This window comes from Suricata suricatta, chromosome 9 (assembly GCF_006229205.1).
Source record: "Suricata suricatta isolate VVHF042 chromosome 9, meerkat_22Aug2017_6uvM2_HiC, whole genome shotgun sequence".
NCBI lineage: Eukaryota > Metazoa > Chordata > Mammalia > Carnivora > Herpestidae > Suricata > Suricata suricatta.
In genome coordinates, this window is record NC_043708.1 from 81151431 (window position 1) to 81219896 (window position 68466).

General features: G+C 51.4%; 3 protein-coding genes and 2 long non-coding RNA genes across 8 annotated transcripts in view; 2 read left to right on the forward strand and 3 right to left on the reverse strand.

Annotated features, from left to right (window-relative positions):
- Positions 1-1800: 1800 nt before the first annotated feature.
- Positions 1801-3874, reverse strand: RHOV (ras homolog family member V). Its single transcript, XM_029950890.1, has 3 exons — positions 3567-3874; positions 3311-3369; positions 1801-3130 (listed from the first exon to the last, which is right to left on the reverse strand). Exons 1-3 carry the CDS (start codon positions 3772-3774, stop codon positions 2687-2689), a joined length of 711 nt encoding a protein of 236 aa, XP_029806750.1. The 5' UTR covers positions 3775-3874; the 3' UTR covers positions 1801-2686.
- Positions 3875-23168: 19294 nt separating this feature from the next.
- On the reverse strand, positions 23169-24910 carry LOC115301187. 2 transcript variants are annotated; one of them, XR_003913007.1, is made up of 2 exons: positions 24680-24910; positions 23169-23422 (listed from the first exon to the last, which is right to left on the reverse strand). It is a non-coding gene; the product is annotated as an uncharacterized LOC115301187 (long non-coding RNA). The 2 variants fall into 2 exon arrangements; XR_003913006.1 differs by lacking the exon at positions 23169-23422 and adding an exon at positions 24052-24353.
- Positions 24911-24924: 14 nt separating this feature from the next.
- VPS18 (VPS18 core subunit of CORVET and HOPS complexes) lies at positions 24925-33948 on the forward strand. 3 transcript variants are annotated; one of them, XM_029950887.1, is made up of 5 exons: positions 24925-25330; positions 26347-26488; positions 29442-29533; positions 29710-31580; positions 32621-33948. In XM_029950887.1, the coding sequence occupies exons 1-5, from the start codon at positions 25240-25242 to the stop codon at positions 33344-33346; spliced, it is 2922 nt and encodes a 973-aa protein (XP_029806747.1). In that variant the 5' UTR covers positions 24925-25239; the 3' UTR covers positions 33347-33948. The 3 variants fall into 3 exon arrangements, with proteins under 3 accessions (XP_029806747.1, XP_029806748.1, XP_029806749.1); XM_029950888.1 differs by lacking the exon at positions 24925-25330 and adding an exon at positions 25453-25667; XM_029950889.1 differs by lacking the exon at positions 24925-25330 and adding an exon at positions 29145-29237 and having other exon boundaries at positions 26400-26488.
- Positions 33949-48513: 14565 nt separating this feature from the next.
- The window catches only part of LOC115302112, a 28423-nt gene continuing 8470 nt past the window's right edge, over positions 48514-68466 (reverse strand). Inside the window, exon 3 of the long non-coding RNA XR_003913423.1 lies at positions 48514-48543. This is a non-coding gene — a long non-coding RNA (uncharacterized LOC115302112). The remainder of the gene's footprint in view (positions 48544-68466) is intronic.
- Positions 56918-66268, forward strand: DLL4 (delta like canonical Notch ligand 4). Its single transcript, XM_029952112.1, has 11 exons — positions 56918-57320; positions 57432-57701; positions 58230-58287; positions 59089-59352; positions 59768-59828; positions 59915-60045; positions 61622-61791; positions 61966-62185; positions 63397-64099; positions 64616-64724; positions 65219-66268. The coding sequence occupies exons 1-11, from the start codon at positions 57255-57257 to the stop codon at positions 65222-65224; spliced, it is 2058 nt and encodes a 685-aa protein (XP_029807972.1). The 5' UTR covers positions 56918-57254; the 3' UTR covers positions 65225-66268.

Sequence of the window (68466 nt, forward strand, 5' to 3'; positions counted from 1 at the left end):
AGGCCTTGAATGCTAAATGAGGGCCTGGGAGTTCACTGCAGGCAATGTGAGCTGGTAAGAGTCCTGAGTTGGAGAGGTGCCAAAGTGAAAGCAGCAGCACTGGAGGACCTAGACGGAGAGCAGCAGTGGCAGGGATGAAGAGGACAAGGCTGACAGGAGGTGCCAACCAGGCTCAGTGACCCAGCAGAAGAGACATGGTGCCATGGATGTGCTGTACATACCATCAGAGAATTAGGGAAGAAGCTGGAGGTGGAGGGCCTCTGAGATCACCTGATTAGGCTTACTCCCTCATCTCATGGCACCTCTAAGTCCCCTTGGAGCAGTCTGAAAACTTTTAATCCAGAATCCTGGGTATTTTCTTTTATTCTATTTCATTTCATTTCATTTTTTTTTAAGTGGACTCCTTGGCCAACTTGGGGCTTGAACTCACAACCCTAAGATTGAGAACTTCATGCTCTCCTGACAGCCATCCAGGCATCCCCAGAATCCTGAGTCTTTCATTTTGCAAATAATGACACTGAGGCACACAGAAGGGAAATGATTTGCTTAAGGTCATGGTTGATGTCACAGCCTGAACTTGAACCCAGGTAACAGAGGCTGTGGAGCTGGGGTGTAAGACCCCTCAGAACCTGGTTGCAATGGTGCAGCTCCAGCACCTCCACCTGAGGGGCAAGGGGACAAGGGCAGACAGGATGGCTGGAGCTCTTGGGGACGGGCCCTGGTGGGACAGGAGCTGGACAGTCTGGGCTAAAATTAAATTTGGGGATTAAGATTTCACTTGGCTCGGATTTCTGTCCCTCAGCCCCGCTTTCCCATGCACAGGCAGCTGTCACTTCCTGCAGAGGGAGCTGGGCTGGGACAAGGATGTACACTCACCTGGCCCAGCAGGTGCCCAGGAGGTGCCCAGCAGGTGCCCCAGGTGTGCCTTAGAAATACCTCTCCATTAGAATAACACTTACCCACATACGGAACTCTAGTTTGCAAAGTGCTCCTACAGCTACTTGCTAATAATATCTCACTTGAGGTATTACCTTTCTTCTCCAGGTCTCACTTTCTTTCTGGGTAAAAGAAAGGGTGTGTTTTCCTCCAACGTGCCCTTTAAAGTTTTTTCCAGCTCCAATTCCAGGGAATGTTCTTCAGATCCCTGCTCCTCTCCAAGTCATCACCCAATAAACCCACATTCCACAGGATTTCTGGGACCAAATTGCTATTTAAATTACTGAAACCTGGCACCTTGACCTTCAGTCGGTCCTTATGTCGACTTTGAGTGCCAAGACTGAAGACTAGGTCCAACCAACTTGACCCAGAAGTTTGGTCAGTGGTTGAGGTTTAGGTTGTATGGAGTTCTGTCATACTCAGGCTCTGAGCCAAGTGACCCCCTACCCTGAGACCCTGTGAACAGTTAGAAGGATCAGAGCAGGAAGGTTAGAGGGCCTGCCACTGCTCAGAACCCCAGCGCTGAGCGAGGTACTCTAGAAAGGAGGGGGAGAGGGGAGGGGCACCACCCGCCTGGTGAGGTCATGGGAAAGCAACTCTGGCGCTGACACCTGGGGAAACCCGTTCCTAGGCTGCTTCCCACGCTACCTCTCCTGGGAACCAGCTAAGCTCCAAGTGGGGAGCCCCAGACCTGCCCCCCCAGTCCAGTTCCCATCACACTGTCTCATCTAGTCCAGCCCCTACCTCTCAGTCTAGCCTCAGTCCTTCAGTACCCAACCCATCTATCCTGGCTGTTGGGCCTTGAAGAGGACCGTGAGAGAGCAATGGGCAGGCAGCTCCAGGAAATGACACAGAGACAGCAGCTTCAGAAACTTAAGGCTTTATTTGCAGACTCTGTACTGCTCTACCTTCTAGATTGTGGCCTTGGAGAAAGGGGTGACCCCAGCCCCTTCTTCCTTCAGGCTCTGGTTTGTAACTCCTCCCCCTCCTCTTGCTGGGCCTTGCCTCTTACTTCCTGCCCTGCTCCTGGCCCAGCCAGTTTGGGCAGTGCCTAGGGAGCCCTGAGTCCCAGTTCTTCCCAGGGACCAGCCCCGCCCACCGTGGCCCTGGGGGCTGAGGGCAGCCCAGGTGTCAGCCTTGCTCCTCAGCTGCCCCATTTCTCTGCTCTCTTTGCTCTTCCTCCTTCCAAGCTTAGCCCTCTAACCTGCCTCCTCACTAACCTCCCTTCAGTCCCAAGGCTCCAAGGCCTCATTTTCTGCTCCCTTTCAATCTCTCATTGACCTCTGTCTTACCCAGTCTATCACAAACCTCTCTCTACGTGCTCCACCCTCCTGTTCTTGCCAGGCTCTTCCTCACCCCTGTGCCAAGTAAGGGGTGAGGACCACTACAAGGAGTTCTAATTCAGCCAGGCTGACTTGAGGGCTCATGCTAAGAAACTGGGAATTGGATCCCAAACTGCTTAGCAGTGGATGACACTGTTAGGACCACCCCCACCAAAATCAAAGTGCTGGGACGTCTCTGTGATCCTTGACCACAGAAATCCAACTCAGAGCCTTGCCTCCTCCAGGCCCTGAGCCCACCCTCGAGTATTACAGGGGCCAATTAGAGGCCCAGGTCCTCACAGTATTCAGATGGAACTAAGTCCCATGAGGTGGCCTGGCCCTGCCAGTAGCCCCCTCAAAGGCCCCAGTACCCCAGTTTCCAGAAGTCTGTGGTCTTATGCCTACTACTCCCTAGCTGCCATGGCTGCTCAAACAAAGCAGAAGAATTTCTTCCATCGACAGCGAGAGAGGGTTCGCACACCTTTGGCGTTCAGTTTCTTCTCTAACCGGGCTTTGTGTTCAATGGCACTGAGGATAGCTGAGTCAAACACCTCCTTCAAGTTCTTCTGCGTCAAGGCAGAGCACTCGAGGTAGCAGGAGGCCCGGATCTTCTCAGCTAGACCCTGGGCCTGAGGTTGGGGCACAGGGCCCTCCCGGCCCCCCTGGTCCAGCTGAATCAGTACATTGACATCGTCCCTCAGGTCGGCCTGGGTGCCTACCAGCAGCACGGGAGCTTGGGGGTTGTGAGTGCGGATCTCAGGCAGCCATTTTTCTGTGATGTTCTGGAAAGAGCTGGGCTGCACCACGCTGAAGCAGGCTAGGAAGACATCGGTATCCGGGTAGCAGAGAGAGCGAAGACGGTCAAAATCTTCCTAGGAAGGGAAGACCAGATCTTTAGTAGGATTATCCCCTGCCACAGGGAAAAGGAACGTGTCTGCTTTTCACCTGGGGTTGCAGACCTGAGACTTCAAGGGCCAAGACCGTCTCCATTTCTTATCAATCCTCCAGCCCACCTTCTCCCAGACCATTAGAGGCCGCTCCCAGCTTCTCACCTGACCCGCTGTGTCCCAGAGCTCAATGCGCACCGGGGCTCCATCCACCAGGACTTGCACTGCAGGGTCAGGCAGGAGATATAGCGAGTCAGGAAGGGCGTCTTGGGCCCCACCAGACCTCACCAGCGCCACCTCGGGGCCTGCTCCCGTCCCTCTCCCGGGAGATTTCCTCGCCCTCCAGTCCCCGCGCCTGCCTCAGCCCCCGGGTGCACAACCCCACCCCCAGCCACGCGACCGCCGGGGCCGTTGAATGTACCGGAGAAGGTGTCCAGAGCTGTGGGCCGGTACCGGGCGGGGTACCCATTGCAGGTGTAGCTGACGATGAGGCTGCTCTTGCCCACGGCGCCGTCGCCCACCAGCACGCACTTGATGCCCAGCTCCGGGGACGCGCTGCCCCGCCGCGGGGGAGGGGTCGGGGCCCGGAGAGGGGACGACTCAGCCTCGCTCAGTTCCCGCGGGGGCATGGCCCGCTCCGGGGACAGCCCGGGATCAGGCTCCGCTGCGCTCGGGGAAGCAGATTCCACAGTGTGCCTCAGAGTCTGCCAAAGCCCGGCGCGCCGGCCAGCCGCTAACCCTGGGTATATATGGGGGCTCCGCCCACCTCATCTGCATGTCCCTTGCGGCCCAGGACCCCGCCCACCCGCCAAACCCTGTCCCTGGCCTCCCAGGGCAGCGAACCCCATGAGGTCTGGCAATCACATACCCCGAGAAGGCGGAGAGCCAGGCCAAAAACTGGCGCTCAGAGAATCACACAGGTACAAGGACAAAGAATCGCCAAAATGAGGCAGATCTAGATATCTTGGCAGAGAAAAAAATCCAGGATTTATTGTTAGGAGGAAGAAGCAAGTTGCAGAACACATAATACAGCATGTTCAAATTAAAACTTCTTTCAAATTAAAACAAAAACCTAGATATATGTTTGCACGAGTATAAAAGTCTGGATAATAATTTTTTTTAACAGCTAGAGTCTACCCCCAATTTTTTTTTTTTACATTTATTTATTTTTGAGAGACAGAGCATGAACAGGGGAAGGAAAGAGAGAGAAAGAGGCACAGAATCCGAAGACAGGCTCCAGGCTCTGAGCTAGCAGTCAGCACAGAGCCCTACGCGGGGCTCGAACCCACGAACCGAACCGTGAGATCATGACCTGAGCTGAAGTCGGATGCTCCACCAATTGAGCCACCTAGGATAATAATTTTCTTAATTAAAGAATGATTTTTAAAAATACACAGATTATGGGGGTGCCTGATTCAGTCCTTAGAGCCCGAGACTCTTAATTTCAGAGTTGGAAATTCTAGCTACACATTCTGTGTAGAGATTACTTAAAAAGTAAAATCTTAAAAAAAATAAAAAACTATATAGGTCATGAAAAGCTAGAAGATCAACTCAAGCATGAACACACAAGGCAGGAACTTACTGTACTCCCACGGAAAAACTTCCTTTAGATTAGGCAGGCTTTAAACACCTTCACTAGGCTCTGCTAAAGGAATTCTGGGTGCTAGAGAAGCTACTTGGGGAGGATCTCCAAGGACAATTCAACATTTGAATATTTTCTAAATCCCCAAAGTGCCTAATATCTTCATTATCATCATCATCATCAAAAAAGCACATAGTAATTAGTTATTTGCTGAATGCTGTTCTGGGCCACCCACTGTCCTTACCCCAGAAGGAGTTTACAGATGGAGACAAGATATCCCAAGTAGCTCTAGGAAGCTCACCAAGAGAGCTAATTTCATCTCTTTATTGCAGCCACTCAAATGACACCAGGCCCAGAATCCTTTCTCTGAATTCCAAGGCAGTCTTTCATCTCTGCCTGTGTACAAAGATCATTGAAAACACCTCATTCATGAGTTGTTGCAGAGAGAGTGTTGGGAAGAGAGGGGCAGTGAATATTAAAGAAAAGAGATAATCCCGTTTCTTAAATAGTTGGTAGTATAAAAATCCATAAATCCAAATCTCTAAAATTCTTGAGAAAAAGTCTCAGGATCCTTGAGGATTTTTCTTTTTCCTTCATTCCTTTTTTTCTTCCTTCCTGGCTCCCTTCCTTGTCAAAGGTTGAGGCTGGAGCACCTGGGTGATACAGGTTAACGTCCTACTCTTGATTTTGGTTAGGATCACAGTCTCACAGTTCCTGGGATAGAGCCCCACGTTGGGCTCTCCGCTGACAGTGTGGTACCTGCTTGAGATTCTCTCTCTCTCCCCTTTTTTGCCCCTCTCTCATGAGCACTCCCTCTCTTTCAAAATAAATCAATAAACTTAAAAAAAAAAAGTTAAGGACAACAGCCAGAAAGTTGTTGATTTAGCCATTAAAATCTTGACTGTGGTTCAGGGCGTCTGGGTGGCTCAGTCAGTTAAGCATCCAACTTTGGCTCAGGTCATGATTTCGCAGTTGGTGAGTTCAAGCCCTGTGTGGGGCTCTGTGCCGACAGCTTGGAGCCTAGAGCCTGCTTCGGATTCTGTGTCTCCCTCTCTCTGTCCCTCCCCCGATCCTGCGCGCGCTCTCCCTCTCTCTCTCACTCTCTGTCTAAAATAAATAAAGTTAAAAAAAAAAAAAAAGCTTGACTGTGTGGAAAATGGTAGGACCCTCCCCAATATCCACTTCTATATCCCAAAGTCTACATCCTACATTCCCTAAGATTAAATATCTGGGGATGCTAGTAATACCTAATTTTAGCCCCAAAGAATAAGTTTACTCATCTAGGATGTGAAACAGGCCCCAAAATTTTGTCTTGCCATCATATCCCCCATGAGGTCCAAAAGCAGTTCTTTCTTGCTCTCCTGGAAAGGGAGGCAAGAATGAGGATTTGAAAAGACATGCACATCAGGAGATCTGTCCTAGTAGTCCTACTCCTTTGGCTCATTAGCTGTGTGACTCCCAAGAAATTACTTGATCCATCTCGGAGTTATAAAATGACAGATGAAGCATGTTTATTTCTTAAAGCACTTCTGGTGTTCACAATCTGTAATGCAGGGAACCAAGTGTCTGGGACAAAATTACTACACACACACATAGAGGCTCTTCTTCACAGAAGTCTTATCCTTTTAGCCAGTTTTAATAATAGTTTTATTATAGCTGTAAATTTGATGGTAATCCTGTTTAATTCTTTCTGCAGATAGGAAGGATATATCTAAATAATACACAAATGGGGGGAGGTGTCTGTCTGGCATGGAGAAAAGCCCTGACTTGGTCTGCGACAGGCCCCATGGGTGGGGACACTTTCTGACCTAGGTCCCTCTGTCTGAGCTGGTTTAAGGACAGTCTTGCCAGCAAGAGGGGGAGGGTGGAGACAACCCTGAGAGCTGGTGAGTCACCTGTTTCTCAGCGAAGGACTTGCAGTTGTAACTTCTACTGCTGGGAAAGTCCCCTCCTAATGGTGGGTTGTGCCTTATTCCTGTCCACCTGACAGATCATCTGTCCAGCTTCCAGCCAGACACACATTTGCTAAGATTAAAACTTGGCTCTAACATTGGGTCGCCTGAGTAGCGTAGTCAGTTAAGTGTCTGACTTCGACTCGGGCCATGATCTCGGGGTTTGTGGGTTCGTGGGTTCATGGGTTCAAGCTCCATATCAGGCTCTCTGCTGTGGGTGCCAAGTCTGCTTTGGATCCTCTGTCCTTCTCTCTGCCCCTTCCCTGCTTCCTTTCCCCACCCTTCTCAAAAATAAATAAACATTAAAAAAAAAAAAGCTTGGGGCACCTGAATGGCTCAGGCGGTTAAGTGTCTATTTTAGGCTCAGGTCATGATCTTGCAGTTTGTGAGTTCCAGCCCCGAGTTGGGCACTGTGCTGACAGCAGAGCCTGGAGTCCATTTCGGATTCTGTGTCTCCCTCTCTCTCTGTCCCTCCCCTGCTTGTTCTCTCTCTCTCTCGCTTTCCCCCTCCCACAAAAATAAACATTAAAGAAAAACTTGGCTCTAACATTCTCTTTAAAGAAATGATTGATTATGATTGATTTGAGGCCTGGGGCAGGAAATATGCAAGATGAGCCTGGAGCTCTGTGGTAAAGAAAGTAAGGAAGTCCTAAGCAAACAAAACAACAGGAAGATAGAGGTACATCAAGTGGACACAGAGCCAATTGAAAGAGCTTCCGAAGGGCAAATTTGGGACAATTATGCAATAAAATAAAGGAATATTAGATTATAACCCAAAGTATAAAATAAGTATCCACAAGTCTATTCTGATATAAATAAATGATTGAATATATAAATAAATGGGCAATAATAGACAAATCTTCTGTGGAGAATTCCAAAACATGTACCTAGATACTCAAATCTGGAGGTGGAACATAACCCCCCCACTCCTTAAGTGTGAGCTATGCACAGTGACTTCCTTCCAAAGAAGACAGTATGAAAACCGTGGGGGTGGGGGAGAGTAACTTCACAGCGGAGAATCCTAACAAACACTCCCTCCCCAGTTGATTAAGATTAAGATCAACATCGATAAGTCAAGGTGATAGTATGTACCCTTTTGTATGATGTAATGAGGACAGCATTTTTCCTCTGTGGTCTTCCCTACAAGAAACCTCGGTCTAATCATGGGGAAAACATCCGAAAAGTTCCACCTGGGAGACATTCTACAAATTTCCTGTCCAATACTCCTCCAAACTCTCAAGGTCATCAGGAACAAGGAAAATCTGAAAAACTGCCACAGTCAAGAGGAGCCTAAGGATAATGGCAACTAAATGTAACGTGGCTGGTGTTCCAGAAGGTAGCTGGATGGGGTCCTGGAACTGAAAGAAGGCATTAGGGAAAAACTAAGGACTTCTGAATAACATATGAATTTAGTTAATAATAATGTATCAGTGCTGGTACCGTGTAAGATATTCATCATGGGGGAACCTGGGTTGGAGGTATACAGAAACTCTCTATTTAATTTTTCTGTAAAACTTAAACTGTTCTAAAATTTAAAAAAGAAAATACCCCAAAAGCTAAAACGTGGCCCTGACATTGAGTCACGGCAGTAATAACATTTTGTTTCCAAAATGTCCAACACAGTTGGATGGGGCTTTAGACTCGTAAAAGTCCTTTGTTACCCTGTCTTATAGGAAGCCAGGTGAGCCTACTGGGGGAGAGGGTGAGTATATTGGAGCCCAGAGGAACTAGGGGACTCACCCAACATTAAAGAAGCTAGTGGGCTCCTGGGCGGCTCAATCAGTTAAGTGTCCGACTTTGGCTCAGGTCATGACCTTGCCTTTCCTGAGTTTGAGCCCCACATCGTGCTCTTTGCTGTCAGTGCAGAGCCTGCTTCAGATCCTCGGTCTCCTTCTCTGTGCCCTTCTTCCCCCACTCACACTTGCTCACCCTCTCTCTCTCTTTCAAAAATAAATAAATATTTAAAAAATGAAACTTGATTCTGGAAAAGAAATAAAAAATAAAGAAGGTTCACAGGTTTGCCCTCAGGTGTGATCAAGTTCTTAAGTATTTCTGTTATTCCCTTGTCTTATTTAAAATTACTGGGATGCCTCAATGGCTCAGTTGGTTAAGCGTCCGACTTTGGATCAGGTCATGATCTCGTGGTTCGTGAGTGCTCAGAGCCTGGAACCTGCTTTAGATTCTGTCTCCTTCTCTCTCTCCTCCACTCACATTCTTTCTTTCTCTCTCAAAAAATAAACATTAAAAGAAATTTTAATCACTACATACACTCAGATACTTATAGCAGAACCTCAATAAGAATAAACCAAAATAAATCTATCCCTACCCCACCATTATGATTTTCCTACTGCTGAAAAGGGGGTTAACAACAACAACAACAACAACAAAACACTGGTTGTGGGGTAGCATTTGCTCAACAAGGTCAGTGTTCAGGCTCATTGTGAGAGAAACACACTTCATGCAGTCTTTCTCCATTTCTGCCACACACTCTGCTCCAAGGCCCTCCTGTCAGGCCTGCTGCTGAGAAGAAGCCCAGAGAAGAATCGTATATTTAACACTTGATTTGTCAATCACACCTCAGTAGAGCTGGGAAAAACATCACTTATTTATCAACATACTGCTGCTGCTGCTGCTGCTGCTGCTGCTGCTGCTGCTACAATAAGTAGACTACACACTATCTGAGCTTTTCAGTTAATTGGGTTACTGGATTTTCTCCTTGGTGTACTTGTGTCCTGGGAGGGAGTTGGTGGCAAACTCAGCAGCCTGGGCTGAGCTGACCTCATGGTCTTCCGTGGGGACCAGATCTTGCTAGCCAACCCTCCCGACCAACCCCATCTGTGTTGTCCATGTCATCCATGTCATCTGTGACAAGGCTCAGGCTGCCTACGGGGCTTCCTTCTTGCCCTGCATCCTCCTCCTAACTCAGCCTTAGCTTCTGCTTCTTTCTCTCCAAATCCTCTCCATCTAGCTAATCCCAACTGCTACTGCCCCACCTCAAGCCTCTCTTTCCTGCCCAGACCTTGCACTCAAGCCCTGGCCGGTATTTTTTTTAACGTTTATTTTATTTTTGAGGGAGAGAAATACAGAGAGTGAGCAGGGAATGGTCAGAGAGAAGGGGAGACACAGAATCTGAAGCAGGCTCCAGGCTCTGAGCTGTCAGCACAGAGCCCGACGCGGGGCTCAAACCCACAAACTGCGAGATCATGACCTGAGCTGAAGTTGGTCACTTAACCGACTGAGCCACCCAAGCACCCCGGTATTTTTTTTAAGTGTATTTATTTATTTTGAGAGAGACAGAGACAGCACAAGTGGGGGAGGAGAAGAGAGAGGGAGAGAGAGAAAATCCCAAGCAGGCTCTGCAGTGTCAGTGCAGAGCCAGACATAGGGCTCAAACCCACAAACCATGAGATCATGACTTGAGTGGAAACCAAGAGTTGAACACTTGACTGAGCCACTGAGATGCCCCACTGGCCAGTATTTTTTAAAGGCCTGCAGGAGTTGCCACCTAAAAGTTCATCTAAAAGGACTCCCCTCTTGGGGCATCTGACTGGCTCAGTTGGAAGAGCATTCGACTCTTGATTCCAGGGTCATGAGTTCGAGCCCCAAGCTGACTGTAGAGATTATTAAAAAAAAAAAAAAAACCCTCAAAAAAAAAAAAAAAAGTAAAAGTCCTCCCCTCCTAACTTCCTTATTTATGACAACAGCAGCATGATTCATTCAAGCTAATGAATTGGAAGGAGTTGGAACTAAACAGTCTCCAAACTTCACAATGCACTTGGACTTCTTTCTCTCCATCATCTTCAGTCTTTAGTCTTTTCTGTGCAGTACTGAACTCCCCTCTTCCTTCTAGCATCCTTTTTGCCAGAATAATCACCTCTGCTTGCCTCCCATCTTTGCTTTGTTCATTTCTAGTGCACCCAAGCTTCCTAAGACAACAAATTTACTCTGTAGTTCTCCTATTCAAATCCTACAATGAATCCCTTTCAGCCAATGGATAGTGTCTGAGTCTCGACCTGGCATTCCATATTCTCCAGTTAGAGTACACCCCCAGCCCCCAGCAAATGATCCTTCAAAGAATTTTTATTGACATGGGGAAATGTTAAAAGATAACATTAAATGACACAGAATTATATAAACAGTTTGAGCCCAAGTATCAAAAAATATATATATATACAGTTAGAATAGAAGGGAGTCCTAGAGCACCTAAGTGGCTCTGGCAGTTCAGTGTACAACTCTTGATTTGGGCTCAGGTCATGACTCTAGGGTGAGGAGATCGAGCCCCACATTGGGCTCTGCACTGAGCATTGAGCTTGCTTAAGATTCTCTCTCCCTCCCTCTGTCCCTTCCCTGCTCATTCTCTTTATCTCTCATAAATAAATAAATATATAAATAAATAGAAATTTTTAAAAAAGAGAGTCCTACATGAAGGATGTATGTTAAAATATGGAGCCATCCCCACTAGCTGGGAAACTTATTTTGCCTGACATATAATGAGCACCAAGCACATGTCAGCTATGAATAATATTACATTGCTTATCAGCATCTGCTCCTTTTTCTGCAATGAACATGCTACTTTTGCACAGAAAAAGTTATTGAAATTAAAAATGTATATTTATTGTGTATTTAGGGGGGAAAGGAGGAAATGTGCCAACAAGTAAACAATGATTACCTCTAAATGGCAGGATGATGAATAGTCTGTTTCCTTCATTCTTTCATTCCATAAGGTTCTTTGAGAACCCACTGTGGGCCAGGCACTGTGAAAGTGCTGAGTGCGCAGCAGTGAGCAAAACGGGGCTTCTCTGTTTCCCCACTTTGCTCTACGCTACACTAACTGCCCCCTTCCCTGAAGCCATAGTCTGTTTCACTACTTTTGAGAACACTCCATGTTTCCTCTGTGTATGTCTCACACTTCAAATACCTAGAAGACAGAGAAGGTCTTATACAATGTCTGGCTCTTACTGCCCCAGTCCAGTGGCACCCCACGGAGTAGGAGCTAATTACCTATTTGCAGAATGAATAAAGGGATGGTGAGGCATGGCTTGCCAAATGATAAAAAGACCTGTGGGCAGCACCACCTACCTTCCCTGAGGCGACAGCACTAGTCCAAATCCATAGTTTCTTCTCCCCAAAGATTGACTCCACTGTCTAAAGCCTCTTCTAGAAATGAAGCTGGGGCCTGATATCAATGAAGTCTGCTGCTGCGGTTAACCCTAGACCATGCATTAGCCTTTGATGATGACGATGATGATGATAAACACCAGCAACTTTGCAAAGCTTGTATAAACTAGAATTTTACATTTGTAAATAGGGATATTTAAATCACTTAGCAACTGCTATAGTCTCAGAAAGATGCAAGCCCTTGTGCTGTAGCAGCTTTTGAGAAGATTTTATGTCCAACATTAACCCCTTAGTGGCTGTATCCTAGGCAGGAGTGACACGGTGAGGCACACTCAGGGAAGTGTGTATTTTAATGACTGGTATGGTCATGCTGGTGTGTACCTGCTCAACTTCTTGGGTCCGGCTGGATTTGGAATGAGTGTAAACTAAGCAAGGAGGGCTCAGAGACAGCCTGAAGAAACAGCAGGAATCAGTCCCAGGGGAGAAACTAAAACTAGCTCATCCTGGCTGGGGAGCAGACTGAGGAGCAAGGAACTGGCAAGGGAGGCAGGAGCCCCATCAAGTCGCACCAGAGCTGCTCATCCTGTGGATTTATTTCCAGGGGGAGCAGCTAGGCCTAGAACAACAGGACTGAGGAGTGTCTTGGGGTGCCGAACTTTGAGTGCTAAAATTGGGAAGGCCAGTTACCCCAACCGGATCTGTTTTTGCTCCTGTGAGCAGTTCCAGTGTGCTCTTCAGAAAGACTGCAGCACCTGAAACTGGAAACAGAGCAGACTTTTTCAGACCAACGTGAAATCAGCAGTCACTATTTTGTGGAAGTACTAATATGAAAGGTATGGGTTTTTGTTCACATGTAAATTCGCATAGGGGCACCTGGGTACCTTAGTCGATTAAGCGTCTGACTTCTGCTCAGGGCATGATCTCAGTTTGTGAGTTTGAGCCCCGTGCTAACAACTCTGTGCTAACAACTCAGATCCTGGAGCCTGCTTCAGATTCTGTGTCTCCCTCTCTCTCTCTGCCCCTCCCCTGCATGTGCTCTCTCTCTCTCAAAAAATGAGTAAAAGTTAAAAAAATTAAAAAATATTCATATAATGCTAGTATTTGCAAATCAAATTCCTTTCCCCTCTTTTATTCTCAAATGACAATTTTGTCAACAAGAGATAAACTTGCTTGGTGGTCAAGAGCATGGACTGTGGGCCACAGCACCTGCATTAGTATCCAGATTGTGTTACCTCCTAGCTGTTGTCTTCTCTGGGCCTCAGTTTCCTTGTCTATAAAATGGGATTAGAATAGTACCTAACTCACATTATGTTATGAGGATTAAATGAATTATGGAGAATGCTTAGAATAGTGCCCATAGAGAGTGCTCTGCAAGGGTGCTCTATTATTATAATTATCTTTTCCCTGGGTAGGGCAATTTCTTCGGATGAAATCATGGTCCTGCCTGAGAATGAACGATACACATTTGTCAGGTAAGGTGAGGTTCACAATTTTATCTTCTGTGACCCAGATAGGGAACACAAAAAGAAATTAGCTTTTATTAAAGTCATCATCTTAATATCCTGGTACTGTTATTATTTTATTTTATGCATGAGGAAATCGAGCCTCCATAGAAGTGAAGTGACCTGCCCATGGCCTCAAGGCTAAGAGAAAGCCAGGCTATGGAGCCCAGATCTGTGCTCCAACACCACCCTCTTTTCAGTCCTCCCCCTAAGAATTAAGGGCTACTTGGGGCACCAGGGTGGCTCAGTTAAGCATCTGACTTTGGCTCAAGTCATGATCCTACAGTACGTGGGTTTGAGCCCTGTCTCGGGCTCTGGGCTGACAGTTGAAACCCTGGAGCCCGCTTCGGATTCTGTCTCTCTCTCTCTTGCTGTCCCTCCCCTTCTCTCACTGTCTCTCTCTCTCTCTCTCTCTCTCATAAATAAATAAAACATAAAAAACTTAAAAACAAGAATAAGTAAACATTAAACATTATTTTTTAAAAAAGGAACTATGGGCTACAGAGGGGGCCTGTGAGTGGATCAGTTGATTGAGCGTCCGACTTTGGCTGAGGTCAAGATCTCATGGTTTCGTGGGTTCAAGCCCTGCATCAGGTCAGCACAGAGCCTGCTTCAGATTCCCTCCTCCCTCTCTCTCTGATCCTCCCCTACTTGCACTTTCTCAAAAATAAATAAACATTTAAACATTTTTGAAAAAAAAGAATCATGAGCTACAGGAGCACCTGGGTGGCTCAGCTATGTGAGCGTTTGACTCTTAGTTTCAGCTCAGGTCATGGTCTCAAGGTCATGGGATCAAGCCCCAAGTGGGGCTGCATGCTGAGCATGGAGCCTGCTTGAGATTCTCTCAATCTCCCTCTTCCCCTCTCCCCCACTGGTATGAGCTCTTGCTCTCTTTCTCTAAAATAAAAATATTATTTATTTTTTAAGAATTTCCTTTTTACTTTTTAAATTGTATTTATTTATTTTTATGTTTTTTTATTTATTTTTGAGAGACAGAGAAAAACAGTGTGAGCAGGGGAGCGTCAGAGAGAGAGGGAGACACAGAATCGGAAGACTGGCTCCAGGCTCTGAGCTGCAGCAGAGCCTAATGTGGGGCTCGAACCTACAAACTGCGAGATTGTGACCTGAGCTGAAGTTGGATGCTTAACCGACTGAGCCACACAGACCCCCCCCCAATAAAAATTTCAAATTACAAAAAAAAAAGGCACATCTGCATGGCTCAGTTGGTTAATCGCTAGACTCTCAGTTTCAGCTCAGTTTATGACCTCAAGGTTTTGTGAGTTCGAACCCCATATTGGGCTCTCAGCCTGCTTGGGATTCTATCTGCCCCTCCCCTACTCGTGCTGTTTTTGTCTCTCTCAAAATAAATAGAGAAACTTAAAACATTTTTGAAAAAATTATAAAAAAGAATTATGGGCTATAAAGCAGGCTATTTATTGTTTTATTATCTTTTGCCATTTAAACATGGATTACATTTTTTTCCTAATTTTTAAATGTTTATTTAAGGGCACCTGGGTGGCTCAGTCGGTTAAGCCTCCGACTTCGGCTCAAGTCAGATCTCACGTTCGTGGGTTCGAGCCCTGCGTCAGGCTCTGTGCTGACAGCTAGCTCAGAGCCTGGAGCCTGGTTCGTGTTCCGTGCCTCCTCCTCTCTCTGCCTCTCCCCCTCTCATTCTCTGACTCTCTCTGTATCAAAAATTAATAAAACATTAAAAAAATAAATGTTTATTTATTTTGAGAGAGAATGCACAGGGGAGGGGCAGAGAGAGAGGCCAATAATTACATTCTGACATTTGGTCAGAGATAGTTTTAAAGTTTTGTGTTGTGATCAACTTTATTTATATATTATTACATAGAAGGTACACCCATTTTATATATTTATTTCTATATAAGTAAAGTTGATCACAACACAAAAATTTAATGAGTTTTGACCAGTGTGTTCACCTCTACAGTCACCACCACCTGCACAATCAAGATAGAGAATATTTCCATCTCCCCTAAAAAGTTCCTTCCTGTTCCTTTCTAGTCAATCCTCCACCCCCCATACCAGGTCCCAGGAAAATACTGATCAGCTTTTCTGTTGCTAAAGCTTAATGTTTGCCTGTTTTACAACTGCAAATAAACAGAAGCATCTTCTGTGGTCTCTTTTACGTCTGGCTTCCTGTGCTAAACCATTTTTGAGATTCATTCATGTGCTTGTGCGTTGAAGTAATTTGTTTCTTTTTATTACTGAATAGTATTCTGTAGTATGGATGTGCTGCTGTTTGTTTGTTCTCTTGTTCATAGACACTGAGCTGTTTCTAGTTTGGGGCTATTATGAATAACGTTGCTATAAATATTTATGTGTAAATCTTTGTGCAGACAGATGTTTTCTTTCTCTTGGGTGTATATGACCCAGGTCACAGAGTAAGTGCCTGTTAAGCAGCTGTAAATGGCTGCAACATTTTACATGCCCACCACCAGTGAGTTCCAGTTGCTTTACAACCTCATAACACCAAGTATCAGTGGTCTTTTTACACACTTTGAATGTATAGTTGTGTGGTTGCTATTGTTCTTAATTCCTGTATGAGGCCATGTGGGTGAGTCTATAGGCAAGTTTAGCTCAGACACGTGCAGTGTGATGTAGTGTGAGCATGTAACTGCACATTAACACGTCAAGTCATTCATTAATTCAACAGGCACTTCCCAAGTACTCACAGGGTGTTAGGTTTTATGATCTAAAACGTTGGAGGCAGGGGGAGGGCTGGTTATTAGATTTTACTGGGTTCCACTGGCTGAGGCATCTTTTGAAATATCTCCTAGACTAAAGGATAGATAAGAAGCACAGCAGCTGGCTCTGAGACAGTGCCCTGAAAATTATTATTCTCTGGGCACTGTCCCTAAATGGACTGTGGCAGAGGTTTGGCTCTCAGACAATCAGAACGTTAGAGATGGTCTAGTTCTACCTTCATAGTTTACAGCTGAGTGAAGGAGAGGTGCTGGAGGTGGGGAGGTAGGTGACTCGTCCAGCAGCATCTGGCTGAGTTAAGTTCCATATCCTGAAAAGACGGGGTCCCTGGAGAAACAGCAGGGTGGTGTTGGGGAGAGCAAAAGCCAGCATGGGAGGGAATCCCAACAGAGGTGGTTCTGAGACAAAGCATGGACCCCACCAAGACTCCATTGCCCCTTAAAAGAAGTTTATAAAACTATGCTGATTTTTAAAACTTTTCATCTTAAGACCAAAATATTACAAAGGATGTCACCTCTAGCATACGGTTAATACTGACATTTAAAGAAAACAATCACCTCATTTTTTTACATGTATGCATGAAATCTAACTACTAAAGCAACATTAAAAAATGCATCCATTTGGGCCTGGCTCAGTTGGACAAGAGTCTGTCTCTTGGTTTCGGCTCAGGTCATGATCTCACCGTTCGTGAGTTTGAGGCCCCCCATTGGGCTCCACACTGACAGTGTAGAGTCTGCTTGAGATTCTCTCTCCCTCTCTCTCTACCGCTCCCCCATGCTTGCGCTCCTGCATGCACTCTCCCTCTCTCTCTCAAAATAAATAAATAAACTTAAAAAAATTTATTTTGGAGGCACCTGGGTGGCTTAGATGGTTGAGCATCCAACTTGGGCTCAGGTCATGATCTCATGGTTGGTGAGTTCGTGAGTTCAAGACCAGCATAGCGCCTGCTGCTGTCAGCCTGGAGCCTGCTTCAGATCCTCTGTCCCTCTCTCTCTACCACTTCCTAGCCCATGCTTTCTCTCTATTTTTGAAATAAACAAACATCAAGAAAAAGATTTTATTTTTAAATAATCTCTACACTCAACATGGGGCTCAAACTCACAACTCCAAAATCAAGAGTTGTATGCTCTACAGAGTGAGTCAGCCAGGTGCCTCTATTTTTAACTAGTTATATATATGTTTTTGAACATTATATTGTTATATTTTTTTGCTACTGTAGGGCTCTGGGTCTTACATTGTTTTCTTTTGAATGAAGTTATCATTAAAATTATTATTCAACTGATCAAAACAAATATGTTATACATTTTGATAAAAATACATGGGGCGCCCGGGTGGCTCAGTCGGTTAAGCCCCGACTTCGGCTCAGGTCAGATCTCACATTCGTGGGTTCAAGCCCCGCGTCGGGCTCTGTGCTGACAGCTCAGAGCCTAGAGCTTGCTTCAGATTCTCTGTCTCCTTCTCTCTCTGCCCCCCCTCATGCTCTGTCTCTCTCTGTATCAAAAATAAATAAAACATTAATAAAAAAATACACATAAAAGGTAAAAATATATTGGGAATACATCTCTTCATGAGATACATAGGGCTTTTTTTTGTTTTTGTTTTCAATTACTTCATGTATTTGTAGATAGAATGCTTGAGTGAGACAAAGTTCAGCATCAATTCTCTTCCTATATTTTTTTGGTTTGTGTTGATCTAAATACGGCAAAAGCTTGTTCACATAAATGTTAGATGGGAATAGAAGGAGGTTTGAAATAGCAATGTCACTGGATTATGAGACTCCTTTCCAAATTAAATGCCAAAAATGTTAGTGATTTCAGTTTTCAATAAGCCAAAACCTGATTAGGTTCTCAAATTATATTCGGATTAAAGAAGTAGAAACCATTTGATGTGCAAAGGACTTGTTCCCTGTTCTTTATAGGAATATCAACAATAATCCCACAGGTCTCTTTGCTGGGCTCCCAGCAAAGATTTTAATGCCCTAAAGGAAGCACCATGACATGGAGGGTTTTTGTTTTTGTTTTTTTCTGTCCCAGTGAGTGAGTGGTGTCCTCTTCTTTGAAAAAGAGCAGCAGGGGAGGTGGAAGAGAACCTGCCTCTTCCTCCAAGGTACCTCCTTCTGCTCATCACTTTTAGGAAAGAGATGAGGGAAGCTGAAGACACTGATTTCCTTAAAACTGTTCAGCGCTCTGTGCCTCTTGGGGAGAGCCATTCATTCCCCTAAGGACGTGTGAACCCCAGTTTGAGAACCAATGACCTGACGATGCTTCTATTTCCCACCTAGACAAGTGGAAAAAGTGTCTGTATTCCCTCCCCTTCAATGTCTTCTCTGGGACCACTGAACCTATGATCCTAGAAGGAGGCAGGAAGGAAAGAAGTCAGGTTGGATCCATATATCCCTTGGGTGGGGCTTTGAGATTAACTCAGTGAAAGAAGGGATGACAGTAGCAGTGGGGGGGGGGGCTTTTTGAAAACAGGGGCCATTCAGATAGGTTTGGAAACATCTGGAAGGGAATCAAGTAGGAAGGAGAAGAGATTTACAATCTCTTGTAAAGGTTTGAGAAGAGGTGTTCTGCATTAGTAGGACCTTTGTTTAAAAAAATAATTAATTAAATTACTTATTTAAGAAAATTTTAATGTTTGTTTATGTTGAGAGAGAGTGAAAGCAGGGGAGGGGCAGAGAGAGAAGGAGAGAGAGAGAATGTCCCAAGCAGGCTCCATGCTGTCAGTGCAGAGCCCAAAGCAGGACTCGAATTCACAAGTTGTGAGATCATGACCTGTGCCAAAACCAAAAGTGGGAGCTTAAACAACTGAGCCACCCAGGCACCTGGGGCCTTTTTGATTTTTAAATGTTTATTTATGGATTTTGAGAGAGAGAGAGAGAGAGAGAGAATGCAAGCATGCCAGTGGGAGGAGGGGCAGAGAGAAAGGGAGAGAGAGAATCCCAAGCAGGCTCCTTGCTATCAGCACAAGCCCAAGGTGAAACTCACAATTGGGAGATCATGACCTGAGCCAAAGTCAAGAGTCAGATGCTTTACCCACTGAGCCACCCAGGCACCCCAGCTAGGGCACTGTATCCTTCAACATATTTTAACAATGTGCCAGGCCACACCCTAGGAGAAGATGTGTATGACACCTGTCCCCGGCCTTGGGGAGCTTATAGAGAGTCACCCCTGGGAAGGGGATGAAGAGGCAGGAAGGGGAGAGGTGAGAAGTGGATGAGGGGAAGGAGAGAAAGGGAAAGTGGAGAGGAGGAAGGGAAGGGCAAGAGGGAGGGAAGGGGCTGGAGAGGTGAAGGAGAGAGAGAGACTACTAGATAATTGTAAGGCACAACATGGGCAATCAGTACTGGAGGCGGGAGGAGCACCCAGGAGGGGCCCTGATCCTGGCAAGGGGAGAAATATCAGCATTCTTTCCAGGAAAGATCAAACCCCAAGACCATATACTTAAATGTCTGCAGAGGCCTGGTATATTCTGGGAACATCCTTAGACCAGCACGTCTGGAGCACTGAGAGATGAGTAGACAGACTAGATTGAGTTTAACTGGGGATGAGAAAGAACTTATGGGTTTCCTTAATAAGTTTCAAGGCTCTGTTTCAAAATGTATACACAGGGGGGCATCTGGACGGCTGTTGGTTAAGCGTCAATTGCAGCTCAGGTCATGATTTCATGGTCTGTGAGTTATAACCCCACATCGGGCTCCGCTCACTGACAGGGCAGAGCCTCCTTGGGATTCTCTCTCTCCCTCTCTCTCTGCCCCTTCGCAGCTCGTGCTTGTGCTCTCTGTCTCTCAAAATAAATAAATATTTAAAATAAAATATAAAATAAAATGTCTACATAGGAGTGCTTGGGTGACTCAGTCAGTTGAGCACCCAACTTCGGCTCAGGTCATGATTTTATGGTTCATGAGTTCGAGCCCCACATTGGGCTCTCTGTGCTGTCATTGCAGAGCCTGCTTCAATCCTCTGTCCTCCTCTCTGTCTGTCCCTCCCCCACTTTTGCACTCTCTCTCAAAAATAAACATTAAAAAATTAAAAATAAGTAAAATGTATACATATATTATGATTAAAATAAAAATTAAATTTAAAAACAAATTCCTAAATCTCCCATGCAGAATTTCAAATGATTTTTACTTCACCCTCACGGAAACATAAACCCCCATACCTTCAATGTGGCCTCTGTGTAGTGACTTCCTTCCAAAGACGACAGTATTGGAAGAGTAACTTTACAGTGGAGAAATCTGACATGAGCTACCTCAGCCAGGTGACCAAGGTCAACATCAACAGTGATGAGTCATGCTGATGGTATATACTCTTGATATGATGTGATGATAATGGTACTTTACCTCCCCTAAGCTCATAACCTCAATCTAATTACAAAACAAGATATCAGACAAATTCCAATATAAAACATCCTATAAAATACCTGCTCAGTACTCCTCAAAATTGTCAGGGTCATCAAAAACAAGTTAAGTCTGGGGGTGCCTGGCTGGCTCAGTCAGTAGAGCATGTGACTCTTAATCTTGGGGCCATGAGTTCAAGCCCCATCCTGGGCATGGAGCCTAGTTAAAATGAAAAAATAAATTAAATAAAATAAAACAAAATAACCAAGGGAAATCTGAAAAACTGCCACAGTTAAGAGGTGCCTAAGGAGACATTACAATTAAATGTATGGTGTTAACCTGGATGGAATCCTGGAACAGAAAAAGGACAGTAGGTAAAAACGGAGGAAATCTGAATAAAGTGTGGACTTTACTTAATAATTATGTTTCAATATTGACTTGTTAATTTTAACAACTGTGCCACATTAATTTAAGACATTCACAGTAAGGGAAACTGGATGTGAAGAACAGGGAGACCCTCTGCTATCTTCTTACTTTTCCATCAATCTAAAACTTCTAAAAAAGAATATGTATTAGTAAAAAACAAATTTGGGGCGGCTGGCTGGCTTAGTCAGAAGAGCATGTGACACTCGACACTCATGAGTTCAAACCCCGCATTGGGCATAGAGAGTACTAAAAAATTTATAAACAAACTTAAAAAAAATTGGGGTACCTGGGTGGCTCAGTTGGTTAAGCATCTGACTTTGGCTCAGGTCATGATCTCACAGTCCGTGGGCTCTGTGCTGACATCTCAGAGCCTGGATCCTACTTCAGATTCTGTGTCTCTATCTCTCTCTGCCCCTCCCTGCTCATACTCTGTCAATCTCTCTCTAAAAAAATAAATAAACATTAAAAAATGTTTTTAAAAATTACTCACTTAAGTCCGTCATGTCACTCCTTTTCTTTTGGGCCTTCAGTCAGTAAATAATTACTACTAATAGTTAACTTGAACATTTTTTTTGGTATAGGCACAGTGCTGAGAGATTTGCATAACATCCTGTAATCGCAGTGCCATAACATAGATTTTTCTCATTTTATAAATGTAGAAACTGAAGCATGAGAAAGGTCATGCATGCAACTGTTTAATGAATATTTATTAGTTAGTTACGACTGCCTCATGACGCTGGGCCTCTTCAAGTGAATGCCCTGCAGGGGCTGCATGTGCAACTGTCCAGAAGTAGCTCAATCATGTGACTTCTGCCACACCTCCGCCCAGCCCTTCCATCCCCTAGGCCACTGCCACTGCACCACCGGCCGGTCTCCCCAGGAGCTGTCCTTCACCCTTCCTTCATCCCCACATCTAACTTATCACTAAGCCAGGGGGCTCTTCCTCAAAAATGTCTCCCCAGTCTACTCTCACTCCAGGCTGGGCCCTCACCAGCCTGCTTCTGCCTCAGGTCTCATTCTTCTGATGTGGACTCCACCCAAGCCACCACCCTTTTTTCTAGAACCCACATCAGATGATCTCATCTCCAACCAAAGCTTTCTGATGGTCCATTCAATAGCTTTCATAATCTGGCCACAACTGGTCCCGTTTCCTGTGCTGCCCTACCCCTTGATGCTCCTGCAAACTTGCCAATGTTTGCAGGCCTATTCTCTTGGTTTTCTTAACTTGATGTCTGCTGAATGCCTACCTACTCTTTACTGCCCTTGGAAATCATACTTGCACTTCAGGTCTTAGCTCAAATTCACCTGCTTTCTTACGCTATTCCTCTCTCCCTGGCCCAGCAGTCAGCCCTTACCTATGTTGTGGCACGTGGCACACAGCTTGTGAGGGGTAGGAACTGGTGGATCCGGATCCCCAGCTGTGAGTTCCCTAAGACACCTCAGTATTCCTGTGCTCAGGTTTGTTTGGGTTATTCTCCATAATCAGCTTCTGTTATATCTAAGCAAAATGCCCATGCTTCTTAGTTAAGGGGCAGTAAATGGCCAGGACAAGAAAAGCCATAGCATTTCTGATGGCAAAGTTGTGGTCCAGGGAGGCTTCATGGAGGAGGTGGACTTAAGAGTGACTGTCTGATTAAAGCCACGTTTTTAGTTTCCTGAGCATATTCCCTTTGTTGGACATTATGCTGTGCTATAGCAATGAGCTTTTACCTAGATCACCTCATTTACTTTTCGACACAGACCTACTAGGTAAGTGTGACTCTATCTACAGTATTTCTGTAGATGAGGAAACCGAAGCTAAGTGCATCACCTGCACACAGGGCCCAGCTAATGAGTGATTGGGCAGGGATAAGAATGTGGGTCTTGTTCTTCCTCCAAAGTTCAGTATAAGGTGGGAGAATGAATACTGCTGCGATCAACTCAATAGGGAGTGTGTACTGAGTGTGTAGTAAGCGAAGCCCACTCTGGCCCCACCCTATATATCCCAGAGAGCAGTGAAACTCAGGAGGGAGGCTTTGGGGACAGTGAGGAGGTGGCTGGATGGATTGTGTGCCCTACACACCTCTCCTACCCTGGCTGGCTCTGTGCAAGGGAGACACTTCCTCTACACAGTTCAGACCTGGGGAATCAGCTATACTTTCTTCTCTTCAGCTTGTATTGGAGAAATGGACAGTGTGGTGGTTAACTCCTCAGCATCTGCTCTTATTTGAATATTGCCTCTTAGTTCCCCCATTTCCTGGCCACATACATCCTGGACAAATTGCTTCACCATTCTGAATGTCAGTTTCTGCTGTGTAACATGGGAGAAAGAGCAGTGCCTGCTTCATAGCATTCGGGGAAGGGTAAAATGAAATAACAATGACTATTATGATCTTAGTGTAGTTCTTGGCACATTGTTGACATTCAGTGAATGTACCTTTTTATTATTATCTGACCTTTGGCTGGACCTATTTGCATTTCCCTAATGCACCCGTTAGGTGATCTGGGGTGGAGCCTTATGCATCAAGCCGTACTCACATTTCCCAGGGTGGTAACCTCTTGTCCCTGGCTCAGCTCTGACACTTTCCCTCCTCGGACCAAGCCTGAAGGGCAGTGCCCCTGGCTGGGAGAGCGGCATCGCTCCTGCAGCTTCTGGACAGGAGAAGCGGGACTCAGAAAGTTATTTCGGACGGCATAATTTGTTGCCCCCTCCTGGGCAGGGCCCACTCCAGATCCAGAGGGCCCTCTGTGGAAGCTGATGAGGGTTCAGTCCTCTGCGCCTGGCAGGGAAGTTCGGCAAGAGTAGCGCGACCACACAGTATACGTTGCAAACCTGGACGCTTAGGAGAGTAAAGGGAGCGCTTTAGGTAATTTCGCCTGGGCTACCCATTAAAGCCAAGTTGGTGGTGATCCTGGCCAATAGCCTTCCACTTTAACAAGATAGAGTCCCTGTGCCCCAGAAGAGAACAAACTCCGACTGGGTGGGCTAGGCGGGTGGAAGAGAGAAACTGAACTGGAGCCGCACTCTTAGCTTTGAAATTCCCTCGCTTGGCATTCCCCCCCCCCCTCCGGACTTCAAGGTCACTTGGCCCACGTTCTTGCCAGGTTTTGCAGGCATTTGCTCCTCTGTGCTCCCACCACGCTGTGTCCATGTCCCTGGATAAGCCTCAGGAGGGCTGGGACTTTTTGTCTGTTTGTGTGCCCCCCTGGAAAAGTGCCTGGCAGAGAGTGTGCGTTCACTTGTGTAATAAGTGAGCTTCTGAACAAATTCATCCATCGCATTTCTAACATCAATTATACGTTTACTGGTCCATTGCCCACGCTGGTTTATGACCTTCAAGGACGGAATTGTACTTATCTCTGTGATTCCAGCACCTAGTCCAAGGCTAAACACAAAGTAAGGGCTCAACAGTATTCTGAATGAGTGAATGTAAATAGTTCGGCACCCCTCAGCTGTGGTCTTTTCTGCCGCCCCTTTTGTCTCTCCTCACACTGAGGAGCCATTACGGAGGCAGGTTAGATAGCACTTGGCTACCGTCTGCCAGGTCACCAGCTCTGTCACTTCCTGAAAGTTGGTGGTCTCCTAAATGGGGGAGAAGAGAGGCTAAGACTGCTTGCTTTTGCCTTGTGAAGGTAAAATCAAGAGAACGATTCGACTGAGGTTCCCCTGAGGACCCAGGGTAGCGGCCCGTTTGGCTAGGTCGGAGCGAGAGCCGGACACAGGCTGAGCGGTCGTCCGAGAGAGGAAAACCTGGGCAAGAAAGGGGCTGATGACTCGAGCTTGGGACTGGAATGTGCTGCGCTGGTGGGGAAGGGCCTAAAAGCGCCGGGATTGCCTCCTTGTGTTAAAACTCAGAACTACAGCAAGGTCTTGGAGAGAAGGGCCTGGGTTCAGCAGCGATAGCTCACCATCCAGATGGACTGCAGCTCGGACCCGTCCAGGGCTCCGCCCCAAGCCGAAAACTGCCACAGTACTTCCGGTTCCCGCCCTCAAGAGCGGACTGGACAAGGTCCCAGCCCCTGCCCCGCCTCGGCCCTGCCTCCGCTTCGGTAGCCATCGCTGCGCCTCCAAGTGGCTGGCGGGGATAAGTTCCTAAGCGATCAAATGCGGAGTTCTGAGAACCCGGAAGTTACGTTATAGGCGAGCGTCCCGGGGGCGGGAGTCAGCTGAGCCGCTGGGGCGAGGTTGGGAGCTTCTGGGATCTGCAAAAGGAAGCCAGTGATCTTTTGGGGGGGGGGGAGCGGAGTGCCAGACTGCGCCAGATTCAAGGGGGAGGGCTCCCCAGTTTAAGGCGAGAGCGATAAAATCCTCAGGATTTTAAAGAGAAGAGGGCAGCAGATTGCCGGGATCTGTCAGAGTTTGTCGAGGCTGGGGAGACGCAATTTCCAATCTAAGGCGACGGGGATCCCTGGGGGAAGCGCTGTTGTAATCCCTAGGGCCGGGACGGAGGGCCCAGAGGCCGGGCACCATGGCGTCCATCCTGGATGAATATGAGGACTCCCTGTCCCGCTCAGCCATCTTGCAGCCCGGCTGCCCCACCGTGGGCATCCCCCACTCGGGTAAGGGAGAGGAGGGCGCCGCTCACACTGCCTGCACACCTGGCACCTGCGGGGGAGGGTCGAGGAGAGTAGCTCCAAGAGGTCCGGTTAACCGCCTGGACATGCAGTCCAGGGCTAGGCCCCTGATTCTCCTCAGGCTCTCTTGGCCCCCACCTGGTGGATGGTCGAAGTTTAAAAGAGCAGCCTCGTGATCTAGGGCCTGCCACTCGGGTCCTAAGAGGAAACTGGGATCCAGATAAGGAAGTGACTTGCCTACAGGACCGCATTGGAGAGAACTGAGAATAGGCTCCAGGCTTCAGCCAGAGCCTGTGCTTTTCCTACCCGGCCCCTTCTGGAGGTGGGAGGAGGAGAGTGGGCAAAGAAGATGGTGGGAGGGGAATGCTGTAGCGGTAGGAGGGCTGGTCCTAGAGGGAACTTTGTCACTGAACAGGGAAAATGAAGTTCTTTTAGGCCTTTGCTAGATCTGGGTGTAGGCTGGACTTGAGGGGAAATTTTTGTAAAAAGTAGGACAGAGTTGGCAGAGGGGTCTGAAGTGTTAGGTATGCGTGGTAAATAAATGATAATAAAGGCTAGAGAGAAAGAAGCTAAAGCCTGATTTGAACTGTACCCCAGGGCTTCCTCTGCCTTCATTCTTCTGGAGATTCACTGAAAGCATTACTGTATGGGCAGGGAGGAGGGGAGAGAGTGGATCTAGACTACTTTAGCTGAGTTGGGATTGCTGGGCCCAAGATGGATAAGGGAGAATGCCCAGCCTTTCCCCTGGAAAGGTACATGAAGGTGCAACAGCATTACAAGGGTTCAAAGAACCTACCCCTCACAGAGTGTCAGAAGGAGTCCAGAGCCCTAATATAGAGATGATTAGCAAACTACTTAATACATTGATATTAAACTTTTAACTAAGGGCTTGGGCTAGGAATATGTTGGGAAGGTAGAGAGGAAAGCAATTTTTTGTTGCCTCTCTTTGTCCTTCCTCCGTCTCTTCCATAGCTAACCTGTAATTCCCTCCTCTCCTGTAGGGTATGTGAATGCCCAGCTAGAGAAGGAAGTGCCCATCTTCACAAAGCAACGCATTGACTTTACCCCTTCTGAGCGTATCACCAATCTTGTTGTCTCCTGCAATCAGCTCTGCATGAGCCTGGGCAAGGATACACTGCTCCGGTAAGTGAGGGCTCTACAGGCTTAGGAGTAGGGAGTGGATTAGTGGTATTTGGAGACTGTTAACTAACTGGGGCCTTTCTTTCACTCTGGGCAGGTGAAACAGTAGATTTGGAATTTTCTGGAAAAACCCATTCCCAAAGAGAACTAATGTAGTATAGTAGTTAAAATCAGGTGGATCTGGATCAGAGCTCAGCGTTCCTACATACCAGCTAGGGAATGTTGAGCAAGTCACCCAGTCTCTCTAAATGTGTCCCGTCATCTTTTAAAGATAGTACTAACCCACAAGTTAGTCACAGTGGAACTGTCTAGAGTCCTAAAGTAAATCCACTATAAATGGAAATAATATATCTCAGTGAAATTGGAAATAAACACATACATACAAGTGTTAGTGGGAATATTATATAACAAGGCTGTCAGAGAAAATGCTTATCTAGAATAACCATCTGGAATATAACAGAGCTAAGCCTCTCTATATCACAAACATAAATTCTAGGTGGGATAATTATTTAAATATGAAAAAATAAACTGAATATTAAAAGAATATGTAATAAATGTCTGTGTTCTTGGGCAGAAGGGAGACCTTCTTACTCAAGCTAGAAAATCCACTAAGAAAAGTGTAGGTATACTTGACTACATAGTAATGACAAAATAAAAGCATTTGAGGGGTGCTTGACTGGCTCAGTTGGTAGAGTATATGACTCTTGATCTTGGGGTTGTGAGTTTGAGCCCCACATTGGGCGTGGAGTTTATGTAAAAAATAATAATAAAGAAAAAAGCATTTGAGTCTGTTATAACCAAAGATGATGGGAAATTGGTTTTTCTACATACGACTAAGGATTTACATCCCTATTCTTTAAAAATCCCTTACAGGGGCGCCTGGGTGGCTCAGTCGGTTAAAGCGTCTGGCTTCGGCTCAGGTCATGATCTCACGGTTCGTGGGTTTGAGCCCCGCTTCGGGCTCTGTGCTGACAGCTAGCACAGAGCCTGGAGCCTCCTTCGGATTCTGTATCTCTCTCTCTCTCTGACCCTCCCCTGCTCCAGCTGTCTCTCTCTGTCTCTCAAAAATAAATAAAAGAAACAAAAAAAAATAAAAATAAAAATAAATAAAAAGCCCTTACAGGGGCACCTGGGTGGCTCAGTCGGTTAAGCAACTGACTTCAGTTTAGGTCATGATCTTGCAGTCTATGAGTTGGAGCCCCTGCGTTGGATTTTGTGTCTCCCTCTTATGTTCATGCTCTGTCTCTTTCTCTCTCAAAAATTAAATAAACATTAAAAAATTTAAAAAAAAATAAAAGGTCTTACAAATTAATAAGAAAAAGACATATCAGGGGTGCCTGGTTGGCTCAGTGGATTAAGCGTCCGACTCTTGTCAAGATGACAGTGTGGAGCCTGTTTGGGATTCGGTCTCCCTCTCTCTCTCTCTGCCCATCCCCGACTTGCACCATCTCTGTCTCTTTCAAATATAAATAAACTTAAAAAGTTTTTTTTTAAATAAAAAAAAGAAAAAGACACTTCAGTAGAAAGGGGAGGGCAAAGAATATAAACAAACAGTTTACAGAAGAGGAACTGTACATTTCCAGTAAATGTCTAGAAATATTTTCGGGGCGCCTGGGTGGCTCAGTCGGTTAAGCCTCCAACTTCAGCTCAGGTCAGATCTCACGTTCGTGGGTTCGAGCCCCGCGTCGGGCTCTGTGCTGACAGCTAGCTCAGAGCCTGGAGCCTGCTTCCGGTTCTGTGTCTCCTCTCTCTGTCCCTCCCCCTCTCATGCTCTGTCTCTCTCTGTATCAAAAATAAATAAAACATTAAAAAAATAAAATAAAATAAAAATAAAAATATTTTCAACCTTTGGGAAATAACAGTAAGGTACCATTTTTTTTAAATCTATCAGCTTGACAAAAATTAAAAACAAATGTATGGTGCTGGTGAAGATACACAGAAATAGACTGTCACACATTGCTGGTGAGAGTATAACTGCCACCATCTTTTGAAAAATATTTCTGGAAATGTCTGTTAAAGTTTAAGGTATCTATAATAAGTTTGAGCCAACAGTCTCACTTTGGAGAATACATAATCATAGAAAGAAAAGCACCACTTTGCAAGAGTATAGATACAAGGATGAGAATTATTTATGGTAGGAAAAACTGGACCCAAACTGAATGCCCATCAACAGGAAAATGATAATAAAATTATGGTTGAGCCACGAAGGGGGAAATTATGCAGTTATTGAAACAGTGAGTTAGAACTGTATCTATTGATACTGTGGAATGTTCATAAAGTGTCAAGTGAGAAAAACAAGTTATAAATTTATATATATATACACACACACAACACGAAGAGATTTTTGTAAGAACATAAAGACGGTAACAAAACAAGTCTATGTTGTAAGGATGGAGAAAGACCTTAAACTCAGTTTTATCTATGGAGGATGATGGGTTTAAGAAGAAAATCATTAACTCTTTATACATCTTTGCTTTGATTCTTTAGTTAGAATGGGCATATGATTTGAAAATAATTTTAATGGAAATATAATTTAAACAGGAACACCCCTCCAGGTTATTGTGAAGACTGAGATATAGGTTAAACTCTTGGCATGGTGCTTGGTATATAGAAAGTGCTCGGTAACCATTAGCTACTGTTTGTTCTTTTCTTACCCCAGCAATCTGGGATACCCCTGCCTGTCTTCCCAGATGCACTGTAGATCTTCTGAGCAGAGGGAAAAGACTTCCATTTAGTGACTTCTCAAAATGAGGTAGGGGAATTCTAAGAGTTGAAGGTTCTTAAGTAGGATCCTGTATGTCTTTCAGAGTTCCCTTGAGATTGTGTGCAGAACTTTGTATGTGTATATGGATTTCAGGGAAGAAAGCCTGTGGCTTTCATCAGATTATAAAGAGGTCTGTGATTCCAAAAAGGATCTGCCCTTCTCTGAGTGATGCTGTGACTCTTGTCCCAACAGCATTGACTTGGGCAAGGCCAATGAACCCAACCATGTGGAGCTGGGACGCAAGGATGACGCCAGAGTTCACAAGATGTTTCTGGACCACACTGGTAACTGGTGGCGGAGGTCTGAGGTTGGTGGCCGGGTGGGGGGAGTGGGTAGGGGGGTTGAGCAGAGGGTAAGTGATTGCCTGGGTGGGTGGGATCTGAGAGCTTTGGGGGTAAGGAGGAGGCTGAGGGTGGGAATGGTGCCATTCTGTAGAGTATCATACTCTCCCCTCCTCCAGGCTGTCACCTGCTGATTGCTCTGAGCAGCACTGAGGTCCTCTATGTGAACCGTAATGGACAGAAGGTTCGGCCACTGGCTCGCTGGAAAGGGCAGCTGGTGGAGAGTGTGGGCTGGAACAAGGCACTGGGCACTGAGAGCAGCACAGGCCCCATCTTGGTCGGCACTGCCCAAGGCCACATCTTTGAAGCCGAGCTCTCAGCCAGCGAGGGTGGGCTTTTTGGCCCTGCCCCAGATCTTTACTTCCGTCCATTGTATGTACTAAATGAAGAAGGGGGTCCGGCGCCTGTCTGCTCCCTTGAGGCTGAGCGGGGTCCCGATGGGCGTGGCTTTGTTATCGCCACAACTCGGCAGCGCCTCTTCCAGTTCATAGGTCGAGCAGCAGAGGGGGCTGAGGCCCAGGGCTTCTCAGGGCTCTTTGCTGCCTACACTGACCACCCACCCCCATTCCGTGAGTTCCCCAGCAGTCTGGGCTACAGCGAGTTGGCCTTCTATACCCCCAAGTTGCGCTCTGCACCTCGGGCCTTCGCCTGGATGATGGGGGATGGTGTGTTGTATGGAGCATTGGACTGTGGGCGCCCCGATTCCCTGCTGAGTGAGGAGCGAGTCTGGGAGTACCCAGAAGGGGTAGGTCCTGGGGCCAGCCCACCCCTGGCTGTCGTCCTGACCCAGTTCCACTTCCTGCTGCTGTTGGCGGACCGGGTGGAGGCAGTGTGCACGCTGACCGGGCAGGTGGTGCTGCGGGATCACTTCCTGGAGAAGTTTGGGCCACTGAAGCACATGGTGAAGGACTCCTCCACGGGCCATCTGTGGGCCTACACTGAGCGGGCCGTCTTCCGCTACCATGTGCAACGGGAGGCCCGGGATGTCTGGCGCACCTACCTGGACATGAACCGCTTCGACCTGGCCAAAGAGTATTGCCGAGAGCGGCCTGACTGCCTGGACACGGTCCTGGCCCGGGAGGCTGATTTCTGCTTTCGCCAGCGTCGTTACCTGGAGAGCGCCCGCTGCTACGCCCTGACCCAGAGCTACTTTGAGGAGATTGCCCTCAAGTTCTTGGAGGCCCGACAGGAGGAGGCTCTGGTTGAGTTCCTGCAGCGAAAATTGGCCAGTTTGAAGCCAGCCGAGCGTACACAGGCCACGCTGCTTACCACCTGGCTGACAGAGCTTTACCTGAGCCGGCTCGGGGCTCTGCAGGGTGATCCTGAGGCCCTGAACTTATACCGGGAAACACGAGAGCGCTTCCGGGCCTTCCTCAGCAGCCCCCGCCACAAGGAGTGGCTCTTTGCCAGCCGGGCCTCCATCCATGAACTGCTTGCCAGCCATGGGGACACGGAACACATGGTGTACTTTGCCGTGATCATGCAGGACTATGAGCGGGTGGTGGCGTACCACTGCCAGCATGAGGCCTATGAGGAAGCCTTGGCCGTGCTTGCTCGTCACCGTGACCCTCAGCTTTTCTATAAGTTCTCACCCATCCTCATTCGTCACATCCCCCGCCAGCTGGTGGATGCTTGGATTGAGCTGGGCAGCCGGCTGGATGCCCGGCAGCTGATTCCCGCCCTGGTGAATTATAGCCAGGGTGGCGAGGCCCAGCAAGTGAGCCAGGCCATCCGCTACATGGAGTTCTGTGTGAATGAGCTGGGCGAGACTGAGCAGGCTATTCACAACTACCTGCTGTCGCTGTATGCCCGAGGCCAGCCCGCCTCACTGCTGGCCTACCTCGAGCAGGCGGGAGCCAGCCCGCACCGTGTGCATTACGACCTCAAGTATGCGCTGCGGCTCTGCGCTGAGCACGGCCACCACCGTGCTTGTGTCCATGTATACAAGGTCCTAGAGCTGTATGAGGAGGCTGTGGACCTGGCGCTGCAGGTGAGCCAATGAGTTTCAGCCCCATCCAGGAGAGGGGCCTGGAGAGCAGTCGCTTCAGCTGCTGAGGGTTTGGAGTTGGCGGTTGTGGCTAGAGGGCGCTGGCATCTCTTGCAGAGAGGTGCTCTAGTGTAGAGGTTAAGAATGTGGACTCTGAGGTCAGGGTTTGAAATCTGGTTCTGCCAGTTACTAAGCTATGTGACCTCAGGCTGATTTCTGACCTTCTTTTTGCCTCAGATGATTGGGCCACAAATGGTAATGGTACTGAGCTCCTAGGGTTGATTAAAGCAGCGTGTATGAAAAACGCTGAGAACAGTGCCTTCTCTACACTAAGTTCTACAGACGTGCTAGCTATTGCGTTACCACCACAACTACAGAAGGGGAAGGTACTGAGTTATACTTCTCGATCCTGAGTCACCACTTGCTTTAAGGATCACACGAAGTGCTATTTAAAATGCAAATTCCTGGGTCTGGACCCAGGACTTCTGAATCAGAAAGTCTGAGGTGAGGCCCAAAATTTTGTATTTAAAAAAAACATTTTTTTAAGATCATTTCTTTATTTTGAGAGAGAGAGAGAGAGAGAGAGAACAGGGGAGGGGCAGAGAGGGAGAAAGAGAGAGAATCCCAAGCAGGTTCTATGCTGTCAGCATAGAGCCCGACTTAGGGCCCAATCCCATGTACCGTGAGATCATGACCTGAATCAAGATCAGGAGTCAGATGCTTAACTGACTGAACCACCCAGGTGCCCCCCAAAAATTTGTATTTTGAATATACTCCCCGGATAATTTTTTAATTTGCTAAAATCAAAGCCCCACCATTGTAATTAGCTTCTACAAAGCTGTGGCAGGGACAGGCCCATTACTGAGACAGACTTCTGAGCTGGCCTCCAAAAGCCCCCCCACCTTGCATGCTTCCAGGAGTGCTGGGAATCCTGCCTTGGGGCCTCTCCTTGAGCCCAGATTCTCCCGGGACACCTGTCTCTCCCACGGTCTCTGTCATAGAGGGCAGGGGACTTGACCCTAACGCTCGTGGTCTCCCCACAGGTGGATGTGGACCTGGCCAAACAGTGTGCTGACTTGCCTGAGGAAGATGAGGAATTGCGCAAGAAACTGTGGCTAAAGATTGCACGGCACGTGGTGCAGGAGGAGGAAGATGTGCAGACAGCCATGGCCTGTCTGGCCAGCTGCCCTTTGCTCAAGATTGAGGATGTGCTGCCCTTCTTTCCTGACTTCGTCACTATTGACCACTTCAAAGAGGCGATCTGCAGCTCACTCAAGGCTTACAACCACCACATCCAGGAGCTGCAGCGGGAGATGGAAGAGGCCACAGCCAGCGCCCAGCGCATCCGGCGAGACCTACAGGAGCTGCGGGGCCGCTACGGCACAGTGGAGCCCCAGGACAAATGTGCTACTTGCGACTTCCCCCTACTCAACCGCCCTTTTTACCTTTTCCTCTGTGGCCACATGTTCCACGCCGACTGCTTGCTGCAGGCCGTGCGGCCTGGCCTGCCGGCCTACAAGCAGGCCCGGCTCGAGGAGCTGCAGCGCAAGTTGGGGGCTGCGCCGGCCCCTACCAAGGGCTCTGCCCGTGCGAAGGAGGCCGACGGCGGGGCTGCCGCTGGGGGGCCCAGTCGGGAACAGCTCAAGGCTGACCTAGATGAACTGGTGGCCGCTGAGTGCGTGTACTGTGGGGAACTGATGATCCGCTCTATTGACCGGCCCTTCATTGACCCCCAGCGCTATGAGGAGGAGCACCTCAGCTGGCTGTAGGAGGGTGTTGTGCTGGGCGGGTAGGCCGTCAGGGGTAGTTGCCCCTTCTTGGGAAGGCTACACCGTGGGCTGTGCTCAGTCGTCTGGAGACTCTCCCTAGTGTTGGGGAGAGTGGAGTTACAGCTGTGGCTGGGAGGTGTCATCTGTGAGTGTGTTCTGCTGCCATCCATGCTGTTCTTCAGAGCTGCCTGAGGCCACTGTTATGCAAGGCCGTCTGCCTGCCTTCCAGCAGAAGGTCTTAGCTTGGAGAAGTCAGAGTTCTGACCCCATCACCATCTCCCCTCTAACAGTCCTGTTTTTCTTTTTTACTCCCCACAGACACCCTATTCACCTTCTAGAGCAAGAGTACCATTCTCCCTTTTCACTCTATGGAGCCTCCCTTTCAGAGGAAGACCTGTCCCGTGTCTGCCCCTGGGTCCCAAAAGAAAAGGCAGCCCCTCCAAGTCCTGGGCGTGAGGGTTGGAGAGGTGGTGCTGGTGGTGGGCCTGTCTTGTATACACCTTCTGGGGCTCTGGTGTGGAGGGGTACCTGGGGGAGAGGGCCTCATGGATGACAGTGGGAGATGATGATGGGGTGGGGAGCATTAAACTGCCTGCACTGCACTGGTGGCCCTGGAGTTGATGGCTTTGTTGATGCTGGCCTGAGTGGCATGTGAGTGATCTCCGAGGGGCATAGGATGCCACAGGGAGACTGCTGGGACCCTGCACACTTTCCAGCCTTCGCTCTCGCTTCTTCACCTGGCAATGTGACTGATTGATTTTGACAGTTTTGTGATCTGTTCGCTTGTCCCTCTGCTCCATCTTCTCTGACTCCAGGCTCCAGCTGGGAATGATGGCCCCCCCATCCTCTCAGACCACGGACTATTCTTCCCTTTGGCCAGCAGGTGGTGCTGCTCCCCACAGAATCCTTCACACAGGCAACTGAGGGCACTGATTTGTCTCTTTCTCCACTAGTGCTTCTTCAGTCTGTTCCTCCCTAGTATGTTCTGGAAGTCTGCACTGCCTAATGGTGAACCCCAGCCCTCATTCTTCCTCCCTTCACTAGCCCTTATACTATGCTAGATTTTGCTTGCCCTTCTCTTTGCCAGCCTGGATCCTCGCATTCCCAGCTTCTCAGCTTTGATGCTGCCCTACCACTGTCTGGCGTTTAGTCATAATGTTCAAATCCACTGTGGAGGTAAGACTGCCACTGCCACCATCCATAGCATTTGGCAGATACATTTTTTTTCCCTCATCTCACTGCTGTGACCTGCCCTTCCCCTCCAGATTACATACACTCTTTTAGTTGTGGCTACTCTAAGGAGTCGTGGATCAGGGCCTTCCCATGACATCAGCAAGCACCCTTTGCCCTGTGGACTGGGGTTCAAAGTCCATTGCTCAGCTCTATAGGTGTGGTCTATCAGCTGCTCAGACAGAAACAAAATAACAAGTGTGTGTTCCTGGAATCAGGCTAGGGTCAAGCCACCTGGCTGGTGACTACATGCTTTTCTCTCTCCTGCAGCCTACCCCTTTTCCAAGACTTATCTCCTGCAGTCCTGGTGGAGTCGTGCCCTTCCGAGTTCCCCCAATGTACAGGCTAGAAACTGCCCATCTTTGATAAGCCTCAGCCTCTCCATTCCAAAACCAAATGTGAAGAGGGAGCAAATGTGAAGGGGTTGGTAATCACTGGATGGATAGCTTCTGAATCCTGTTCCGTCTGTTCCGAGAAGATTTGGAGGCTCCTGCTCCCTTCCTCTCCTCATGTGGCCTATCATTCCTCACTATCAGTGAATATTAGGTCTAAATTTTGACCTGCCACTTGCATGGTCACTTGCTTACTTAGAACAGCTTGTGTCTTCTGTCTCTGCACACAATGGGTGCCTAATACACGTTAGTTAAACAAACACTGCCCTATTGCGCCCTTCTTCCAGCAAACTTGGCTAAGACAGCCTGGGATGCCCCTGCCCCCTTCTGTCTTCTTCTGAGCCTACCCATCTGGTCCTAGGCTGCTTCCTCTTTCCTGGAAAAAAAAGGCCCCAGGCTTCCCTGGCACTGACAGAATGGGGTTCCGTTGAGTCAGGGCAACGGGAAGCCACAGCCCTTAGATCCCTGGAAACCAAGCAAGGCCTGGAATGGAGGGGAGAGGAGGCCCTCAGGGCCTTGGCCCTAAGCCTGGGGAGGGCCAGAAGAGGGTGGAAAGGGGGAGCAGCTGCTCGGGCAGGGGCCAAGATGAATGAGTTGCTTCTGGAGCTGTCACTGGAAATAGGAGGAGTGGCCACAGGCAGTGACGCTGAGATCAGGGCAGGAGGCCTGTAAACAAGGAAGCCACCTGGGGGAGACTCAGGGCGGTCACTGGTCCTGGGGAGCAGGTGCTTCCTGAGGCCCGCCCTTGAGAGGGCTCTGGGGGGCTGTCTGGCCAAGTCGTCAGCTGGCACGAGGGGGCGCTGTCGACTGGCTTCCTGAAACCACCGCTCCTTTCCACAGCTCCATGGGGAGTGGCCGTCGGAGGGTGTGACAGCCCAGCGTCTGAGGCCTGGCTTTCCTACTGGGCCACCCTCCCTTCTCCTGTCCCCAGCGCAGACTGGCCAAGAGCACCAGCCCTGGCAGGGAGGGCACAGGGCTCCATGCCTGGCCAGCATGGGTGTGAGCTTAGTGCCCCAGGACCACCAAATCTTGAATCTCCTCCCACTCCAGGGCTCAGGTTGCAGGCTGGGCCCTCATCAACCCTGTTCCTTGGGAGGGGGCTTGGAGGCCACCAGGCTCCAGGCTGCCCTTGGCGCTGCCCCCGTGGCGCCAGGGAAGCAAAAGGTTAGGGGGCCCAGAGGTAGTTATCTGGCCCCATCGTCATCAAGAGAGGGGGAGGGGGCCAAGAGGGGCATACCGCCTCCCTACTCCCCCAGCTCTGCAGATTCTTCGAGACACTTTCACAGGCGGAAATTCCCAGAGGTCAGAGGAGGGAAACGGTTAATTCCTTTTATTCAATGGGTCCCCCCCTACACGCCTCCCCCCAGCTTCCTCCCTCCACTTCCCGCCCCCCCCTGTGTGAACAGGAAGTGGAGAGGAAAAGGCTCTGAGCAGAGCAGCTGGGAGCAGGAGGCAGGGAGTGGGTGGCAGGCTTGGTGCCAGCCCTGCCCCTCATGGTTGCTTGCTGGAGGGCCAGAGCCGCTGTGGCCTGGGAAAACCTGCGGCCCTGTTGGTAAGTGGCAGCAGTGCCGGGAAACAGCCTATCATTGGAGCCTGTTCTCTCAACACAAACTCCTAGGGCAGAGACTGCTGCCAGGAGGGTGCAAGGCATCCTCTGTCCAAGACCCAGCTGCCCTCGCCACTGCAGCCCCACCCCCACTGCAGGCTGGGCATCCTGAGGCTGGCAGGCATCTCTTCAGGCAGCCGCCAGTCCTGGCACTGGCTCCAGCCGCTCAGCCCCTTGGCCCTGCCAGTTCTTTGAAGCTCATGCAGTGCTTCCTGTTTGGGGCAGGCGATGCCAGAGCCCCTCCCCCACCATTGTTCTGTAGAGACCATAGGTCCATCTGTTGCCCCATGGTGGGGCCCCTAGGCAGTGCCACACGGGAGCAGCACCACAAAGGACCCTGCTGGCAACTTTGATTATGTGGAGTGAGGCTGGGCCCTGCAGCAGGTTGAGGGTGAATGGTGGTCAGAGGCAGACCTGGGGTGGGCAATGGGATAGATGGAGGATGTGAGGCAGGTCTAGTTAGTGGGCAGCCCGAGCCCTCAGCTTTCTCCTCCACCTGGAGTACGGAGATGATTATACTTAGGGAGCTATACCTACTAATGCCACCAGGAGATGAACACCATTCTTATGCCCAGTTTCCAAAAGGGAAAACTGAGGCAGAGGGGCAAACTTTGGTCTTAGATGGCTGATAAATGAGACACAAAGTAGGGTTCTTCTCTTAAGGGGATTAGCCCTTCTCGACGAAGGCCCTCTGATTGGGTGCTTTCCTCTCCCTGAGCCGCTTTACCTTCTATCAGCTTTCGCCTTGAAGTAGCTCTTGAGCTGAGTAGTCAGGAACCATGAGGTCACCGAGAGGTTAGGGTGGCCCTAGGTTGGTGACCAGCAACCGGTGTCCACTGAGAACAAGCCCAGGCAGGCCCCGCAGAAGAACAGAAAGGGGCATTGGTCTGTGGCCCCAGGAAAACGGGTGCTGCTTTTGGCTCCCAGTCTGCCGTGGCCAAAAGTGTTTGTGTTTCCCAGGTGTGGAGGCAGGTGCTCTGCATCAATGCAGCTCACCTCCTCTGCCTAATCTCACAGCTCTGACTTCAACCTGCTTCCTCCCACAGGGCTAGAAACCCAGACGTGGTCTACCCCACTTCCCTTACCAGATCCTCTGGCTTCACACCAGCCGAGGGCCTGAACGACCTAGACCATGGGTCCCGGGAGGTGAGAGCTGCAGAGCCCTCAGATGCTCTTGTTCAGATAAAAGTCTTCATGGATGTCCAGTGCCTGAAATTGACAGGCTGTGTCTCCCTGGTAGAAGCTAGGCTGGGAAGCCCATCCTTCCATTTACTGTCCTTGCCTCCCCCACCCCAATCTCTATGGGGTGCCGGGATGCTGAGGAACCCAGTTTGAAAACCACTGAGCTGCCAATCCCACCTCCTGAGCTTACAGATGCTAACTCTAAAAAGAGAAATTGGTGGCTGACATAAGGCTCCAGCCAGCCTCCTGTCTCTTCTCCATGAGATTCCACATCAGTCAACAGAGACCCTGTGCCCATCGGGAGCCAGTGTGCTTCCAGGCTTCGCTATGCTCACTCTCCATCTCTAGCCAAAGTGTGTTGAGCTGAGGGACAGGGAAGTGATCTGGAAAGAGCCAGGTGTAAGTCTCTGCTCTGCCATTTAACAGCTATCAGTTTAATCATGCCCTCAGAACTGCAATTTCTTCACTGTCAGATGTGAATAAATATAACAACTTGGGGGAACCCTGGTGGTTCAGTCAGTTCAGTGTCGATTCTTGATTTTGGCTCAGGTCATGATCTCACAGTATGTGAGTTCGAACCCTGAATCGGCCTCTGCGGTGGCAGTTTGCGGCCTGCTTGGGATTCTCACTCTCTCTGCCCCTGCTTGAGCTCTTTCTCTCTCTTCCAAAATACATATCTCTATATATGTATATAAAACAGCACTTGAAGGAGTGTAGCTTAGACAAGAACTGCGCACCAGTGCTGCACATCTGCAGGGTTAGCCCAGGACCGGACCCTGTGGCCTTGCTTCTCATCCACTTCATTCTGTGCCTCATTCCTCTGGAGCTGGGACCCTGTAAGCCCTATCTTGGCTCTTCCTTAAAAAAAAAAAAAAAAAACCCTCTGATCTCCTCTTTGGGAATCATAGTGGGATTGGAAGAAAGAGGCTTGCTTCAGAAGGCTTTTCTGGTTTCTCAAAAGATGGTGATTCTGGGGAAGAGGTTCGGGATGAGTGTGAGAAAGGAATATAGGCGTTTATAATATGGCCACTGCAATGGGACAGGAGAGCTGCCTTGGGGGATGGGGTTCTAGTTTCCTGGAGGAGAGAGAATACTACTCTTGTTCCAGGGGACAGATAGGACAGGCTGAGGGGCTGGGCCAGGCAGGGCTCCTCTGCCAGCCTGCCTTCATGGTCCAGCCCAGAGCTTGCACAACAGCCTGGCTGGCTGGCTGGCTGGCGGGCTGGCACTCCCCTGGGAACCTCAGGAAGTCCCCCTTGTCCCCCCCTTGACCTTTGACCCTTGGGCCTGCTGCTGGCCAGAATTCCAGGCAGCTGTCCTCCCTTTTACCTTCTGTTCCTGGCTATTTCGCTTCAAGGCTGGAACTTAGAGATACCCCACACCCCCACCTTACAGCTCAACCTTTCACGTGCTCTCTGGTACAGACCACCTGGATCCTCCCCTGGGGTAGCTCCCTACATGAGCAATGGGGACCCTGGGCCATAAGCCAGCTGGACCCTTGGAGTCTGGCAATCTAAAGGGCCCAAGCCTTATAGGAGAGTGCCCCCCAGGTACTCCTGAACTGCAGACATCCTCCCAGGCATCTTGCTCAACCTCACCCCCGTCCGGAAGCTCAGTGGGCCAAGCCAAGAACAGCGGACAGATCCTCCTTCTCTCCCACCATCCTCAGCGCAAAGATGAAAAGATCCTTGATACTGTTCCACATTAAACCATGCGGCACCTCACGGCACTCAGTTTCACAATCAAATAATTCCCTTTGGTTTTCTAGCGGAATTTTTGCTTTTATTTTTTAGGGTTTCTTGGCCTTTTTTTTTTTAAGCCATCAGTCTAAATTTGTCATCACACATCCCCCATTTCCGCCTCTAAGGGCCTCCTTTTCATCCCCTAGAATCTGGAAACCATATGTGTGGGCAGAAAACCCCCAGCATCCCCCACGGCACCCTGGCCCAGCCTGGCCTCCACGGGACAGCCTGTCAGCTGGGGAAGAGTCTACACTCCAGGCTGGGGCTGGAAAGGGAGTTTCTCTTTGGACCTTCCCAGCTCAAGCCATGGAGAAGCCGTGTGGTCTAGTGGTTAGGGCTGAACACATCGGTTCTGTCCCCAGCAATCTTTGACTAACGCCAGAAGCCTGGGAAAGTCCCCTTGGCATCCAAGGGACTCAGTTTCCCCATCCGCTGAGGGACTCAAAGTGTTACCAGCTAGATCCTCTCCTACTCGCATTGGTAAAAAGAGATTATGTATCCACAATTTTTGGTCAGTAACTTATAAGCTCCGTGACTTAATCTTTCTGAACTTTAATTTCCTCATCTACAAATTAGACGCTATTGTTGTAACTACCTCCTGGTTGTTGCTAGCGTTAAATAAGACAACATGTTCCGTAGAGCCTAGCTTCAGGCACACTTTAAAAGCTCAATAAACATTAGTTGTTGTTAATAATAAGTAGAAATACATAAAGAGGTGGGAATGTGTTCTCAGCGGGCACAGCTCTCAGACCCAGCCTCTCTGCCCCTGCCTCATCTGCTCAGGCTGCCCTATCTTGGGCCTCCCCTGGCTCTAGAAGGGGAAGGGATGCGTTAGCAATGCTTGTGGATCAGGCCTGAGGCCCTGCAGTTCACTCAATCTGTGTCTCCATGGCGACCCCAGCCCCTCCCCTCCTTCCTTCCTCAGGAGCTTTCTGTTTACTGTAAACAGCTGCCCTAGCTCAGCCCTAGCTGATCCCAGGAGGGGCCAGCCAGACCCTCTCTGAACTGGGGACAGGCTGGATGTGAAGGTCCGGGCACAGCGTCCTGGACGCCAAGTGGCCTTGAACAGCCTCTGTTTTGCCATCTGTACTGGAGGGGAGGAAAGAAGAGGAGGGGAAAGACCTGTTACCTCAGACCACAGCCAGGACCTTAGAGACAAGGGACAATGGAGTGTAATTAAGAAAAATCAGGCCAAGAGAGCATAGTAGAAAGATCTCTGGCTTGGCTTTAGACTGACCTGGGTTCAAATCCTGACCTGGATGTGCTCATTGTGTGACCTCAGTCTGGTTGTTTAACTGCTCGAAGCTTCACTCAGTTTATTGATTTGTAAAACGGAGACAAGGCCTTCCTCAGATCGGTTGCTGTGTAGACTGGTGATAACGTATGTACATTATCGTGGACATGCCTCTAGCCTACAATGGTGGGGGCTGGATTTAGTATTTCACCCCTCAGATATTCTCCTGCTCAAGGACTTTGCATGTAACCCAGCCTATTTCTCCACCTGGCATGCTTCAATCACACAAGCTACAAGCATGTGTACATATGCACAAAGCATATACACCTGGGCACACAGCAAACACATACAAGCCAAGTAATGAAATGAAACTTACAAGTGTCTGAGGCATAGGAGGATCTCCATGAAGGTGGAGTTAGAGTCTAATTGTTTCTTTCCTTAAAAAAAAAAAAGATTTTATTTATTTTTTAGGTAATCCCTACACCCAACTTTGGGCTTAAACTCGCAACCCAGAGGTCAAGAGTTGCACACTCCCAACAGAGCCAGCCAGGCACCCCAAGTCTAGTTTCTTAAGCCCGTATTTGGGCATGAGTGGGCCAACGGTTGGAGCGGGGACATTGTCCCACCATCACCAAGTCATCACAAGTGCCTACCTCTCCCTCTACTCAGCATCCAGGATTGCACCTGCCCGTCATGTCCCGCTGAATACTGTGCAAGAATACAGTGGAAGCTGCTAGGGTATGGCTCCCCATTCCCCATTCCCCATTCCTAAGGGTCAAGTTTTCAGGGCAGGATGTCTGGGATGTGAGCCTTCTGGCCCCCAGGTTCTGAGGGGCTCATATTGCCTCCTTTGACTTCAGTGTCCTTGGAAGTACCGGCCAGTGAAGGGAGACTAAATGGGTGAGACAGACCCGTCATTCCCCTCACCACCAGAACCAGAGCAGGCTGGGGTTAGGCAGGGGCATTCATCGACTTGAGTCATTCCCCACAGCCCATGAGTAAGTGCTGGTCTGGATTTCCAGCACCCCCTCCCCAGTAAGATGCCCTTCGGGGTCTTCCAGGGCTGGGTTCCTGTTGGTCAGGGGTGCAGCCCTAGGGCTCCATCCTGGGCTCCCCTCCTCAGAAGCTGGAGGCTTATGGGCTTAGCTGATAATTGCTGCCAACAAGCGGGCCAAACTCTGGAGTTTCTGTCCTCACCCTGGTCTGGGCTGCATGAGCAAGGAGAGGAGCCCCCAGTACTAAAGTCAGCCCCGTGGACAGGGCTGGAAATCCCCCACTTCTTACCTTGGCTGGTTGAGGAAACAGCCTCCCGGCAAAAGGCCGCCTCCCGCCAGGGACTTTTCTCCTGGGGGTGACACAGCATACAGGGCAGTTACAGGGACCCCAGGCACATTTCAGCCAGCCCTGGGGGTGAGGGGAGCATCACACAGGACCATTCTTTCCCTTGCAGAAAGCATGGTAGCCAAAAGTCCTAGAGCCCTTCAGGGGTTTCAGCTGGCCTAAAAGGGTGGGCAGGGAGAAGGGAGGCCACAGGGTGGCCAGGAAGGTCCACACTGCTGGTGGCATCTGGTAATCTGACAGAGCCCAAGCAGTTCTGTACCTGGAGCTCCCCAGCCCCTCCCCCACGGCTCCTTTCCCTCACCCAGTCCCTAATCTGAAACAGGCTTCTGAGAGGATCTGAAGCCTTCACAGGGCTTTGGTCTCCCATGGTAGTGGTTTCCAAACTGTTTTGATTATGAATATTTATGTATAAATTATACACTCTGGTCAAAACATGTATGAAATATTAATAAAGTTCAATTTATTTTTATTTTTTAAAATTTATTTATTTTTGAGAGAGAGAGAGGGAGAGAGTGCCAGCACTTGAGCACAAGCTGGGGAAGAGCAAGAGAAAGGGATTGAGAATCCCAAGCAGGCTCCGCTGTCAGGGGCAGAGCCCAGTGCGGGGCTGGAACTCACAAACCATGAGATCATCACCTGAGTCGAATGCTTCACCAACTAAGCCTTCCAGGTGCCCCCAATTTATTTTTTTTTTTTTATAAAAAATACGTTTCAGTGGAAATCTCCCTACTTCCTCCCACCTCTGGACAGATGGCCTTGCCCACTCCTGCACTCAGCCCACTGTGGAGCCCTAGATGAAGGCAGGACAGACCCTTTCTGAGCAGACCATCCCACCTTGCAGGAGAATACAGGGCATGGGGGGCAGTTCACTTTCTTAATACTCTGCAAACCACAGACATCTGAGTAACCCACATCTGAAGCTCTTTTATTTGTTGTTAACTTGAAAAGAATCTTGGTCATCTTCAAGGAGGGCTCTTTTGGTGCAGTGGTGGTCATGCTTCAGCTCCCTATCCCCAAGGCCCAGGTAGGGCCACAGCACCTCACTGCAGAAAGTGAGCATTTGTCAAGGAAGACTGCAGGGGCCTGTGTCTCAGGTTTATGTGGGTGTGTGCACGCACAGCTGGGGTGTGCCAGTCCAACAGAGCCTGCTCAGGGACAGCCTCTCTTTTCCGGTCTGCTGCCTGTTAGGACCTCATGCAGGTCACACAGGTACTGAGATACTTGCCATTAACTCTTCTTACCTGAGTCATAAGAACCATGGATACTGAATCATATACTTTATCTCACCTAATCCGCATTCTCACAACATAACCGTTTAGACGGGGCGAGAGGGTTTTCAGTGGGTCCCTGTTGGAGGGGAGGGAGCCCAAGGCACAGGGAGGAAAGGGAATTGCCCAAAGTCACACAGTTTGACAGAGCTGGGTCTCCTGTGTGCTCCCACCCCTCCCAGGTTGTCTCTCTTAGCATCCTGCCACCCTGCAGCTGTGGGGTAACCTGCTGTTCTGTTTTCTAGAGAGAAGATGAGCCTAGGACCCTCTCCCTGGCCTTGGAAATGTGGCCCAGCCATGGGTCAACCCTCTTAGCATGAAGCAGGGGCTCCACAGGCAGGGGACCGGGGTCTGACTTTTCTGCCAAGGCCAGAGTTGCCCCCTACTCCAAGGAGCCTTCCTCCTCCATTCAAGAGCTCATCCCTGTAAACGTGGCAGAAGGGGAGGGTAAAGGAGGGCTCAACCTCCAGCCCCTTCCCCCCTCCCTGACAGCTGTAATCTGCTTGGGAAAATCTCTCCCTTCTTCTTTTTTTTTTTTTTTTCCGCACAGGAAAAAATATTAGTTGTCCCGATAACAAGGAAAACAAAATCCAGCGTAGGGCATCAGAGACTTCCTGAGGCGGGAAACAATGTTCAGGGAGTTCAGTGGAGAAGCCCGAGCTGGGAGGCAGAGGTGGAGCTGAGAGAGGACACTGGTCCAGGCCTGTCCAGGCCTATCCGGCCAGCGGGGGAGGGGGATGACAGATCGAGGAACTTGAAAAAAAAGATCCTCCCCCTCTCCAAAACCTTGAAGTCTGGGCCGTTGAGCTATATCCGGGAAATGATTCAGGAGCGCTCACGTCCCAAACGGGATCAGGCCCCATCAGCGCAGGTGCTTAGAGTCTACCTCTCTTCCCTCCTCTCCTCCCCAGCCTGTTCTCCCCACCACTGGCGCTGTGCCTGGCCTGGGGGACTAGAAGGTTAGGCAGGTGGATGTCTGCTAGGGGGCCTGGAGAGGCCATGGGCACCCTACGGGCACCCCTTCCCCCAGGCTTCTCATCTTATCTGCCCCGAAGTTGAAGTTACTTCCCAGGGTAAATGTCCACCAGGGTTGGGGGATCCATGAAGGGGAGGGCTTCTCCAACGGCTCCACCCCCAAGCCTAGGGGACTCTGTTGCCCACTTCCCAGGGCACTGGCGTTGTTTGGTCCAGTGGGTGTGGCCTCCGAGCACAAGGGGCTCTGGGGAGGGACAAATGAGGCCACAAGGTTTAAAGCAGGGCCCTGTGTTCCCTGTGAGAGGTGGTTTTCAACCCTGGATGCGGTAAGCGTGGGGTCATTTTAGAAAATACCAGTGCCTCCTATGCCTCATTTCTGAACGATCATATCAAAATCTCTAGAGAGCTGCTTAGGGGATTCTTGTGTGTAGTCAGGGCTGAGAACCCCTGTTCCATGACCCCGTGACTCTTTGGTCCATTTACTGGCTGGTCCCCTCCACCTCTGCCATCAGCACTGGCCCCTTGGTTCCAGATTGAAGCCCCTCAGAAATTATCACCTAGCTCATGGCCTCCAGAGGTGCCTCCTGAGTTCCCTGACCAGCTGGAGGCCAGCTGCCTAACCCAACAGGAGGTTCTGGGTTACCGCTGCCCCTTCCCTCTGCTCCTTCTCTTCCCCCTTGGGCAATGATGCCTGGGGCCTTTGTTCTCAGCCAACAGCAGTGTGACCAGAAACCTACCCACAGCTTAATTACAGCCCCATTCACTGGCCGTAGGCTGGCTACTTCCATACTCAACCTGCACTCAGCATCCCCTACCCCACATAGCCTGCAGCCCAGGCAACTCCTGCCTCCATCCCAGAATCAGAGCCAGCTTTATTCTTAGGAGGACCAGAGGTTCCTTCCTCCATATGCCCTCAACCCTTGCTCTGCACAAAGCCTAGGGCTCTCCTGGAGGTCTGGGCTGTGAGCACAGGGGCTGTAATTATCAACAAGGGCTGGGGGCCTTGCCAAGTACTGGGCTTACATGGTGAACCCTTTGAAGTGAGAGACCACTCCTGGTTCATTATTGATTGTTCATAAACATGTACCAATCACCTAAGTGCCAGGTTTATGGGGAGAGACACACCTGGAGAGAGCCACGATCCCTCCTCTAAGGCCCTTCTCAAGACAGGGAAGGACTGGGGTGCCTGGCCTGCTCAGTCAGTAGAGCATGTGACTCTTTCTTTAAGCAGAAACGTAAAAAAATTTTTTAAATGTTTATTTTTGAGAGAAAGAGGGAGAGAATGAGTGGGAGAGAGGCAGAGAAAGGGAGATAGAGGACCTGAAAGCCTGATCTGCACTGATAGCAGAGTCTGATGTGGGGCTCAAACCCACAAATCAAATCATGAGATCATGACCTGAGCTGAAACAAGAGTCGGATGCTTAAGCCACCCAGAGGCCCCAAAAACATAACTCCTGATCTCAGGGTTAGGAGTTGAAGCTCCAGGTTAGGCATAAAAATGACTGAAAAAGAGAAATGTAATGAGCTATCACAATGAGTTCTCTGAAACCTTCTCAGGAACACCCTACCAGTATAGTGTAGGGAGTATAGCAACTACTTCATAAATGTTTGTTGAATGAATATTTGTTCCTGAAATGGAACATAGTACGTCCCTCCTCTAGCTCTCCAAATAAAGGGAGATATCTCAGTGGCCAGGGACAGTGTGAGGCTCCAGTTGCATCAGATGGGATGTGGAAGGGATAAAATAAGCCAGGGCCTGTAGCCTGGCTCAACAGAACTCACTAGGGTCCCTTTGTGCTCCTGGCCAGGCTTTTACCAACTGGGGGCGGGGGGGGGGGGGGGGGGTTGGAAGTCCCCAGGGTCTGTCCAGGGGCCTGTGGGTTACCATCCCCTCTGCCCAAGTGGTCTTGCCCACCTGGAGAATCACCAGAGATGCTGAGAGGCAGGACCACAGAGCAGGCTTTCTCTTCTCCTAAGGGGGACTTCTTGGCCTGGGACTCCCAGGGGTCTCCCCTTTCCCAATGGAGAAGCCCAACCTAGCTCCCAGCCCCCACCACAGCATTTTCCAAACAGGTGGAGGATGCTGTGGACAAGTGGCCACCTGGCTGCGAGAGAGGGGAAGCCCCACATGCCCCCAGGGCTTCAATCTCCCTAGGGGAAACTCTTAGCTGAGAAGCCACTGCCTGCTCCCCAGAAGCTCAGGCTCTGACCCTTGGCCTGGGCAGTGGGCAGCAGGCTTCAGGAGCTTGGGGTGAGGGGCTTAGAAGGGAGGGGCTCCAATCCCAGCTGCCTAGTTCTGGGTACTAACAGGCCATGCCGGGGGCAGCCGAGATTGAGGGGGGGCACCACCACCTGCTTTTCCTTGTTTTGTTTTCAGGGCACTAATTACTGTGCTGAGCTCTGAGCTGCCTAATGAGGCCGTTTGGATTTCCTGTTGTTCTGGCTTCCCAAGACCCTTAAAGGGCCAGCATCGCACTAGGCGCGTGCCCGGGTGGGACACCGACCATTCTGGTGAGGGTGAGCACAGAGGGGCTATCTCTAGGCTCAGCCTGAATGCCAAGGGCAGTGACAAGAAGATGGTCTGATATTTCCTGGCTACTCACACCCTTCATGGGGACCTGCTCAGAAGTGCCCTCACCGGAAGCAGGAGTTTCAGAACTGTATAGCTTGGCCAGACCGTGGGGTAGGGTGGGAGGGGGAGGCAAGGAGGCCAGGGCAGAGGAGGAAAGGCTGGTGATGTCACCAGTACCCAGACTGTGAGAACCACTGCAGAACTAGGCTGGAGGGAAACAGGGAAATGCCATGACGTCCTGTCCACCCGCCCCCCCCCCCCCCCCCCCCCCCCCCCCCCCGCCACTACAAAATAAACACTTGTTGTCTGAGCAGCCAGCACCACTTCCGAAGGGGCAGGTAGCCAGGCTAGTGGCCCAGAAATGGGCCTTAGCCCAGCTTTGAGCAAAGGCCTTTGGGCCAAGTTGGATACACAAAGGCCTGCAGGTCAGGCTGCCCCTAACTCAGCCCCGCCATGGCACAGCACGGAACAGGGCTTACAGGCTGTATTAGTACCTTCTGCACCTTAGGGCTCATCTTTGCACATAGAGGAGCAACCATGACTGGGAGGTGCAAGGGAGCCCCCTTCCATGCTTGCCACAGGCTGCAGATGGACTGGCAGGGCAAGTAGGGGAGTTCCCGTCTGCCTCAGTCTCCCTCAGATCTGAGGCACAGCCTCAGCCCTAAGACCTGTCCCAAGTGCCCCTCAGGCTGCTCCAGACTGTGGATCTTCTGGGTTCCAGGAGCCCTGGCCTGCAGCACCCTCCCCCACAGACAGGGTGACGACATTGTTGTTCTCATACGGGGCCTTCCGCCTGGAGTTCCGGCTCCGCTAAATGGTGGGAATGAGGGTCCCAGGGACAAAGCCAGCCTGGTTCCCGCAGCCACCTCAGAATGGACGGAATCCCCATTGTGTGCGGGCGCCCTGTGCCCGCCCTCCCCTTGCCCGCACCGGACATGCCAACAAACAGCTCATTGAGCCTGGGGGAGGGGCCGGGGAGACAACAATGTCCCTCAGCGGGCCAGGGCAGTGAGCTCAGCTGGAGGTGGGGGCTGCCATGGAGGCAGGAGGGCGATGATCTCAGCTTGGGAAGGGACGGCCTTTGCGACAGGCTGACCTGAGCCTGGCCTCTCCGGTGAGGCTGAGAAGGGCTGACCAGGGCTTGCCTCACCCTGGCTGCCCCACCCCTGGGCCGAGCTGGGAACTGACCAGGGCTTCTCACGCTTAAACTGCTCCAGCCCAGGGCACCAAGCAGGCGCAGTAGGGGACTCACAGGACACAGCAGAGCCACCCCCAATCCAAGAGGCTGGTGGACCCTTCTGTGGCAGTGCCTTTCCTCCTCAGGGAGGCCCAGCCCAAACAGAGCCCTCCTACACCACCAGCCCACACTGACCACAGCAGGACTTTGGGGTCAATAAGGATGTACTTGCTATCACTAGAACTATCTAAAGAACAGGTTCATCCTGGGGAGGGGGTGAGGATCCTTTCTCTGGAGGTATTCAAGCTCTTGGCCACAGAATATGGGGTTGGTTTAGATGTCCTTGAGAGCTCACCTCATCCTGAGCTTCCTGAGACACCTATGGATTCCCTTCGTGGGTTCCAGGCTGAAGGTTGGATGAATGCAGGCTTTATCCAACCCTTCTCTTCCAGGCAAGTCTGTGCAGAGCCTCGGGCCTCTGAGAGAAAAAGGAGGAAGGGGAGAAGAACTTGCAGGGAAAGTGGCATGGCCAGAGTTGCCCTAACCCTCAGTATTGGAGCTGGGGAGCCCTGACGCTGATCATGTTTGCAGGGCTCTATCTGGATAGAAAGCGAGGGCTGAGAGGAGGGCTGTGGGATCTATCCGAATAGGTCATCAGGGGTCTGGCATTCTCAGATGTCCAGCCATCTCAGGGGCAGGACCCAGGCATCAGTGCACACCTGACTACTAACCAGAGGTAGATAGTTTCCTAGCTGCCTCTAGTCTTCCCTTTGAACCTCCCTGCTCTAGACCACCTTGATTTCATCTCCACCTCCCATGTTCCTTTTGGCCTCACTGACCTTAACCTAGTGCTAGGCACATGGTAGCCCTCATCCAAAACCAGTTGACTGATGGACCCAAACTCACATACACATGTGGCCCTAAGAGAGCCAGCTGTGAGGTTCATACAGCTTTTGCCTGCACTCTCTTCTCTTTTTCTTCTTTTTTATTTTTAAGTAAGCCCCACATCCAGCATGGAGCCCAATGTGGGGCTTGAACTTACAACCCTGAGATCAAGACCTGAGCCAAGATCAAGAATCGGACGCTTAACTGACAAAGCCACCTAGGCACCCCTGCATTCTCTTCTTTTGATGGTAGTTTGATAGATTTGTCCTCAGTTTCTCTAGCTTCCTCTTTAACTGGAGAAGGGCTATGGTAATGGTAGTAGGGGATCAAACCACTTAGGAGAGGAGGGGAAGCAAGAGATCGGGGAGTTGGCCACAAGGCAACACAGGGATCTTGGTGCCAGAATGGCTCCAACCACAGGAGAATTCATGCTGTTCAAGCAGGACTCTGGAGACTGGGGTCAGTAGACACAAGAGAGAGTCAAAGCCTATTTCTAAATGTATAGAGTTAACTGAGGTGTTACTGAAACCCCTGGTGTTGGGGGCCCTGAGTATTCACCATTACTCTGGAAATTTTCTACAAGCTCCCAGACCTTAAATCCAGCCAGCCCCTTTGCTAAAAAATTCTGCTGCTGACTGGACAGCTCCATAAGTCTTGTTTTTCGAGATGGTGGCCGGAGAACTGGGGGCAGGAGAGGCAAAGTGGCATTGGCTCACAGTGCCCTAAGATTGTGCAAAAACTTCTTGGGGCTGAGAAGATGCTCTGGTCCTGGTGTCTTCCAGGCCTCTCTGGACTTCTTCCCTGGGGACAGTCTAGAGACCAGAATTCTCTGGCCTGAAGGCTTTTTGCTAATCACAGCCAAGGCAAGTTACTCATTAGCAAGCATCAACATGCAATTTTTATCAACTCCAGGGGAGAGTTCAACCTGGATGAACAACTGAGATACGTAGTACAGATATAGACACCGTCATAGGAAGTTCTCCCATACATCTAACCTAAGTCCTTCCTGCCACAATTGAAGCCCATTTCCTCTCATTCTGACCACGGAGGGAGAAGGAGACAACCAGTCACCACCCTTTGCTAAAGACCCATCACCTACTTGACTATGGAAGTCAGATTCCTCCTCAGCCTTCTCCAGGGAGCTGTGCCCTGCCTGCTCAGGCAGCTGTTCAGAGTTGGCACCTGTCCCCGATGTCTTTCTCTCTCTATGAGAGTATTTGAAACACAGCACTTCCTGGTTCAGGCCTGACCCTTCCTTCCAGGGAGGCTGTCTGAGTAGCCCCCACTCCCGGGTTCCTAGGCCTGCCCCTCTCCTATCTCTTGCTTGCTTCAAGCCCTGAGTAGCAGCTGAGATCAGAGATCAGAGGCTGTGTGGAGAAATGAGAGGTCAGAGTTCCTTCCAGGAGATGAGTTGTTGCTCGATGGAGGAAGATGAAGAGCACACAAGGACCTGGGGACATCAAGGGATCAGGGACAATGCCGACCCTGGATGGTAATGGAGGGCTGAGCAGGAAAGTGGGGCTGGGGAGAGCTTCCCACATGTCAAAGTTTACAGAGAAGAGAGGTTTCAGAGATATACTGATCTGTATGCTGGGGAGGGGCAAGAGGAGAGCACAGTGGAGATAGGCCAGCCAACAGAGAGCGGATGAGTGAGCACAGGGGAAGAAAAACTTCAGTTAGGGAAGCCGATCCAAGATCTAGGGCCCAGGGGGTGCCTGACCCTTTGCTGTCAGGCTCTGCCCCCACCTCCTCCACCCTTCTGCACAAGTTGGCAGGAGGTTCTCTCTCAGTCCCATCAGGCCTAGCAATGTCTTCGCCCTGTACCCTCTGATCTCTAGCCCTGTAAACCACCTCTCAGGGTCCTCCATACCCTGAGGGATCTGGGCAGGAGTCAAGGATAGGCTGGGCTCTGCCTGCAACCTGAGGGTCTCCATGCAGAGGCCTCCCTGAGCCTTCCCTCTCTTCCCCTGAGCCTCCCAGTTCATTCACTAGGGTGGGGACAGGAAGAAGCTAGGGAAGGGGAAGCCAGGGGCTCTGGGAAAGTTGCCGTGGAGGCTACCATAAACCCCGGACTCCTCTGTGTCTGGAAATACCCGCTGCATGGCTCCTGACCCTAGCTTTCCAGGCATCCCCTGGGTTTGGCAAATGAAGCTGGGGCAGCTGCTGGATCACCACCAGTGAGGACCCTTGCTTTCAGCTAGGAGGTTTCCACCCTGCTCCTCCTTTCTCTCCTTTACGGAGAGCCCTTGATCAGCACACAGAAGGCCTGGGGAGAGCTTCCTTCTTATACAATTAAGAGGGGCTTTTCAGGTCAGGGGCCCTCAGCTTCTCCTCTCTTGAGCCCATTGTCTCTGCATGCTAAAGTGTTCTCCTTGAGAAGGAGAGGGCCCTGTGCACACCAATTACTCCAGTTCCAGGTGCCACCGGCCCAGTCTTCCAAGAAGGCAAAGGAGGGGCTAGCCTCAGCCTTTGGGTTCCTGGGAACCAGGGAGATTGAAGGTGGGAAGCCTTCCTGGTCTCACGAGGAGCCAGAACAGGCATGCTGCCTCATGCTCAATGATCTTACTCACTCGGACATCCATTCTTTGAAATACTGGGTCATCAGTCATGAGCCACCATCCGGTTGACAGTCCAGCTCTGTCTGTGGACCACCCAGCCCTCCTGGTGATGTGAGGAGGGCTGAGTCCCCTGAAGCGCCAGGAGCCTCAGTGACCAGTGCACTTCAGAAGTTGATTTCTCCTTCCTCCTACACATCTCTGCTCTGAAACATCACTACTTAGGAGGAGGGCTGCCATCTTAAGACCCACACTTGGCCCTGGAAGGAGAATCATCTCTGGAAGGCCAAGGCCATGGGCAGTTGGTTCTTCCAACCTTCATCCCTCCTCCAAATCCATTCTCCGAGCTTCAATCTTCTCCCTCCAGCCAAGAACTTTATCATATCCTCTTCCCACGAAGGACCCTTACACTCAAGGTTTTCCATAAGGTCCCCCTCCTTTCCATGGTCCATCTGGCTTTCCTTGCCTTTTTTCTGCCCTCTGCTTTCTTGCCTCATCCCTTATGACTGTTTACCTTCAGCTATCCCTTTTTCTTCCCTTCCTCTTGGACCTCATTGATGTCAGGGATTTCCCTTCTACTCTAAGTCTGCCTTTGGCTGTCAGGATGTCACCTGAGGGAAAGGAAATTAATGTTTATTCTGCCCTACAAATGTGTAATCAGATATAGTCCCTCAGTCACCCTCCCTAGTCACTATTATTATTATCCCCATTGCACAGATGAGAAAACTGAAGGGGTAGAGTCCAATTACAAGCCCCAAGAGGGGCGCCTGGATGGCTCAGTCAGCAGAGAACATGACTCATGATCTTGGCACTGTGAGTTTGAGCCTCTGTTTGATGTAGAGATTACTTAAAATAACATTTAAAAATAATTAAAAAAATAAAAATAGGGCCCCTGGTTGGCTTATTCGGTTAAGCATTGGATTCTTGATTTTGTCTCAGATCATGATCTCACAGTTGGTGAGTTCGAGCCCCACGTTGGGCTCTGCGTTGACTGTAGAATCTGCTTGGGATTCTCTCTCCCTCTGTCTCTGACCTTTCCCTGTTTCTCTCTCTCTCTCAAAAATAAATAAGTAAACATTAAAAAATAAAAGAAGTGAGTTAAGTGGCCAACTTCTGCTCAGGTCATGATCTTGTAGTTCATGGGTTCAAGGCCAGCATCAGGCTCTGTGCTGACAGCTCAGATCCTGGAGCCAGCTTTAGATTCTGTGTCTCCCTCTCTCTCTCTGCCCTCCCAAAGATAAACATTAGAAAATTAAATTAAATTAAAATAAATTACAAGCCCCAAGATCATGTGGTTGAGAAGTGCCAAAAGCCAGGTCCACGTTATGCTTATCCATCAGACTCAGCCAGAGCTGGCACTCTGGGGAGTGGCCCCAATCCAGTTTAGCCCATCCCCCATCGTGAATCTTGGAGAGCCTTAAGAACTCAGTGTCTCTCAATGCCCATGCCCCAGGTCCTATCCCTTTTTCTTCACAGGGTCTATCATATCTTATCATCAGCCACTGCATCCTGTTCCCCTATGAAGCCCCCAAATGAGCCCTCAAGGCCACTGCTAAGTCATCATCTTTTCTCCTACATCAGTCTCAAGCTTGTCCTATGGGAAACCCACTCTGTTCCGCGGGAAAGACCCTGAGCAGGCAGTTCCTTGTAGGGACTTGAGAAAGGTGAAGGAGGCCCCGCGGGGCACCGCCTGCCGAGCGGGAATCCCTGCCCTAACCGCTGGCGCCCCTCGAGGGGAGGGGTGAGGGCGGAGGTGGTTCTGCGGCGGCATCTGTCCCAGGCGGGCGGGAAGCTGCTGCATTAAATTGTAAAATCGATTTATTGACCGGCAGGTGCGAGCAGCGGCAGATGGAGAGTAGCGCTGCCGGGGCGCATCTGCGGGGAGCGGCGGCATCGATCCTGGCCCCCTCCGAAACCCGTCCGTCCTGGTCTTTTCTCGTCGGCTCGCTCCCAATTGCAGGGCCAAGGTCCGCGAAAACTGAGGCGCCTGAGCGGCTAGGATAGCTCGGCTCTCTTCCCCTCCCCCCTCCTGGCCTCAGGGCTCGGACTGTGCCCCCACGGCTGGCAGGCCCTGCCAGCCCCACTGCCCCAGTTGGCACGCGGCTGGCCGGGCTGACGCGTGGCAGCGCCCTGCGGCAGATGAGGCACGCGCCGGCCTCATTTCAATGTGAATGGATCGAAAGGAGCAGCCATGTGGCAGCAACAGTTTGCAAATCTCCCCGCCTTCTGTGCAGCTCCCCGGCCGCCGCTCCCTGCACGTGGCCCCTTCTCTGCGGCGACCGCAGCGGCGCCCCTCAAGGCTTAAGCGCCCCGCCCAAGCCAGGCCCGCTCCCGCGCCCCTGGCCTGCCCAGCGGGCTTTGTGGCCGAGCCACCTTGCTCCTACCTGGGCGCAGTTTGCCCCGCCGGGAACCGGAGTAGGGGGTGGGCGAAACGACGCGGAAGCCTTGAAGCTGCGCGCTCGGCTCAGGGGCTAGGCGGGCCGAGCAGACTACCTAGTGGGGGAGGGATCCCGAGGCGCTATGCAGCCCCTGTTGTGCCCCCCAATAACCCGGGTCAGCTTAAGGGCACGGCTGGAAGACAATCTTGGCGCTTCAAAGCCCCAGGTACGGATTGTGCCTGCTGGGGAGCTGTGTGCAGCGGCCAAAGGGAGAGGATAATAGAAGGAGAAGGGCCCTGCAGGGGAGGCTGTGGGCCTCGCACCATACCAGGCCTGGACACTGCTCCGGCTCCTGACGTTGTCAGTGAGAGTCTAGATGAGGACCGGTGGACCTTTAGAAAGCCCACACTCAGTCCAGGGGAGCCTATGTCAGTTGAAGCTTGCATCCATACCAAGCGTCAGCCCTATGGGCAGGGGCAGTAGGTGCCCGGGTGAGTTCATCCTCATGTGATTTGCGGCCTTTGATGGCCTCATGGCCTCCTGCTCCTGGTGGCCCGTAGGACACACGCTGGGTTCTTCTGGTCTGGAGTGGAAGAAAAAGGGAGGAGTCCCAGCTGTGGACACTTGCATTTCAGTTCTGGGCCTGCAGTGAGATCCTTTCTTGCTCAGCAAATGTGGGCAAAGAGGGACTCCAGCAGACTGGAGTGCTGGTGGCTTTTCAGGGCCAAGGTGGCATCTTAGTAGGATAATGAACTTCTGGGACAAAACAAGTTTTTTGCTCCCACGTGGCAAATAGATGCTTCATAGATGCCTTTTGATGGAGAGGAGAATTTAACTCTTTCCTCCTCAAAGAGGATTTCTACATTTCTGGGGCCCCTTCATTTTATGTCTCTAAGGACAATAATACTTCTGTTTGGTCCTTGACTGTTTGCAAAGTGCTTTTGGGCACATTAATCGGGATGTATGACAAGGGTAGAGAGTGTTCCAGATCTACCAGTGCTCCAGTATTGAGCAAGATGCATCCCATAGGGCTGGATGTGTCCCTTGAGGGTCCGGCTAGTGCCAGAGTCAGAAAAGAAGCGAGTTCATATGAACTCCTAGGCTAAGATTTGGAGGTGGAAGCGGACAAAACTAGGCAGGGATGGATGCCAGCTCAGAGGAGAGCGAGGAACACTCTGGCATCCTAGGCAGGCTTAGGGATCATAGAGTATGGGTGGAGAGAGGGTGGGGAACCCACTTGTCAGGATAGCTGGGAGGCAAGCCCTGGGCTCCCCCCTCCCTCGGGCCTGGGGACTCCGCCTGCCTATAACCTACATTAACTCTGGAGCGCAGCCTGGGCCCATCTGCCGGCCCCCGCCCCACCTCGGTTCCCCACGCCAACCCGCTCGCGCCAGATGGTGGCTGGGAGGGGTGGCCGTGCGTGGGGGACCCCGGAGCCCATCTCCTCATCTCGCCCCTCCCCCAACCCACGCTCCCAAGCTCTTGTTTCTCGTCCTTCCCCCCAATCCTCCACCACCACCCCCAAGTCAAAAAAATCAGACCGTGCTAGGCATAGGCAGCTGTTGTGCTCCACTGCCGCGCCTCCCCCCCTCCGGCCTTCCCCCGGGCCCGCGCCGCGTCCCTGTCCCCCGCCCCCCCCCCCCTCGTCCCCCCTGCGCCGATCTTATCGCTCGACGACAGCCATCGCTGTGCGGGCGGGCTGACAGCTGAAGCCACCGGGCCCCCGCTGCCCTCAGCGTCGCAGAGAGAGAGAGAGAGAGAGAGATCCCCGGCACCCCCGAGACTGGGAGAAGCCGGCCCTCCCCGGTCTAAGGCCTCCGGGGATCATGCCGGGTTCCGGTAAAGCAGCTGCACTGCAGTGGCTCGAAGAAGTGGGGCCACCCAGGGGAACGGCGAAGGCAAGACGGGTGAAGCTGCCTGAAACTCAAATTAGTCTGCTAGCTTTCAGTTCCACCCTGCATCTTGCCCTTATGAGGAGAGGACCCGGGTCTGCCCGACCTCAGCCCCTCAGCAGGACTCTCCAGTGGCTTGAGCCAACACTGGAGCCGGGGGAGTTCCTCCCTGCCCCAACGGAGCGACAGGACGCGGGAGGGGGCTTGGGGCTGCTGGGGTAGGGGGGGAAAGGTGGGCGGTGGAATTGAAGCGGAACCCAGGTGAGGGAAGGCGCGGGAGGCGGGGCCAGACCCTTATTACCATACAGCTGAGGACGCGCCCCCCTTCTCCTACCTAGGGGACCACGCCCCCTTCCCTCATCTCCCGGACTTCGCGTCTAGGGGCTGACACCAGTGGAGACCAGGCTGGGGGCAGAAGGGAGAAAGCACGCTCTGGACACGCCCCCCGCAAGTAGGGAGGGAGACGCCCGCCAGGTGGAGGGTGGGAGCCCCCGAGAGCCCCAGAGGCTTACACTCAAGTCCCTCGCCTTGCCTAGTGTGGCCACTGAGAGGTTAAAGCGTCCGCTGGCTTCCCTGCTGCGAGGGGGACGCAAGGTGGGTGGGCGCTCACAGGTTGCAAGTCGAGGAGACTACAGCCTCCGAAGCTCCGGGAAGAAGATCCGAGTCCTTCTGTGCTGCTTTCGCTTTCCGAGCTTAAGTTTATTTTACCTGCTCAAAGTCTGAAGGTAACCAGCGCGGGCTGCGGACAGACAGCCCACGGGGACTCCCCAGTGTCTCCGCCTCCACGACCATCCGGGAACCACTCGCTCACCTCCCGCCCCATTCCTTCAGGCCCTCCCCCTCCTCCCATCGCCGGGGTCTCGACCCGTAACCCCTTGGTCGCGGAGAACTGGTCACTTTGGCACGGGCAGACTTAGGGGACCTAGGGGCTGAGAGCGCTACGTAGGGGCGGGGACCTGTGCTTGACTGGCTGACAGAGACTGGGGATGGCGGGGATGGAGGCCCCCTCCAGGCGGTGCTGAGGCTGTAGCGCTAGAGGCCCGGAGGGGAGGGGAGAGTGACCGTGGGTTCTGAGTGACAGGCGGCGAAGAGAGGAGCCAATATATATAAGGAAGGCTCCCGAGCGCGCAGGTTTCAGTAGCGGCGCAGAGCGCAAGCTGGGAACACGAGGCCAAGAGCCACTGCTCGAGCCGCCTCAGTACACTGTACCCGGGCACTAGCCCGCTTGCAGCCCCAGGATTAGCCCGAGGACTCATCCTCAGTCCTGCCACCGCCCAGCCACCCTCACCTGGATTACCTACCGCCGCAGTTGGAGCAGAGCTAGCGAGAAGGCGACGCGGGAGGAAAGCCCCAGAAGAGCTTGGCTTTTTAGGGACCCCCTCTGGCGGATAGACGCGCGGGAAAGCGGCGTCCCAAACGAAGCCAGCCACCGGGCGGGCGCGGGGAGAGAGAGAGAGAGAGAGAGCGACGCTCCAGGGGATGGCAGCCGCGTCCCGTAGCGCCTCTGGCTGGGCGCTACTGCTGCTGGTGGCACTTTGGCAGCAGGTAACGTCCCGCGCCCCCTCCACCCCTTCCCGCTGCTCCCTGAGCCTGAGCCCTGGGCGTCTGCCGAGCTGACCGCTCCCCTCCTTCCTTCTCTCGGTCCCTGTGCAATAGCGCGCAGCCGGCTCCGGAGTTTTCCAGCTACAGCTGCAGGAGTTTGCCAACGAGCGCGGAGTATTGGCCAGCGGGCGGCCGTGCGAGCCCGGCTGCAGGACCTTCTTCCGCGTCTGCCTTAAGCACTTCCAGGCGGTCGTCTCGCCTGGGCCCTGCACCTTCGGCAGCGTCTCGACACCTGTGTTGGGCACCAACTCCTTCGCCGTCGGGGACGATAGTAGCGGCGGGGGACGCAATCCTCTTCAACTGCCTTTCAATTTCACCTGGCCGGTGAGCACAGCCTGGGCTCACTGGGAGGTCACGAAAGACGAGAAGGGGGCTCCCTGGGACCAAAGCTCTCTACCCAGATTTCCTCGCTTCCAACTAAACAAAACAAAAAACAAAGGGCGCTCTCCTTTGATACTTTCTTCCAACTCTCCTGGGACCTCATCCTCAGGAAGGCTCTCACCAGGCTCCCTCTTCCTAGTTCTAAGGCCTCTCTTCTCCCTACTCTTGGGATATGATTTTTATCATTTACTACCCCGGCGCGTTTCAAACCTTCGAATGACCCTCGCTAACATTCCCCTACCTCCTAACCCTTGTCCCACTCAGGGTTCTCCTCTCACCTTCCCTGCTTGCGCGATGCAGCGCGCAGACACATTATGTTGACCCGGGAACCGTAACTGTATCCTGCAATTAGATTAATTAAACCCGCTGCCGCAAGGCACCCGCACCTCCTCCCCTGCTCATCTCTCTCTCTCTCTCTCTCTCTCTCTCTCTCTCTCTCTGTCTTCCCCCACCCCCTCCTTTGGCCTCCAGGGTACCTTCTCACTCATCATCGAAGCTTGGCATGCGCCAGGAGACGACCTGAGGCCAGGTGAGTAGCTCGCTCCGCCGCCACAGGGGGGCGACACAGCGCAGCGCCTAAAGAGTTAACCTGTAATAGGCGGGGGAAAGTGCGGGGTGGGGGGCAGGACGCTAAGCTCGGCCTGGAGCTGCGCCCCGCGCTGGACGCTCGGATTCCGCCCGCTGCCTGGACTCTAAGCACAATTGCGTTTCCTGCGGGTTATTTTTGGCGTGGGAACGCGGGGAGCACGGCGGTGAGAAAGGCCGAAGCTGCCAGCGCCGCTGACGGGCCCCTTCCTGTATTTTACACCTTTTGCGAATTCCGCTCCTTTGGAAAGGGAATAATGGCTTTGGGATGTTGTTCTGACACAGAGGAAAAGGATATTTCAGCAGCACAACAATTCTCACTTTGAAAAGGAAAAAGAAAAGCATTACCCATCTCTGAGGGCAGAACCCGTGAATGGGCACCAGAGGACCCCTTTCTCACAGTGTCCTCCCAGGCCTGGCTTTCTTTTCTTTCTTTTTCCTTTTTCTTTCTCTTTTTTTCTTCTTCCTCATTTTGACCTCTTTTCCTCTTTCCTGGTCTATCTGCCTCCAGAACACTGGGATATCTTAACATCCTTCTATTGTCCCTTTTTTGAATGGTATCAGGCATTCAGGGCCCAGGAGTGCACACATACACACATAGAAGCTAAGCAGTGGGTCACTTGGGTTCCTCTGGCCTGTGCTTGCTGGCAGCTGGGGGTCGTCTGGACAGTTGGTTTGATCCAGCAGTTGCTGGCACTCTCAGGGACTGGCTGCCCTTCCTTGACCTGGCCTTCTGCCCCTTCAGAGGCCTTGCCACCAGATGCACTCATCAGCAAGATCGCCATCCAGGGCTCCCTAGCTGTGGGCAAGAACTGGTTACTGGATGAGCAGACCAGCCCTCCCACGAGGCTGCGCTACTCTTACCGGGTCATCTGCAGTGACAACTACTATGGGGAGAGCTGCTCACGCCTGTGCAAGAAGCGCAATGACCACTTCGGCCACTACGTGTGCCAGCCAGATGGCAGCTTGTCCTGCCTGCCCGGCTGGACTGGGGAGTACTGCGAACAGCGTAAGCAGCCAAGCTCCTGCCTACCTGGCAGGGGGTCCCTGGAGCAAACACAGTGGCCTCTTTCTGGCCACAGCCTACCTCCCTCACTGCATAGGTCTGGGCTGCCCACTAGCTGGGCCTCAGGAACAGGTGGGGATGCTTAGGACAGGTGTGGACCCCGATATCTCTCTTCTTAGTGCTCCTCCCCTTCTTGCCAGAGCCCAGATGACCCCGTTATTGCATTCCATCCAGCCTGGATTCTCATTCCCTGTGTCACCATTTCCCTTTAGGCACCCATGACTCCTCTGGGAGGCCAGGAGTGGGAAGTGAGCCTAGTAGATCTGGGGGGGATGGGCATCCCCAGGGCCAGGAGAGGGAGAGCGGGGCTTCAGAGTCCTTGGCATTCCAACTTCACCCAGCTGTTTTATTTCCTCAGCTGTCTGTCTTTCTGGCTGTCACGAACAGAACGGCTACTGCAGCAAACCGGCAGAGTGCATGTGAGTAGGGGACAGCAAGCGGTGAGGCGGGCGCTGTCTCCTGGCCAAGCTCTCACCTTACCCTCAGCTTTCCTTTTCCTCAACAGTTGCCGCCCAGGCTGGCAGGGACGTCTGTGCAACGAGTGCATCCCCCACAATGGCTGTCGCCATGGCACCTGCAGCATCCCCTGGCAATGCACCTGTGATGAGGGCTGGGGAGGCCTATTTTGTGACCAAGGTGAGTCAGGGCAAAGAGAGATGCAGAGGGCATTGGGGGAGATGAGCAGGGTTGGGCACCAGAGCGTCACACTTCTTACTTGGCCACCACCAACTTGGCTTTCCCACTGTGCTTTAAGGAGTTTGGGACTTTTAAGGGTCCTTACATTTGGCCTAGAAGGAAATTGTGGGCCCTTCTTGCTCCAGCGCTGGGGAGGCAGGGTGGCTGGTGAAGCCAGGCAGTTGACAAGTTGGCAGCCTGGAAGTTGCACTCAAATTCCAGCAAGGCCAAGGAGGAGGGATGCTGGGCTCAGTTCCTCTTTCTACCTTGTAGTTACCTATTAACCCCCTAAGTGTTTGCTTACCTGCAAGCCCTGTTTGAGCAGCTCTCCCTCACACAGCTGTCTGGTGGGGTGTGCCCACCAGCTGCCCTGAGCCTGTGGGTGAGCTGCGCCTCTGGGCGGAGTGACATCTAACCGACTCCTTGCTGTGGGCAGAAACAGCTTCCCTTGTTCTTCCCCATTTGCACTTGCCAGGCAGCTGCCTGAGCCCGCACTCAAGTTCTGGGTTTGGGAGGGTGGCTGGTCACTCTTCTGGCTATACAGGAGTCTGCCAGCCCCACGTGGGGGAGGGAGCCTCTTCGCCTTCATCCTGGGAGCCAGCTGCAGCATGTGTCTCCCATTTTCAGGGTCAAATAGAGTGGCTGCTGCCATGGAGACACCAGCACCAGGCCTGGGAGGGTGGGCAGGGGGCTTGCCAGGATAGAAAGAACTTGTCTAGGCCCTGACTTGCTGGCAACGAGGGGCTTGGAATTCAGCCCCTGTATTCTGTGTGTGTGTGTGTGTGTGTGTGTGTGTGTGTGTGTGTGTGTTGCTTTCCCCCTTCCTCCCCCCTACCCCAAACATATACACACCTGGCTTCTGCCCATTTTCTTTCCTCTCCCCACATTTGCTCCCCCGGTGACATGGTAATATACTCATCATATGTAAACATAGCCCTTACAGTCTCTGTATTTGCTCGACATTTGCTCCCTCCCTGTCCTTCCCAAATAAGAAAACAAATACTTATATTTCAAAATAACCTTGTAACACAGTTCTCTTTTTAAAATGCCCAGCTAAGCGGCCCTCTTGGCGCAGTGGGCAGCGCGTCAGTCTCATAAAATGCCCGGCTGTTCTTTACAGTGGCTTTCGGCTCTTCTCTACCCTTTCCACCTGTTAAAATTTGATCCTTCCTTCCAGGCTTATCTCAGTTGCCCCTCCTCCATGAAACCTTTTCTGACTTCTCCCTGAACATGTGGCCTTGCCATCCACTCCTCTTCCTTCCCTTTATTCTGCCCTGATGGCCAGTGGTTGTAAGCTTACCTAGCAGGCGACTGTCCCATCTGTGGTTTGTTTGTTTTTTTTTTCAACTTTGGCTGATTTCACTGGTTCAAGGTGCCATGATATACGTGACTGGAGAAGGAGGGAAGGTAGTTGGGTCAGGACGACTTTGAGTTGAAGCCTCTGGGCCAAACAGGGACAGGGAACTCGCACTACATGGGCTCTGGAGGTAGGAGCCTTCTACAGCCCTCCTCAGCCGGCTGGTTCCTTTTTCTGCAGATCTTAATTACTGCACCCACCACTCTCCATGCAAGAATGGGGCAACGTGCTCCAACAGTGGTCAGCGGAGCTATACCTGCACCTGTCGCCCAGGCTACACTGGCATGGACTGTGAACTGGAGCTCAGCGAGTGTGACAGCAACCCTTGTCGCAATGGAGGCAGCTGTAAGGTGAGCCTCAGGCTGGCGGAGGTCTGGCCAGGTAGTGCCCAGACATCCCTACCCCAAGTGGCCAGTGGATATGCAGCCATGGGCAGACATTGGGGGCAGGTGGGCTCTGGTGCCTCGCCATGAATCCTTACCTCCCAGAGTCTGACTTTTGCCCCTTTTTTGGTCTCTCTTTAGGACCAGGAGGATGGCTACCGCTGCCTGTGTCCCCCAGGCTACTATGGCCTGCACTGTGAACACAGCATTTTGAGCTGCGCAGACTCCCCCTGCTTCAATGGGGGCTCCTGCAGGGAGCGCAACCAGGGGGCAAGCTATGCCTGTGAATGCCCCCCCAACTTCATGGGCTCCAACTGTGAGAAGAAGGTGGACAGGTGTACCAGTAACCCATGTGCCAATGGTGAGTCTTGTTGCCTTGCTAACCTGGTGGGCCAATCTTAGGACTGAGAGAGCCTTCTGGTGAAGGAGGGTCAGGAGAGGAGAGAGGCCAGCTCTGTCCCTCTGGGCAGGATGAGATGGTCCCGCCCGGCTCTGGACTGTGAAGAGCCTATGTAATCAGCTGGGTGGCTTTGGAAGAGGAGCAGGTTGGCAGTGGGTACAGGCCTTAGGAGGAAGAGTGGTGGGTTCTCTGCTTCACTTCCTATCCCCACATCAGAGCCCTTTCGTGGCTCTGGGTGGCCTTTGGCCCTCCCCAGGAAGTCATGGGCTAGGGAGAGGGAAGTATGAGGTCTTGTGTCCCTCCTAGAGGGAGGCTGGCACAGTCAGGGCCCCACTTTCAAAGGCCTCACCTTGCTCTGTGGCCACATGGAACTTGGCATGGCATAGGGCATCTAAAACGTTCAGCATCTTGGGGCGCCTGGCTGGCTCAGTCAGTAAAGCATGCAACTCTTGATCTCAGAGTTGTGAGTTCGAGCCCTGCATTGGGTGTAGAGATTACTTAAAAATCAAATCTAAAACAATTTTAAAAATAAAATCTCCATCTTTTAGGGGTGCAAATCATGCTGGTTATCTTGGTCTCCTTGGCCTCCTGGTGACCTTCCATGAGGCAGGCAGACAGCTCTATGCAGGAGAGAATCCTTAGGAGGTGGAGAAGAGTTGGAAGGGCTGAGATGAACTCTGTTCTGTAGCTAATCACCGTGTTCATTCTGTTAACTGATACTTACATTTATTTGAGCATTTACTATATAGCGGTGCTGTGCTCCTCCCTTCATGCGTCATTCTACCCAGTCCTCAGAGATCTCCTAGCCGGTGGAGGTGGGGAGAGGGTGGCTAGCATTATACTTTAACAAGTGAGGAAACTGAGGCTTAGAAGGCGGCAAAGCAACGGGTGCTAGATTCCCTTCAGCTTGAGGGAGACAGTTGAGATTCAAACCCAAGCGTAGCTGTTTGATCCTGCTGGGAAGCTCTGTAAGATGCTAGTAGTTTTTATACATGAGCTCACTGAGGCATACAGGGCCCAAGGCACCCTCAAGTCCGGGTCTCCCGACTCTTGGTACAGTGCTCTTTTTAGTAGGATCTGGGCTGCAGCACTCACCCACTGCACCACGACGGGGGCGGGGGGGGGGGGTCCGCCCAGGTGATTGCTGACTTGTGTCCCATATGTATTCACAGGGGGCCAGTGTGTGAACCGTGGTCCTAACCGCATGTGCCGCTGCCGTCCTGGATTCACAGGCCTCCACTGTGAACTCCACATCAGCAACTGTGCCCGCAACCCTTGTGCCCACGGCGGCACTTGCCATGATCTAGAGAATGGGCTCATGTGCACCTGCCCCGCTGGCTTCTCTGGCCGGCGCTGTGAGGTGCGGATTCCTAATGACGCCTGTGACTCAGGACCCTGCTTCAACGGGGCCACCTGCTATGCCGGCCTCTCCCCAGACGGCTTTGTCTGCAACTGTCCCTATGGCTTTGTGGGCAGCCGCTGCGAGTTCCCTGTGAGCATGCCACCCAGCTTCCCCTGGGTGGCTGTCTCTCTGGGCGTGGGACTGGTGGTGGTGTTGGTGTTGCTGGGCATGGTGGCAGTGGCAGTGCGGCAGCTGCGGCTTCGGCGGCCTGACGATGGTGGAAGGGAGGCCATGAACAACTTGTCAGACTTCCAGAAGGACAATCTGATCCCTGCTGCCCAGCTCAAGAACACAAACCAGAAGAAGGAGCTGGAAGTGGACTGTGGCCTGGACAAGTCCAACTGTGGCAAACAGCAGAACCACACACTGGACTATAATCTGGCCCCAGGGCCTCTGGGGCGAGGGACCATGGCGGGGAAGTATTCCCACAGTGATAAGAGCTTAGGGGAGAAGGCGCCGCTGAGGTTACACAGGTGAGCAGCGCCTGGAGGCCCAGGACCTACCCACAGAGCCCCCGCATGGTACTCCCTGGGCTCCCCAGGGCAGGTGGAAGGCTGGCACCCGGCCCCTGACTGCTTTTAAACAAACAGGGGATATTGCTGCTGACAGGAAGCTCCTCCAGCAAGATTTCTGCCAGGGGTCCTTCATCCCTCCTCCTCATGCATTCATTCACCCATTCATTTACAAATGTCCAGGGTCCACAATGAGTCTCTTATGACTTCCATCTTTCCATGGCATGGCTTGCCTGTAGAGGTAATGCTGGCTTTTTTTCAGGCCTGAGACCTTGGTAAGGTTGGGGGTCTTGTGGCTTTCCTGAGGGGCTGTTCCTAACTGCTTCCCCAGGCTAGCATTGGGCATCCTCAGTCCCTGTGTCCTCTCAGAGCCACCTCTGTCAGGGCCCTTGGCTCTCCATTGTCCAGGTTAGCGCCCCACCTGCCCCCACCCCTCTCCCCATCCCTCCCTCACTGGCCTATCTTGTGTTCCCTCAGTGAAAAGCCAGAGTGTCGGATATCAGCGATATGCTCCCCCAGGGACTCCATGTACCAGTCTGTGTGTTTGATATCAGAAGAGAGGAACGAATGTGTCATTGCCACAGAGGTGAGTGCAGGGCTTGCTTTCCCTTCCAGTGTGTCCCCACCTGCCATTCGGGGATGGGAAAGAGGCTTGGTTACTTTCGACCCCAAGGTGGGTCAGAACCCCTCCTTGGCATGCCAGGTTCAGTGACTCTTGGGTCCTGGCTGGCCTCGTTGCCACAGAGAGTGAAACAGGAGCTGGGCTTAGCTCCTCCTGCTGTGTTCGTGCTGGGCTGGGTGGCCACGGCACCCGGCCAGCTCCCCAGCACTGCTTCCCAGCTGCTGGTGGGCGAGAGCCTGCCCTTCCTGCCCCTTCTTGCTGCTTCCTCGCCAGCCCACCTCCTGAACACCGGGCTCCCAGGCAGTGCGCTATTGGGGCAGAAGTCTGGGGAGGGGTGCCCCACCTGCTCATTTCCCCACCTGGCTGAGTGGCTTCTCCCAGGGAGGCCCAGGGCAGCCTTGGAGGGAGTGCATGGCTCCAGGGTAACCCTCCTCCCCGCTTTCCGCATGCTCCCCCAGGTATAAGGCAGGAGCCTTCCCAGGACATCCCAGCTTTGCCCCAGCAGCTGGATCTTCCTTCTGCATTGTTTACATTGCATCCTGGATGGGACAGTTTTAATATGCAACGTGCTGCTCTCAGGAGGAAGAGGGAATGGCATGACCTGGACAGACTGTGAACTTGCCAAGAGATGCAGTACCCTTCCATGCCTTGGGGTGTCTGTCTGGCATCAGCTTGGCAGCCGCGCCAGCCAGAGGAACAGAGAGGAGAGATGCCACTGGGACCTGCCCTGCAGGCAGTGGCCTTCAGAGGGGCTCCTCTGGGGAATCTGGCTTGTTTTCCAGAGGGAGAGGTAGTGGCCCCCTGGGGCCTGGAGCTGCTGTGGCCTCCACTGGCATCTGTGTTTCCAAAAGTGCCTTCGGCCCAGGCTCCATGGTGACAGCTGGGTCCAAATCAGAGAGGAGAGAGGAAGCCAGTATGGGCAGGGCCATCTGTGGGCTAGGATACCACTGGGTGTGGCTCTTGGCAGGAGTTGCCCTGCAGGTGAGGCAAGCGCCCTGTGCCTCCAACCCCTGCATGAGGGCCTTGCTCATAACAGCGCTCCATCTTCTCCCTGGCCAGGGCCCTCTGGGAAAGGCTGTTGGTAAGACCTACTTGGTTTCCACAGCCTCCGGCCTTGCGTGTCTCTGGGTTCCTGTGAGCAGACAGGTGGAGGGCATGCCCTGTCTGTCAGCTGGGGGCACCAGGCCTGACTGGGGAGCTCAGAGCAGTGATGGAAATTCCAGCGAGGGCCCTGTGAGGTGCTGTTACCGCCTAGGCCCTTTCCTCTCTCAAACCATTCCTACAGCCTTGAGCCTACACCCACTACTGCCCGTGGACCACCCTTGAAGCTGATCTTCAGAAATCAATAATATGAGTTTTTATTTTGGGGTTTTTTTTGTAGTTTATTTTGGAGTCTAGTATTTCGATAATTTAAGAATCAGAAGCACTGACCTTTCTACATTTTATAACATTATTTTGTATATAATGTGTATTTATAATATGGAACAGATGTGTACAGGAGTTTATTACTTCCTGGGTCCTGTCTTTGTGATGGCAGAGTGGGAATCCTCTCTCTATCCTCTCTGACTCCCCTTCTCACATTGCTGCTGGCTGCCCTGCCAGAACCCCCTGCGACCTGTGCAATACACTTGGCCTTGGCCTGCCGGGCTCCTTCCACTCCTTGCGGAGCCCCATCTTGCCATCTAGTCCCAGGCCTGTGCCAGCCTTACCTGCCTGCTGGCTTTCCCCCTGTGCTTCCACCGTAAGTTGGGGGGTATGCCCCCTGACCTGAATTTATCCCCCTTTCTCTCCTTAAGCCTGAAACTTTTGAGGCTCCCTAGTAGCCTGGGAGATACAGGAATTTGGGGGAAGGGAGAATCCTGACTGTTTTCCTCTTTTCAAAAGCATTTGATTATCAGACAGTGAGGTCTCTGAACCATAATGACATCTGGGTCCTTCCTCTTGCCATTGCAGGGTTTTAGATGGACTGGCACCTACATACTCTTTGCCCAGTCCCAGTGGGACACTGGTCTTGGGGGTGGGGAGGGCCTTACTTTAGGTCTGCCTTCCTTGAAGCTGGGCAAGAGCACGGAGTCTGGGCACCTGGTCCGCCCACAACTGCAGGAATTTATTGGAGACTGCAGGGAGAGGAGGAGGAGGAGGTAGCCTTGTGGGGGGTGGGGGGGGGCCAGGTTTCTGGCTACCTCCTTCGGGCTGAGGCACTAATGAGGGGGCTTTAGTCTCTACTTCATGTCTATCCTCCTCTAAGGTGCAGGATGGTCCCTAGTGGGCCACAGTCCTTTTTTTACAGCCACAGGCATATGGCATGGAAAGTCAATGACGAAAAAATTGAGCTACCAACAAAAAGCTAAGCAGATGCTCCCAGCTCTCAGCTTGTCCGCAGTAAAGCAAAATAGGCCCACCAACTGCTCCCCTTGGAATCCAAGTATGTGCAGTGCCCTCTTGCAGTGGGCTCTTGTCCTCCCTGACCTGGAAGCTTATGCCAGACACCTGGGAGCAAGGCACCTTGGCTCACCCACATGTACACGCTCCACACTTCACTCTTGCTCCCTGTTCCTCTCATTGCACACACAGGGTATCAAACAGGAAAGCATTCAGGGAACTGTTCCCACAGCCTGAGCCGGCAGCAGGGGGAAGAACAACACGACCTCACTCTTCCTGCCCAAAATGAAACAGGAAAGCAGCTCCCAGGCCCTGGGGGCTGGGGAAACTGGGCTGGGACACAAGGCCGATGACGAGGCTCCCATGTGGGGGACAGGTAGGACACCCGCGAGGCTGCACGTCCACATTGCCAGGCTGTGCTGAGGCTTCACCAGCTGCCAGTACATCTGAGAAGAGCCTTGGAGGGGAGCTAGCTAGCCAAACCCACTCACTGACTCTGATACCCTAGTCAGGGAGCTGGAAGAGCCCAACCAACACACAGGCTTTCTGGGGAAAGAGGATCTAAGCACAGGTTTGGATTAGGCAGCTCCAACCCGTGTCTCCCCCTCTAGGGACACGGCAGAAGCTGGGCCAAGCAGTTGGGGTGTGAACAGGCCACAGCAGAAGTCCTTCTATCCCTAGCCCAGAGGTCATGTCCTGAGGGTCCAGCCCCTTCTCATAGGTTAGGTACCCAAGACTTTCCCGATCAGGTGTCCAGGTATACAGGAGAGGTCCCAGGCTTGGCATAAACAAAGTCAAAGCACTGGGAAACCCTCTCCATGGTTTAGCAAATGCTTGTTTCATTCCTATGAGAATTTCGTAAGAGAATTCAGAGTTTAGTGGTTCCTTAACAGCCTGGAGGCAGTGTCGAGCCTAAACGCTAATCTGGCCTCATGGTGACCTCCAGCTCTGGGGACAGCTGCTTTTCCAGGGCCCACTGGCTGCTAACCACCTGAGACCATGTGAGGAGATAAGTCAGGAAGAGGCTGTGAAGGGAGGAATACCTTTATCCTATTTGTTCAACCAGGGCCCCCTCTCCTGCCTTAGCATCAAGGTCAGACTGGTTAGAGGGTAGGAAAAAAAGACAGTGGCTCGCTCCTATCCACTCCCTCCATCGCAGGCTAGATAGGGCAACATTCAGGCAGTATGGATGGCTGCTCCACCTCTGGTGTGGACCCACATATGAGGCTCTCCTGTCCCTGCATCTCTCCCAGCCCTTCCTCGTGGGTCTCGAAGGATCGGTGAACCCAGCCCTTCCTCCCACGTGGCCTGCCGCATTCCGGGA

Excerpts from the sequence above, each read along its gene's own strand:
- RHOV (XM_029950890.1), bottom strand. The coding sequence starts at position 3,774 with ATGCCCCCGCGGGAACTGAGCGAGGCTGAGTCGTCCCCTCTCCGGGCC. Across the intron at positions 3,370-3,566 it reads AGCTCTGGACACCTTCTCCG|TGCAAGTCCTGGTGGATGGA; the intron begins GTACATTCAACG and ends CTGACCCTGCAG. Across the intron at positions 3,131-3,310 it reads TCTGGGACACAGCGGGTCAG|GAAGATTTTGACCGTCTTCG; the intron begins GTGAGAAGCTGG and ends TTCCCTTCCTAG.
- VPS18 (XM_029950887.1), top strand. The coding sequence starts at position 25,240 with ATGGCGTCCATCCTGGATGAATATGAGGACTCCCTGTCCCGCTCAGCC. Across the intron at positions 25,331-26,346 it reads CGTGGGCATCCCCCACTCGG|GGTATGTGAATGCCCAGCTA; the intron begins GTAAGGGAGAGG and ends CCTCTCCTGTAG. Across the intron at positions 26,489-29,441 it reads GGCAAGGATACACTGCTCCG|CATTGACTTGGGCAAGGCCA; the intron begins GTAAGTGAGGGC and ends TTGTCCCAACAG.
- DLL4 (XM_029952112.1), top strand. The coding sequence starts at position 57,255 with ATGGCAGCCGCGTCCCGTAGCGCCTCTGGCTGGGCGCTACTGCTGCTG. Across the intron at positions 57,321-57,431 it reads TGGTGGCACTTTGGCAGCAG|CGCGCAGCCGGCTCCGGAGT; the intron begins GTAACGTCCCGC and ends CCTGTGCAATAG. Across the intron at positions 62,186-63,396 it reads CAGTAACCCATGTGCCAATG|GGGGCCAGTGTGTGAACCGT; the intron begins GTGAGTCTTGTT and ends ATGTATTCACAG.